Consider the following 72089-nt stretch of genomic DNA (forward strand, 5'->3'; position numbering starts at 1 on the left):
GGATTAGAATACAATGAACCCAACAATGAAAAGACATATCATTGTTTACTTGCAAGGGGGCAATCAAAAACCAAAATTATAGATAGAAAATGGATCCCCAAGGAATATTTGGTTAACCCAATTAGAAAGAATTTCTATTGCGCACCAAAATCAATCCTCAAGGGTTAGAGGATTTCAGGTCAAGTCAACCATGAAAATCATAATTCAAATCCTTGAAAAATGGTTGACTTGAGACCTTAAGGGGGAGAATATTTGGTTAGCCTTGATAGAAATTCATGATTAAGAGGGCTAAGTAGAGGTTACCTTTATCTCACAATGACTTGCACTATTTTCTAACCATAAATGTGAGATGATAGGATGATACGAATAATTCACTTATGTTTATAACATTTTGACGGGTTATGAAATGTATCAAATTTTTAGTGATCATAGGCCAACTATGGGGAAAGTAAATGTTTAATTAATGGACATCTTGCCCATAGATCATAGTTAGATATTTCAAATATTTTGAAAACAATTTTATATTTTATTTACTGTGGTATAGTTATGTTGAAACATATGATTGCAAAACTAGGTTTCAAATTGATACATAATTACATATTTTCAAAGTGTTTGAGTTTTTATCAAAACTTTAAAAATATGATGAATTTTCATGGAAGCATATTTTTCCTTGTTAAAGAACATTATAAGAAATATGTGTTTAAATTTTCATGATTTTTAGAATTTTTTAGAATTTTTATGCATTTTTGAAGTTGACTTCAGAAGGCTGAAATTCAGATTAGTAATGTGTCAGTCGACTGAAACAGATGACAGTTGACTGGTGCCTATTTTCCAACACTGTCAAGAGCTGGTTTTGGGTATTTGTATGTCCACCTTGATACCTTGGTATATGTACTTGTTTGGTACGATTTTTGATGGTGTCAAAGGAGGAGAAATGGGAAGGTTTAAGTTAGAAACCTAATTGTGTGCAAAACTTGAAAAATTAAGGTTGAAGAGTATATGTTAAGGGGGAACTTGGGAATTATGCTTCATATTTACATATTGCTTTTAATTTTCATGTTGTTATTAATGCATAACTTAAACATATTGTCACACATCAAAAAGGGGGAGATTGTTAATGTAATCGACATAGGTTTGATCGGTACGATCATGGTTTTGATGTGTGTGTTAAAGAGTTTAAGTTAGGCTTTCATATGTGTTTGATATGTGTGTTTGAGTCTTGCAAGACTTGGTGAAACACACATGATGAGCTTGGTGCAGCTAAGCTTGGGAAGCTCATGCTAGGGCTCGGATCCTTGAGTCGGTGAAGGATGGTGTGGAAGGTATCCGAGGGACCGCCGGACGAGGAGAAACGGAGTGGAGCCGAGGGAAGTGGACTTCAAGGCAACGTGAAGGATGGCACGGAGAGGAGCCGTGGGCTCAGGTGCATCTGAGGGGCGAAGGCCGAGGAAGAGAACTTCAAGAGCGACTCTGGAGAGGATAAGTGTATATGTGCAGTCTTTGCAGACTTAGCAGTCGACTGTTAGTTTTAGCAGTCGACTGCTAGTTTTAGCAGTCGACTGCACCAGTCGACTACGCAGTCAACTGGCTGCGAACAAAAACATTCTGTTCACTCAGCCAGCACTACCAGTCGACTGGTTTAGTCGATTGGTGCAGTCGACTGCTAGTTTTAGCAGTCGACTGGTAAATGACCGTTGGCAAACCGTTGGTTTTGTAAAGTAGCTGTTAGCTACCTCCAACGGTAACATCAATCGACTGATGGTTTTGCCAGTCGACTGGTGCCGAAATGAGTTGATATGATGATCAACTCTCTCCTCTTATTTATAGGAAGGTTTGAGGCTTGAAGGAGGTTACTCATGCTTGTTGAATAACTCCTAAGTCATTGCCCAAAGCTTCCAAGCCACACTCTTCTTCCTAATCTTAATATCCATCTTGTAAAAGAAGAAGAGTGATTTGTGAGAGGTTGTACTCCACCGAAAAGGAGTAAGCTCTAGCCGGAGATTACCGGGGATTAATCCACCGAAGGATCAAGGGCTCGTCCACCTCAAGGACACGCCGTGGAGTAGGAGCAAGCAATCTTCGAACCACATAAAGGAATTATGTTAGCGTTTGTATTCTTGCTTATCTTTATTTCTTTAGTTTTTGTATTTCCGCTTGCGTAAACTAACCTTGTAGAAAAGCAATCGAGTTGGGGGTGACCTAGCTATCCAACCCCCCTTCAAGCTGGCCACCGATCCCTTACACTAGGTGCCACTGATCATTCTATAATTAAGTAGTTAATTATAAATGACCAAGATAAAGTGAGAACCTATTGGGTCACACACACTACGAGTCTCTAAAAGGCTTAAAATAAGTTAGAGAATATGATTCTCAAATCAAGAGATAAATATTTAGTTGGACAATATATAAGACAAATATGGAAGTATTTGTCAGAACAGAAGCGTGGATGGGTCACATCTCTTATGAAAGAGTTGGACAATATTTGGTTTAGTCATGAACCAATTTAGTTTAACCACGAACCAATTTGGTTTAACCATGAACTAATTTGATTTAGCCATGAACCAACTTTATTTAGTTGTGAACCAAACCAACGGGTTAGGACTAATTTTTGGTTAAGGCATAATAGATTGGATTTAGACTTTCTAATCAAACTCATTAAAGAGGACTATATATTAATATGGTTAAGAGAGAATTAATATACAATTTATTATTAGCTTGATTAGGTTTTGGAAAAGTAAACCCAATACCTCTCTCCCTCCCTCTACCTCTCTCTTGCCGTCGACCACAACACGAGGGTCTCCTCTTATTGCCGTGAGCCACCCAAAGGAAGAAGATCTTCCTTTTGTTTCTTCTTCCTCTTCTTGATCCTTCTCCTTCGCTGGTAGCTAGTACCTTCCGAAGGCGAAGTTTGTTCTCTTGAAGTTGTTTCGAAAAGCTTGGTGTGGATACTAATAGAAGTGAGGTTCGATAACATCGTAAAAGGTTTATGTCTTTCTCGTTACAGGTTATCTGTAAGGTATACCTAAAATAATTATTATTCAATTCCATTTTATTTTATGATCTTATCTGTACGATTAAGAGTGTACTTGGTGAGTCAAAGGGACATGCATCACTAAATAAAGAATCTTGGTGGTGGAATGAGAAAGTACAAGAGAAAGTGAAGGAAAAATGAATAGCTTATAAGGAATTATATATTTGTAAGAATGAGGAAAACTTAAAAAAAAATATACAATAGCCAAGAAAAAAAGCTAAGAAAGTAGTGAGTGAAGCAAAAAATGAATCTTTTGAACGGTTATATCAAAAATTGGATACAAAAGAAGGGGGAAGAGACATTTATAGAATAGCTAAAGTGAGAGAAAGGAAAACAAGAGATCTTAGCCAAATAAAATGTATTAAAGATGAATTAATAGGGTATTAGTAAATGATGGAGAAATAAAAGAGCGGTGGAAGAGGTATTTTCATCAACTTTTTAATGAAGGTTTGGGTGACCAACTTAACTTAGGTAATTTAATTAGGTCAAATGAGCATAGAAATTTTAATTTTTATCGTAGAATTCAAACTTCAAAAGTAAAACAAACTTTAAATGAGATGCACAATGGAAAAGCCGTTGGACCAGATGATATTCCGATAGAGGTATGGAAGTGCTTAGGGAAACAAAGTATTGAATTACTTACAAAATTATTTAACATGATATTGAAAACAAAAAGAATGTCTGATCAATGGAGGATAAGTACTCTAGTTCTCTTATATAAGAACAAGGGCGACATACAAAATTGTGCAAACTATAGGGGTATTAAACTAATGAGTCATACTATGAAACTTTGGGAAAAAGTAATAGAAAAAAGATTAAGGAAGGAGACAATAGTGACAGAAAATCAATTTGGGTTCATGTCTGGAAGGTCGACAATAGAAGCTATACATCTCCTTAGACAATTAATTGAAAAATATCGGGAGCAAAAAACAAGATCTACACATGGTATTCATTGACTTAGAAAAAGATTATGATAGAGTCCTAAGAGAACTTATATGGAGAATTTTAGAAAAGAGAGGTGTTAGTGTAACATATATTGAACTAATTAAGGATATGTATGAAGATGTAACGACCAGAGTAAAGACTTCAGGCGGAGTAACTGAAAAATTTCCAATAAAGATAGGGTTACATCAAGGATCAGACCTAAGTCCCTATCTTTTTACACTAATTATGGGCGAACTCACTGCGCACATTCAAGACACAGTACCGTGGTGCATGTTGTTTGTAGATGATATTATTTTGGTAGATGAGACATGTGAAGGAGTAAATGCTAAGCTAGAATCTTGGAGGGAAACACTAAAAGGGAAAGGTTTTAAGCTTAGTAGATTAAAGACAGAATATATGGAATTTAAGTTTAGCAATATTAGAAGTAATGAAACAATTGTTAAGATAGGAGAGGACAAGTTGATCGGAACTGAGAGATTTAAATATTTAGGATTATTTTTACAAAATGATGGAGGGATTGAGAGAGATGTCTTACATAGAATACAAGCAGGATGAGTGAAATGGAGGGGAGCGTCGGGTGTTTTATGTGACCGTAAAGTACCTTTTAAACTTAAAGGTAAGTTCTATAAAACCGCAGTTAGACCTGCTATGTTATATGGAGCTGAATGTTGGGTTATGACTCGAGCACATGAGTAGAAGATGAGAGTTGCATAGATGAGGATGTTAAGGTCGATGTGTGGACATACGAAGATGGACAAAATAAGAAATGAGAGCATTAGAGAGAAAGTCGGAGTTGCATCTATTGAGGACAAACTCCGAGAGACACGTTTAAGATGGTACGGACATGTACTTAGACGACCAATAAATGCTCCAGTTAGGCGATGTGAAACTATGATAAACATGCATATCAAACGAGGAAGAGGAAGACCAAAAAAGACTTGGTTACCAACAATAAAACAAAATAAAATTTATTTAAATATATATGATGATATAATAGGAGATAGAGCTCAATGGCGCAAAAGGATTCATACAGCCGACCCCACCTAGTGGAAAAGGCTTGGTTGTTATTGTTGTTTATCTGTGCGATTATATCTTACATGCATGTGGTGTGTATGATATAATAAATTAGTTTATTTATCATTAAATCTTCAGTTGTGCATGTTTATGAAATATGTTTTAGCACACACCACATTAGGCATATCTCAACATAAAGAAGTACATATGAATAGTATTTAAGGTGATATGGGAATATGACTTGTTGAAGGGCAGCTCCCTGTGAGGGTAACACAAAGATAGGCAAGTTGATGGTCTAAGTCCTAAGTGCTAGCTCAGGACTCTAGTGGAAAATATGAAATTTCTCTTAGCTACTCCAGTAGAATAGGTCATAGTGTCAACCTTAAGTAGGTTATTGTAGAACTTGGCACACAATGCTGTGTTAATCGAGTGGATATAATAAACTAGTCGATTTAGAGTTGAGTTCAATATTTCCTTTGGAGACATGATCCCTAATAAAGTAATATTTAATTTTTATATGTTTTATTCTTGAATGATGCATTAGATTTTTGGTTAAATTAATTGAGCTTATGTTATCAATACTTTGTTAAAAACATTTTTATAATTGAAGTTAAAGTCTTTTAATGTGTGTATTATCCATAATAATTATGTTACACATTCACCCGTTGCTATATATTTTGCTTCAATAGTACATAAAGCAACACAGTGTTATTTTCTACTAAACCAGATGATAAGTTATAGTCCAAGTAGTTGGCATCTACACTTGTACTTTTTTGTTCAATTTACAATCAAAATAATCTAAGTCAAAAAATCCTATAAGTTCAAAATTAGTTATTTTAGGGTATCATATTCCTACATTAATTGTGTCTTTTAGATATCTAAAGATTCTTTTAATATAAGTTAGGTGAGATTCCCTAGCCTAGGTTTGATATCTTGCGCACATACTAACTGCAAATAAAATATCGGGTCGACTTGTAGTTAGGTATAGTAGGCTACCTATGACATTTTTATAGTATTTAAGGTCAACTAGTTTTCCATTTGGATCACTATCGAATGTTATATTAGTTGCGATTGACGTTTTTATTTCCTTAGTATATTTCATTCTAATTTTTTTAAGTAACTCTTTTGTATATTTTTTGTTGATGTACATAATTATCTTCTTTAGTTTGTTGATTTATAAACCTAAGAAAAAGGTTAATTCATCTACTAAATCCATTTCAAATTCTTGTTCTATTAAAGTTATAAATTATTATAAAAATTTTGAGTTTGTTGATTCAAAAACTATGTCAACTACATATACTTGGGCTATAAAGATATTTGACTCAAAGGTTTTTACAAAAAGAGTTGAGTCAACTCATCCTTGATTGAATCAATTGAATATTAGATATGTAGATAATCTTTCGTACGAAGCCCTAGCACTACAACAAAAATATTAAAAGACAATGGTTAAAAATCATTGTCGTAGGCCCTTTAAAATCGTTGTAATTGGCAGTGTGGTTAAAAGTGGGGGCTACGACAACGGTTTTAAACCGTTGTCTTTGAATAAAAAGACAACAGTTTTGCAATGATTTTAAACCGTTGTCTTTGAATGAAAAGACAACGATTTAAAACCGTTGTTGTTTAGAGCATTTTTTTTATTAACACTACTAGTTTACAACCGTTTTTGGGGCTACGACAACGATTTTTAATCGTTGTCTTTGAGGGTGATAGACAACAACAATGGTTTTAAATCATTGACTTTTAAATTATTATCTTTTAATACCAATATATCATATTTCAATATAAATATATAATAAAGAATCATAATCACAAAAGAAAGAATATTTCCCATATCAATGTCATTCAAAATGTTACTTATACAAGAATTATATTACAATCACAAAAGAAGAAACATGTCTAATATTCAAATAAAATTTATCCCAATACAAATAAACAAATAAACTTTATTTACAACTAATGAACAATTGTCAAAAGACTAGAAACTTGAGATGGTGGTTCATGCCATGTAGGATTGCAAGTAATTATTATCAACTCAAGTCCCATTAAAATTTTCAACTTGTAGAATTTCATTGGACTCCTCTTTCTCACTTGCTGATTCTTCCATGTCAACCTTTTCCAACATTCTGGATTTTTGTGAAGCAAAGTATGTGAGCAAAGCACCAAAAATAAAAGGGAAGAATATAATACCTGTAGAAGACGTAAAACAGGGTTGATAGCTGAAATTTGGAGAAATGTAGTTGCTACAACCACAATAACAGATATGATAAATCATATACTCTTCAAGTACTCCATTCATATCGGCAGATAAAACCACAACATAAAAACTTACATGTAGAGGTGGTAGTGTTTTGGTATAATAACATGTTGGACTACAGTACTCAAGCTCCCCCTTGGCAGGCTCATCAGACCATGGAGAACCAAATATTTTATAAAGACTATCTATCGAGCTCAAGCTCAGTCCTACTGTTGTTAAATCAATTCCCAATGAAAGAGATGTTAGATCTGGATCATTCGTATTAATAACACTCAATAATCCAAGCATGCCAAATGGACTAGGCGGTAATTGTTACCCAAGTGGACTTTACATTTTGATCTCTATATGACTGGCAAACATCAGACATCTGCTGTAGTTGAAGTTGAGAAAGACTTTGTGGTTGTTGATATTGCTGAATCAGTTGCTCATATATACTCATACCAGAGGCTGGTGTAGGAGAGTTCAACGGTCTCAACCCAATACTAGGGTCTCCACTGTTTTGAATCTGTATAAAGTTGAGGGAAAAACCATTTAATCCATAGCATTAATAAAGATTAAACTATCTAAAGAATTGCAGCCAGGGCAAGGTGCCTGTGAATGATAATTACCATGAGAAGGAAAGAAATTAGAGCCATGTGAACGTAGGTCTTGAGTGTTTCCAGTGGCAAAAGGCAGCTCACCACTATGGGTTGTGGTAGTATGCAGTTGCTATTGCTGAAGGCTAGATTGAAAAGTTCCTCCTAAGCTAAATCCGCTAGATCGTGTCATCTGCTTGATATCAAACTACCAAATGAATGAAGAAACATTATCAACATAGATAAGCCAATTCCAAAAGTTCACCACATTTCAACTAATGCATTTAATTAATTATGAAAAAAATAGATAACAAAATATAGATTGTTGAGTGGATATTACTTGTAATTGTCAAATCCTGGACAACATTTGATGTTACTTGGAACGTTGGTGGCACGCTAGGAAACTTTGTCAATAGAACCTGCAAAATATAAACATATATTAGAAGATAAAAATATCCAAAACAAGGTCATTATCCCCTCAACTAGTTAGGTTTCATCTTTGCAAGGCTTGCCACTTATCCCAATGATTTTAAATTCTTGATTTGTATGAGTTGTCTTCACTCTCGAATTTTCAAAGCTCTTCTAGCCTAGCAACAACAAACAGTGAAAAAAATAATCTTAGTAGACACAATATGAAGAATGAAACAAGCAAGCTAAAACAAGTTGCCTCAATAAGTATATTATATATAGGCATTCAATAACCTAGAAAATAAAAATAAAGAACAAATTCTTAATCACCTTGTTCCAGTCCAGTTTGTATGCATCCTTGACATTTTGATTTGCAAGTAGAAAACCAACCACTAGTCCAGGACACACAGTCATAGTAGTAGAGACATCTATGTTCAACAAATAAGAAAGATAATAATATTTTTAAACAATAAAGTGATTGAATGACAATGCAAGTAAAAGCAAATAGCAGAAGTGTAGAGATATTGTAAGTTCTTACCAATACTCAAAGAAAGGCCTCCTTGTGAAGTCCTCAAATTAGAAGGAAAACCTCCGTATCCCATGACTCCACTACCAAGGTCAATAAAGTTTTTAGAATTGTTTTGAAAAAATAATTGTCTCACAAGAAGACATTCCCTAAAAATGTATTTTTGTAACTATCAGAATGCAACAAATAAACCCACAATTATGTAATCCATAATTTCAACAATAAATGGCAAGAAGGAAATTCACATACTATTTTTCCGCATGCTGCCGCAAAATAATATCAGGAACCTGTAAGGCCTCCTGAGAGTTCTCAGTTTCATTGACCGCTCAGATAGATTGTTCCTGAATATGATGGTTGTATCATTGATTTACATACGTGGAGTAATCATTCTAGTCTTTGACAGCCTTATCATAACCTGAAGAATGCAATAGAAATGACATTTATATAGCTAGGAACAAAAGATTGCAGATAAGTGCAGTGACCAAGCAATCTTCATTACAATTCACCACCTCCAAAGAAATAGGCTGGGGATGCATAACAAGTGGGCACATAATAATTGCCACCATCAGTAAATTTAGACAGAACAGGTGCCGACGAATCCTCTGAAGGAGTCCACATGCTTGACGATTCAACATTACTCGATCCAGTATGGGCAACAAAAACCTAAATTTCAGAAGCAACCATTTACTCGCACCAATTATGTTCAAGGTCCAGAGATAGCTTATGCAAGAAAAAAACTACACTGAATAAAAACTATTACCTGCTTGGTGGCTTCAACAACATCTTTGGACTTCGGCTGAGGATCCAAAAACAGCTTCTGCAATAAATTTGAAGCTTTTGTAGTGTAGCGTTAAGGATAATACCAACTAGACAAAGCGATCTTTTTGGCAAGAAAAGCTAAAAGCTTAGATGACCGAGAAAGTGCGAAACTGAAATGCATAAACTAACCTGATACAAGTTTCTCTATGATTGAAAAGAACCCTAACAAAGATCTGAGAAGCACCATTTACAGAAAAAAGAAGAAGAAGAAAGCTACGGGATCCAAAACCTCGACCGGCTAAGAAAGAAACACGAAAAGAGAAAGGAAATGGAACCAAAAGTGATCATTCACGATCGATCGAGGAACCCCCGCATAAACTCTTCCAAGAACCCTTGAAGCTGAGGTGACAAGCAAGGAGAAGAAGGAAGGATATGGTCTGCTGCAGGGGCGACGGGCGCCATGAAGGAAGAACTCAGCTGGATCAAGAGGCGATGGAATGGAGATCCGCCACCGCCACGGGAGGATTGGAGAAGGAGACGACGAAGACAGTGAGTGAGAGAAGCCTTTAGTTTAGGGCTTCAAAAATGAAGCGATGATTCAAATACTACAAGAACAAGCAGAGGCATTTGGCACATGAATAGCTGGGGAGCAGACAGGGAGGGCATAGTCAAGGGCAAGCTGTTGGTGCGGGTAGCACTAACGGTCTAACCTAGGTTTTGATGAATGACAAATGGGTTAAGTTAGTTTTGTTGTTGTCTGACACTTTGATCGAGTGAGCAGGAGAAGTCCAGACAGGTCGACGGGCTGACCGGATGTCTGGCACGAAGCCCAGCTAGGTCGACGGGCTGACCGGATAGTTGGCGAGAAGTCCAAGCGGGTCGACGGGCTGACCGGACGCTTGGCGAGAAGTCCAGCTAGGTCGATGGGCTGACCGGATAGCTGGCGAGAAGTCCAGACGACGTCTGGCAGGTAAGTAAGGTAAGTCACTGGAGGGGAGTGACTGCGAGGACTCGTTCACGGGAATGGAACATTAGGCGTCGATCCGGCTTAGATCCATTTCGGAAATCTAAGTCGAGATCGTGACTAGATTCCGGTCTCGGAAAGACGGAATCTAAGTCATACTTTTTCTGTTAATTCATATTTTATAAATTGTGCTAACAATCTGTGTTGCAGGGTATATTTTGCCTCGGACTAACCTTGTTTTGCAGGAGAAGGAATCTCTGGAAAAAGGTGGTCCGGGCGCCCGGAGGCAACTTTTATCCTCTGCGTCGCCTCACCACGTGGAGCATCCTGACTGGACTTACCACGTCGCACCAGGGCGCCCGGAAGGGATCCAGGCGCCCGGAGCAGCATATAAAAGAAGCCCCAGGGGTGGAGCTTCAGACAGAACTGAGAACTCTTCGACTGCTTGTCCTGCTGCTCTACGCTCCCACAACGCTAACAAAGCTCCGACAAAGTGCTCCTTCTTCTTTGGTTAATTTTCTTGTCGGTATTACTTTGTTTCATTAGCATTTCTTGTACTTCTTTTGTAATCATATTCGAATTGCTAGTGATTGCCCAACGAAAGTGGTCAAGGACCACGGGCCTTCGAGTAGGAGTCGTCACAGGCTCCGAACGAAGTAAAATCAACTGTGTTCATTTACTTTTCCGCTGCGTACTTTTACACTCGAGTTTTCGAATCGATATTCACCCCCCCCTCTATCGAACGATCACGGTCCTACAAGTGGTATCAGAGCAGGTACCGCTCTGATTTGGTGCAACCACAATTCCAAACTGGTGAAAATTATTTCGTTTTTGGAAATTTTTTTCCGTTGATTAAATCTAAATTGGTGCAACACCAATTTAGATACTTTAATTTTTTTCTTCCCGCACTACTAATCCAAGACCAAGTCTTGGGATTTTTTGTTTTCTTTTCTTTCTTGTGTGCAGACTAGAATGTCTCAGACAGAAGGATTCAGCACAGTACGACCTCCACTCTTCAACGGGGACGATTTTCCGTACTGGAAGAAGCGCATGGAGGTTTACCTCAAAATAGACTTCGACCAGTGGATGAGCGTTACGAGACCCTATAAAATTCCGGCGGACAGCTCTGGGAATATACTGGATCCTGAAGACTGGACAGCAGATTTGAAGAAAAAGGCGTCAACAGAAAATAAAGCGATCAATACTCTACAGTGCAGATTAACAAGAGAAGAACTGAACAGAGTCGGTCCACACAAAAACGCTAAAGAGCTGTGGGACAAATTGATCGAGCTGCACGAGGGAATGAGCGACGCCAAGGTAACAAAACGAGACCTGCTTTTGAATAAAATTCTTAATATAAAAATGCAGGAAGGTGAAACGGCGAATCAGCTCCACGCGAGGATCAAGGACATCCTCAACGGGCTTCATGCGATAGGCCACCAAATGGAAAATAGAGACTTAATAAGGTACGCATTAAATGCTTTTCCACGTAATAGTTTGTGGGCATCAATCGTAGATGCCTACAAAATTTCTAAAAATCTTTCTAAGTTAAAATTAGACAAGCTTTTCTGTGAATTAGAATTACATGAACAAACTAATGCTGGAGCCGAGAAGGGTATAGCATTATTTGCAGGTTCCTCCAAAGAAAAGAAGAGCAAGCCTGAATATGAAGAAGATTCCGACCAAGACTCCGAAGACGAAGAACACCTGGTGAACTTGGTAAGAAAAATGTTTACCAGGAGAAAAAGGAGCTTCAGCAAAAAGGACCTTCAAAAGATCAGTTCTCCCTCAGAACAAAAGAATGTGACTTGCTTCGACTGCAATAAAAAGGGACACTACAAGAACGAATGCCCAAAACTGAAGTTCGACAAACCGAAGCCAACCAAAAAGAAGGCCCTCAAAGCAACGTGGGACGACTCCTCGGACGAATCGGAGGAAGAAGAGCAGAAACATCAGAGCCACCTCGTACTCTGAAACAGAAGACGAGTCGGAAGATGAAGACGGGTCTGAACCCGAAACAAGCCACGAGTCCGTACTCATTTCCGAAGGCCCGAATGAGGTATATTTTAATTTAAACAAAATTTTTTTTAGAATTATTTCCTATTTAAATAGTAAATTAATTAAAATAGAAAATGAAAACAAATCACTTCTTGAGGAAAATCAAAACCTCAAGGAACAAATCAAAAATTCAAATCCAACTCAAGATCTAACACTTGAGGAGGAGAATTTATCATTAAAAAATGAGATTAACAATTTAAAAGAAATGTTAGAAAAATTCACAACAAGGTCAAAAAATCTAGACTTAATCCTAAATAATCAAAAAACATGCTATAATAAAACCGGACTAGGATATAAGTCGAATTCAAATAAAACCTTCAAATCATTAATAACCCAATACAAATCAACCAATCTAGCTTGGGTTCCGAAAGCGTGCTTAACCACGCAAATAGGACTTAATCAATATTATATACCTAAAGAAAAAATACATTATATAAAATCGAATAAACCAAACCAAAATCCAAAATACAAACCTAAATCAAATTCAAAATCTAAACACTTTAAAAACCAACAAAATTATCACCAAGGTAACCATAACTATAAAAGGAATCTACACAAACCTAAAACCAAAATTTAAATTAATGGCCAATAATTCAGGGGGAGGCTCCAGAATAGCTGGCACCTCCAAAACTAACTTACCCGACAGGGTAACCTAAAACAAACTAACCCGGCAGGGTAATTAGGATTAGAGACCAAGTTTAACTTGAATCATGGTACTGGTGAAGTTTTTGGATGATAGTACGTTAGGGAAACTTGGGCATCGCATGTCTAGAAAGATATGGTTTCGATCTGGTGCATTTGGCCAAGTGGAACTGACCGAACCTACCCTTAAATGAATCCTAACCAGTTAGACCAAGATTTAGTACTAAGCTCCGTGGATAGGACTATTCGGAAAACCTCGAAAGGTTGGTTACTTCTAATGACGTCCATGTGACTCACCAAGCTTAGAAGTTTATCCGAAGATTGCCTATTTGTGGAAACCAAAACTAAATCTGAATCTAACACAAGTTAAACCAAAACTCCATAATTAACAATCCAATTTCATCTCACAAAATCATAGGATTCCCTGATTGATAATATAGATCGGGTGAGATGAATAAGGCTTAAATTTTAATTTTAAACTTAAAAATTAATTTCAAACTTAAAAATTAATTTCAAAATTTTAATTTCAAACTTAAAAATTAATTTCAAAATTTTAATTTAAACTTAAAAATTAATTTCAAAATTTCAATTTTAAACTTAAAAATTAATTTCAAAATTTTAATTTTAAACTTAAAAAATTAATTTCAAAATTTTAATTTCAAACTTAAAAATTAATTTCAAAATTTTAATTTTAAACTTAAAAATTAATTTCAAAATTTTAATTTTAAACTTATAAATTAATTTCAAAATTTTAATTTTAAACATAAAAATTAATTTCAAAATTTTAATTTTAAACTTAAAAATTAATTTCAAAATTTTAATTTTAAACTTAAAAAATTAATTTCAAAATTTTAATTTCAAACTTAAAAATTAATTTCAAAATTTTAATTTTAAACTTAAAATTAATTTCAAAATTTTAATTTTAAACTTAAAAAATTAATTTCAAACTTAAAAATTAATTTCAAAATTTTAAATTTAAACTTAAAAATTAATTTCAAAATTTTAATTTTAAACTTAAAAAAAATAATTTCAAAATTTTAATTTTAAACTTAAAAATTAATTTCAAAATTTTAATTTTAAACTTAAAATTTTCAAAATTTTAATTTCAAACTTAAAAATTAATTTCAAAATTTTAATTTTAAACTTAAAAATTAATTTCAAAATTTTAATTTTAAACTTAAAAATTAATTTCAAAATTTTAATTTTAAACTTAAAAATTTCAAAATTTTAATTTCAAACTTAAAAATTAATTTCAAAATTTTAATTTTAAACTTAAAAATTAGTTTCAAAATTTTAATTTCAAACTTAAAAATTAATTTCAAAATTTTAATTTTGAACTTAAAAATTAATTTCAAAATTTTAATTTTAAACTTAAAAATTAATTTCAAAATTTTAATTTTAAACTTAAAAATCAATTTCAAAACTTTAATTTTAAACTTAAAAATTAATTTCAAATTTTTAATTTTAAACTTAAAAATTTCAAAATTTTAATTTCAAACTTAAAAATTAATTTCAAAATTTTAATTTTAAACTTAAAAATTAGTTTCAAAATTTTAATTTCAAACTTAAAAATTAATTTCAAAATTTTAATTTTAAACTTAAAAAATTAATTTCAAATTTTTAATTTTAAACTTAAAAATTAATTTCAAAATTTTAATTTTAAACTTAAAAATTAATTTCAAAATTTTAATGTTAAACTTAAAAATTAATTTCAAAATTTTTAATTTCAAACTTAAAAATTAATTTAAAATTTTTAATTTTAAACTTAATTTTAAAAATTAATTTCAAAATTTTAAACTTAAAAATTAATTTCAAACATAAAAATTAATGTCAAAACTTTGATTTAAAAAAAAAACTTAAAATTAACTTAAATAATGCCTGCTAAAAAATAAAAAGACTAACTTTAAATCCTACTTACTGTAGGAAACCAAGTGGATTTTGGACAGTGGTTGCTCCAAATATATGACTGGAAATCACACCAAGTTCACTCAACTCACTTACAAAAGCTTAGGAACAGTTGCCTTTGGAAACAACGGCAAACTCAAGGTAATTGGTATAGGTAATATTGAATTAAAAATAGACTTTATAATTACAAATGTTTTACTTGTTGAAAATTTTAAATATAATCTTCTGAGTATAAGTCAATTATGTGATACTAGGTATAAGGTCAAATTTCTATCCACAGAGTGTTTAATTAAACATCTAGATAATCCTACCATAAGCCTAAAAGGTTTTAGAAAAGACAACATCTATGCCATCAACTTAACCACTTCTTCCATTAAGTGTTATTTAACACAAAAAGAAGAAACATGGTTATGACATAGAAGAATGTCTCACACCAACTTTAGAAATATAAGCAAATTAAATGGACTAGTGAGAGGCTTACCAAAATTACCTAACATAGATTCAACCATATGTAATGTTTGTCAACAAGGTAAACAAACTAAATCCACTCACAAACCAACTCAATATTAGAACTTCTACACTTAGATCTTTTTGACTCCCATGGAGTCAAATCCATAAATGGAAACTTATACTGTTTAGTCATAATAGATGATTATTCTAGGTTTACTTGGGTAAAATTCTTAAAACATAAAGACGAAACTTTTGAAATCTTTACAAACTTTTGCAAACAAATTGAAAATGAAAAAGGTCTTAAAATTAAAAGAATTAGGAGTGACAATGGGGGAGAATTTAAAAATCATAATTTTAACAAATTCTGTCTTGAAAATGGCTACCATCACGAATTCTCATGTCCTAAAACCCCCCAACAAAATAGAATTGTAGAAAGAAAAAATAGAACCTTACTAGAAGCCTTTAGAACTATGTTAAATGAATATAACCTACCTAAATATTTCTGGGTAGAAGCTGTTAGCACAGCCTGCTATGTGCAAAATAGAACAACATTAAATAAAAGACATAATAAAACCTTCTTTGAAATATTTTATAACAAACAACCTAACATAAAATATTTTAAAGTATTTGGGTGTCCAGCCTTCATCCTAAATACTAGAGAACATTTAGGAAAATTTTCCTCTAAAATTGAAAATGGAATTTTTGTAGGATATTCCCTAAATAGTAGAGGCTATAGAATTTATAATAAGGTTATCTTAAAAATTGAAGAAACTACTAATGTAAAATTTGAAGAAACTAAACAAAACTTAGAACTTACACAACCACTTGAATTTGTTCCAGAAACCAACCAAACTCTAAGTCATGAAGAAGAGGAACAACATCAAGAGAGTCAACCCCCTAGAACAATAAGGGTTAACCCAAATCACCCAACTGATCAAATAATTGGTGACCCAGACTTGAGAGTACAAACCAGATCATCATTTAGAAACCTAAGTCAAATTTCTCTAATTTCAAAAATTGAACCCAAAACTGTAGATGAATCCCTACTAGACCCAGACTGGATTATATCTATACAAGAAGAACTAGCCCAATTTGAACGTAATGAAGTTTGGGACCTAGTACCACCACCTAAGAATAAGAAAATAATAGAAATAAAATGGGTATTCAGAAACAAATTAAGTGAAACTGGGCAAATTACTAGAAATAAGGCTAGGCTAGTTGCCAAAGGGTTTAGTCAGGTTGAAGGACTTGACTATGATGAGACCTATGCCCCAGTAGCCATATTAGAATCCATTAGAATGTTACTAAGTTATGCAGCCCATAAGAGATTCAAACTATACCAAATGGATGTTAAGCCTGCCTTTCTTAATGGACTAATTAAAGAAGAAGTTTATGTAGGTCAGCCTCCTGGGTTTGAAAGTCTAGAACACCCTGATTATGTTTTTAAGTTAAAGAAAGCATTATATGGACTTAAACAAGCACCCAGGGCATAGTATGAAAGACTAACATCTTACTTAACATCTAAAGGATTCAACCAAGGTCAAATTGACCCAACCTTATTTGTTAAATCATTAAATACAGACATATTTATTGCACAAATATATGTAGATGATATAATATTTGGTTCAACAAATTCAGATTTTCTAGAAGAATTTATTAATCTAATGGAAAAAGAATTTGAAATGAGCTTAGTAGGAAAATTAACTTATTTCTTAGGATTACAAATCAAACAAACAAATGAAGGAAATTATATTTATCAACACAAATACACTAAAGAATTACTTAAAAAATTCGGAATGGAAAATACAAAAGAAATAAAAACACCTATGGCAGTAAACACAATCTTAGATAATGACCCAAATGGAAAACCAGTTGATTTAAAATATTATAGGAGTGCAATAGGTAGCCTATTGTACTGACCTGATATTTTATTTGTAGTTAGTATGTGTGCTAGATACCAAACTTGTGCTAAGGAATCCCATTTGACTCAAGTTAAAAGAATTTTTAGATATCTTAAGGGAACAACAAATGTAGGAATTTGGTATCCTAGGACAAATAATTTTGAACTAATAGGGTATTCTGACTCAGATTATGCTGGATGTAAATTAGACCGCAAAAGCACAAGTGGTGGATGCCAAGTATTAGGTTCATCACTTGTTAGCTGGTTTAGTAGAAAGCAACATTGTGTTGCTCTATCTACAACTGAGTCAGAATACATAGCTATAGGCGAATGTGTTGCACAATTATTATGGATGATGCATACTCTAAAAGATTTCAACTTAAATATCACAAATGTAAAAGTATTAATTGACAATATAAGTTCAATTAACTTAACCAAGAACCCTGTGCATCATTCAAGAACCAAACATATTGAAATTAGGCACCACTTTATCAGGGATCATGTTACTAAAGGTGATATTGAACTCAAATACATTGAGTCCAAATCAAATTTAGCTGACATTTTCACAAAACCACTCCCTGAAAGTGAATTTAGCAACTTACGTCGAAAATTAGGGATGTGCTTAATAGGCTAGGATTTTTCAAAATTGTTTTCAAAAATAATTGTTTTCAAATTATAAGTTAAAATTGTTTGTTTTCAAAACTTTCCATTTTTAGATTTTCAAAAACAGTTTTTGCCTTAGACTAGCTTTGAATCCTTAGAAAGCATGTACCCATAGGACTAGTTTTTGAGCATTTCACCAACACCTTAGGTTTACCTTGCTTGTGTTTGAAAAACATAGAAAGGGGTGAGATGCATAGGCCAACTGTCTGGACTTAAGATGCTTATTTCAGTGCATCGGCATCTGGACGTTAAATACAAATCAGACATTAATCAGATTAAGTTCATCAGTCAAGTCAAACACTGACTGCTTATAATCAACTTAATCTGACTAACCAAGTGAAAGCTACTATCTTCTGATAGTTAGTTAGTACCTAATTGGTTAGACAGCTGTTTAATTTTAAGTGTCAAGTTCAGGGGGAGAAATTAATTAAAAAAATTTTTGTACATCTATTTAAAACTAACTTATTTTTGAACACTAATTTTCAAAAAGTTAAAATTAACTGAGTGTTTGAAAAATCAGAAGTTTAAAAATCCCACCAAATTTTTAAAACTTGATTTTAAAGTTGAAATTTGTTACAAACTTAAACTTATTCAGTTTTGTAACATATGCTTGAAAATTCAACTTTCCAAAACTTAGCTTTTATCAAATTAGCCTTAACAAATTTATTTTGGCTAAAACTTTACTTGTTTTTGAAAAAATAAAATTGTTTTGCTTTGTTTTGAAAAATCAAATTTGAAAACTAGATTAACTTTAAACTTGATTAACTTTAAACGTATACTTTTTTAATTCAACTTAAATCCCCCAAGTCATCTTGACTATCTTAATTTTTAACTTGGTTTTAAAATTGTACTTTTATCAGTATCTTTGAATTTTGAATCAAACTTAAATATTTTCCAAAATTAGCTGTTTCTTAACAATAACTCTACACTATGCTTGTTTACCCTTGCCTATTTTTGCTGAATGCCAAAGGGGGAGGGTTAGGTGGGTTAAGTTAGCTAAACCAAATTGAAAACACCAAAACTAACTTTAAAAAACCATGTACCTATTTTATTTATTTTTTGCGTCTTTTCACTAACTTAACCAGGTTGTCATTCCATCAAAAAGGGGGAGATTGTTGGTGCGGGTAGCACTAACGGTCTAACCTAGGTTTTGATGAATGACAAATGGGTTAAGTTAGTTTTGTTGTTGTCTGACACTTTGATCGAGTGTGCAGGAGAAGTCCAGACAGGTCGACGGGATGACCGGATGTCTAGCACGAAGCCCAGCTAGGTCGACGGGCTGACCGGATAGCTGGCGAGAAGTCCAAGCGGGTCGACGGGTTGACCGGACGCTTGGCGAGAAGTCCAGCTAGGTCGATGGGCTGACCAGATAGCTGGCGAGAAGTCCAGACGACGTCTGGCAGGTAAGTAAGGTAAGTCACTGGAGGGGAGTGACTGCGAGGACGCGTTCCCGGAAAGGGAACATTAGGCGTCGATCCGGCTTAGATCCATTTCGGAAATCTAAGTCGAGATCGTGACTAGATTCCGGTCTCGGAAAGACAGAATCTAAGTCATACTTTTTCTGTTAATTCATATTTTATAAATTGTGCTAACAATCTGTGCTGCAGGGTATATTTTGCCTCGGACTAACCTTGTTTTGCAGGAGAAGGAATCTCTGGAAAAAGGTGGTCCGGGCGCCCAGCATCCTGACTGGACTTACCACGTCGCACCAGGGCGCCCGGAAGGGATCCAGGCGCCCGAAGCAGCATATAAAAGAAGCCCCAGGGGTGGAGCTTCAGACAGAACTGAGAACTCTTCGACTGCTTGTCCTGCTGCTCTACGCTCCCACAACGCTAACAAAGCTCCGACAAAGTGCTCCTTCTTCTTTGGTTAATTTTCTTGTCGGTATTACTTTGTTTCATTAGCATTTCTTGTACTTCTTTTGTAATCATATTCGAATTGCTAGTGATTGCCCAACGAAAGTGGTCAAAGACCACGGGCCTTCGAGTAGGAGTCGTCACAGGCTCCAAACGAAGTAAAATCAACTGTGTTCATTTACTTTTCCGCTGCGTACTTTTACACTCGAGTTTTCGAATCGATATTCACCCCCCCTCTATCGAACCATCACGGTCCTACACAAGCATCGCAGGCATCCAGCTAGAAAAGAATCAAAAGACATTTCTTCCAAATGTGGCTTTCAATTGGAAGAAGAGCATAACCAATCCTACCAGAGAAGAGCCGTCTCAAGCATCGGTCGGCAAAACTACCGACCAGAGTCACCTCCGCCTCCGCCTCCACCCAGCAATCTGCACAAGCAGCAGCAACCACCCACGCTCCTACCTCGCGTTTTAAAAAAGGGGGCATACTTCCACACTCGCCTAGAGCCGTATGAGGAGAAAGATCGTATGAGGAAAGAGGTTTAGGGTTCGGGTAGGCTAAGGGGGGAAAACAGGGCGCAAAAAAATTTTCGGAGAGAGGAAAGCAAACCACTGCTACAACAAAAACGACGAAGGGGGAAACAGCGAAAGAATAAAGTCAAAGATAACAGTTTAATAAACTATTGTCTTTGACCCCTAAAAAAGCGCTTAAAGACAACAGTTTTAGAAAATTGTTGTAAAAGGTGTTGTTGATTTTACAAAAAGTCGCTCAACGATAACGATTTTTAAAAAACTATTGTCTTTTTTTTTTTTTGGGCGCTCAAAGACAACGATTTTGTCAAAAATCGTTGTCTTTTACCAAATTAACAACAGTTCCTTCTAAAATTGTTGTCTTTGTGGTGTTGTCTTTTAACAATTTTGTTGTAGTGTAGGTACCTGTTTTAGACCATATAATGTTTTCTTTAACTTGAATATATAGTTAGGATGGTCTATGCTTTCAAATCCGGGTGGTTAACCTATATAAACCTCTTCCTTGATTGCCCCATTCAAGAAAGTGGAATTAACATTCATTTGGAAGAGCTTGAATCCTTTATGTGTTGCATAAATTAGCAACATTCTAATAGTTTCAAGTCTAGCTTCCGGGGCATAGGTTTTATCGTAGTCAAGTCCCTCTACTTACTAAATCCTTTAGCTACTAATCTTGCTTTATTTCCATTAGTTTCACCTTTTCCATTTAATTTATTTCTAAATATCCATTTTATTTCTATAAATTTTTTTATCTTTGGGCAATAGTACTAAGTCCCAAATATCATTTCGTCAAATTGAACCAATTCTTCTTGGATTACTATAATCCAATCTGGATCAAGTAAAGACTCTTCTACTATTTTTTAGTTCAATTTTAGATATCAATGTAATTTGACTTAGGTTCCTAAATGTTGATCAAGTTTGGGCCCTTAGGTCTGGGTCATCTAATATTTATTCAATTGGATTATTTGAATTTACTCTTATTATTCTTGAATAAGTTTGTTCTTGATATTGATTTTGTTCATCTTCTTGATCTTCTATTTGATTTAGGATTTCACTAGCTCCCCCTTGATAAGTGCTAGATCTAATAAAGTCTATTGGTTGATATTGAGTCCGATTTTGGTTAAGTTCTTTAGAGTTAGAATTTTCATCAAATTTTACATTTGTTGTTTCTTCTATTTTTTTTGTAATTTTATTATAAACTCAGTAAGCTCTACTATTAAGTGAATATCCTATGAAAATTTCATTTTTGAATTTTGAAGTAAAAATATTTGAATGCAATGTGTGTATATATATATATATATATATATATATATATATATATATATAGACGTTGCATTCAAATACTTTCAAATATTTAATGTCAGGTATTTTATTAAAATAAATTTCATAAGAGGTTTTACTATTTTTTTTTATTTATAGTTGTTCTGTTTTGGACGTAGCAAGCCGTACTAACGACTTCGACCCAAAAGTAATTGGGTAGTTTATATTCATTAAGAATTGTCCTAGTGACTTTTTTTAGTGTTCTATTTTTTTCCCTACTATTCTATTTTGTTGAGATATTTTAGGGCATGAGAATTCATAATGGTAATCATTTTCTAGACAAAATTTATTAAACCTATGATTTTTAAATTCACCACCATTATCACTTCTATTTTTTTAATTTTTAATTCTTTTTTATTTTCTGTTTGTTTACAAAAATTACTAAAAGTTTCAAATGATTCATCTTTATTTCTTAAGAATTTTACCCGAGTGAATTTTGAATAATCGTCGATTATTACTAAATAGTATAAACTTCCATTATTGATTTAATTCCATGTGAGTCAAACAAGTCTAAGTGTAACAATTCAAATGTTGAGTTAGTTTGATCTTGATTAGTCGATTTGTGAGTTGATTTAGTTTATTTTCCTTGTTAGCAAGCATTATAATTATTTTTTTCTAAACTAGGGAATTTTGGTAATCCTCTAATTAAGACATTTAATTTAGTGATATTCCTAAAGTGGGTGTGAGATAGTCTCGTATGCCACAACTAGGTTTTCTCTTGTTATGTCAAGTGACACTTGAGTGAGAAACTAGCTAGGTTAATCACATAGATATTACTTTGCCTAAATCCCATAAGTTTTATGTTGGGTTTGCTTGTGTGATTAATTAAGCATTAAGATGATAAAAACTTGACCTTATAACTAGAATCACACAATTGACTAATACTAAGTAAATTAAAATTAGAATTTTTTTTGATAAGTAACACTTTTCAAATAATGAAATCATATTTGAGTTTAATATTACATATTTTGATTACCTTACATTTGTCGTTGTTTCCATAGGCAACTGATCCTACGCTCTCAAGTACACTATTTGATATTATTATCTTCTATCATACACATTAAATCTTGAATCGATCGACAGTTGTATGAATATGACAAGTTTACATTGTAACAGTTATAGTTTCGTAAATATTACAATATAAATATTATTGAACATGACAAGTTCGAGTTATAGTAGTTATGATTTATAGTTGCTATAACATGAATATTATTTAACAAGACAAGTCTGAGTTCTAGCAACTACAAACAATTACAAAACTATAACTACTACAATGTAAATATTTTTAAACATGTTAAATATAAGTTATAGTACTATAAAATTATAGATATTACACCATGAATATTATTGAATAGGTTAAAGTCTTCTTGAACGGTTCGAGGTTTAAATTTGAAACTGGTCTGTCAAAAAATTAAAATTAGTCCAACAATATACTTAAGGTAACTATATAATTTTACAAGAAAGTTAATGGGGGTGGGATACCCTAAAAAATTATAAAAAAAAGATCTCTTTGAGGATTATAATAACAAAAAGAGAGTTCTTTGATCATTACCCAAATTATTATATATATCAAGACAGTTAAAAATTATAATAAAAAACATTTTTAAAATCCAAAGCGTCAAAGAAAATATTAACAAAATTTACTAACTTGTTTTAATAAGTGTGAAAAGTAATTTAAAATTAAAATTAAAATTTAAATGAGAACACATTATAGTCTGCAGCTAAAGTGAGAATTCTTATTAATTTAAAATTAAATGAGAACAAAAAAAAATCAAATAATATGGAATCAACAGTTTACTATTTTGATACCGTCTGAATAAATTCGACAGCAAAGAAAAAAAAAGTTTTTGGCGATGACAAAATTTAGTGATCAAGATTAAATGTAGACAAAATTAAATTTTGTTGAATGTGAGTCACCATTCACATTGCTTCACATCTTATTCATCTCAAATTCAAAGATGCCAACTACTTGTCCATTCCTCCACAAATTCTGCTAAACAATCAATGTTGTCTTATTGTCATGATTTGAATCTTACGAGAAGACAAAAGCACACCCTTTATTTCCGATGTCGCTTATAAAAAATAATCCATTTTTTAAAACATATTTCATTTTATATTTTGTTCGGTCAATTAACGAAAGAGTGTGTTTAAAATTACAAAAATTATAAACGGCCTACTTAACTTTTGTAGGATGTAATCCACTTATAATATAATTAAGATTATAAAATTAATTAATTTGTTTGATATAATTTTAAAATTATAATATAATATAATATGTATTACAAAAGATAATGAAATTTTATAATGTGAATTATAAAATAAACATCATGTAATCCGATTACATTATGAATTCATCATTTAATTTACATGATTACATTACGAATTCATCGTTTAACTAAAAGTTAGATGTCAAATATACTCATAGTTCATTTTCGACATCAATTGATTATCGACGATCACTTTTGCCGCCAGTCATCGGTCGGCTGCCGTCACTAGTTGCCGGTTGCAGTCACTGGTCGCCTGCCGGCCACCACTGACCACCTCCGGGCACTGTCGTAGGTCACGACTACCGACCACCGCCTCCGATAGAGGTACGATGACGACCTCCAGTAGAAATCGCAGGATATTTTTATCAATTTATAATAATATGAATTATATTCTTTATAAAAAATATTGAATACTAGATAAAAAAAATGTAATCATTCTTGTAATTAAATATTATATATATTACATTATCAAACATAACAATATAATCAAGATTATATTACATTACAATTTATTAAATTACAAACTGGAATATATTATCCCAATCAAAGGTGGCCTTAAAATTTTCAAATGACATTTATTTTTAATTTTACCCCTCCTATCGAACAATATTATATTAAAAAGATTACCATTATGATATTAAATTTAAAATATCAACATCAATGTGATATTACTTTTTAAAAGTTAATATTATTTGATACTATTTTATTAAAAATCAACTCTACAGTATTTTAAGATTTATATATTATTAAAATGGTGTTGATTTTTAAATAATGATAATATCATGGAAAGGTAAAATAAGAAATATGTGCACATATGTTTTCTTTATCCATTACTATGATATTTTTGGTCAAAACTACTCTAATATGTAATATTACTTTATTTTATAATAATTTTAGTAAAAACTACTAATCATTTTAGAGTGATTTTTACCCGTAGGAAATAAATATATTTTAACATAATAGTGCTTTATATTTAATTATTTTGATTCGGTTGAGCAATCTTACTCAAGCATTTAATATGATCAAAATTGATACAAATAACATTGGAATAAATTTATTTTCTAAATGAAAAATTAAATAACGGCCTTTTGATATATTTGAAAAGGGACATCCAAATTAATATAAAAAGAGTTTATATCCCTGATAAATTTGACAAAACAAAATCCAAAACAACCATAACATACACAATTAAAAAGCCCGCTCATTTATCTTTATGAATCAAGTACCGATACAATATTAGACTATTTTATAAAGACGATAAAAAATTATAGAGTTTATTGTCGATGACTTAATGCAACGCTCCATGATTTACCTTAAGTTTTGATGAAATTTTTTTGTAAGACCAGATCGATCACCTCTAAAATTAATTTAGTCATAAAAAATGAACACATCGGTAACAAAGATAGTATCAGTATTCATTTAAGTTAAGACACTTCAATGTGGGAACAATTTAAAAAGGATGATATATTTTTTTAAAACATAAGACTATAGTTTTATTATTTTTTTATACTCAATTATTATGAGTGAACTATTTAGATGTGATTTTTTTTATATTTGTTATTTCATTGGTGAAGATTTTATTTTAAAAAGTAAAAAGAACTTATTTTTGGATTTGGTTGTTCCATTCACTCCCTTCTAACTTTTCCCTTTTGCAAAAAAAAATTATTTTGCATCCAAAATTCATTAATTTTGTATTTCACTCATTGAGATTTCATAAATTAAAATGGTAAAAAATAACGTGAGCTTCTTATCTTCCTCATCATAAAAGAATGCTCATGTTGAAAAATATTAAAATGACATTTCATTTTATTTTTCAAGCCAAATACTTTTATTTTGAGTCTTGTTATAATCGTTTTAGTCAAAACCATTACAACATACTTATATTTATAAATTCTTAAACTTAAATTTGTTCAAACTTTAGTCAAAATTATTCTTATATCAATCAATTTTTTTTTAAGATAGTCAAAATTAATTACTCCAACATTAGTGTCTCACAATTCATCCTACTAAACACTTCAAATAATTTTACCCAATTTAGATTAGTTTTAATCAATATTAAAGTAATTTCAATTAATGTTAGAATAATTTTAGAAGTAGTTTTATCTAAAATTACTATGGACATAATAGTTTCCATCAAAAATATTACAATGATTTCGACTATTTTAAAATAATTTTAATTAACTTATAATATATTTTATTATTATAAGAAATTTTAATTAATATTAGAGTAATTTTAGCAGATAGAATTTAGGACTATAGGCAAAATTCTATTTTAAATACGTAGTGTTGGAATAAGAATATTCGTTTGGATGAAAAATACTATAAAACACCCCTTTTTTATATATTTTTTAAAGAAAAGGGACCCGTTTAAACAAGGAGTGGCCCTGTTTTCAAAGAAAACATTGCCCGTACAAATCTTGCTTTGCCCTGTTCATTTAGCAGACAGCAGATGGTCTTAAAGTGGCGTGGACTTGCTGGTACATCGATCCCGGTTCGAAAATTTGACGGGTCGAAGTAGACCGGTTTCTCATAAGTTAATCATTAATTTTAATCATATGGTTCATAATTTAGAATCATTCGTCTACCGTTCGATTTACGATTTATCATGATTTAATAATAATATTATTATTTAAAAAATATAAAAAATATATAAATTTATAACAAAATATAAATGTAGTTATTTAAATTATCTATATATCTCCTACCATTTTAAAGAGGTATTCTGATCCTTTTAAGTATCCTTTTAAGTATGGTCACCAATACTTCTTTCTATATCGAGTGTCAAAATTTACTTAAATTTATTATTGATAAATTGAATATCATAATTGTTATTTAAATTTCCTTATCTCTGACTTCCTCTTTTCATTATAATTAGATAATTAAAATTAAAAATAGTGTAAAAGTGATGAAATAGATTTTTTATTTATAAAATTTATAAAATAATAAACATTAAATCATAGTTATTAATAAAAGATGATCAAATAATTCAAACCGTTAAAAAAATAAACAAAAACCTCTCCCTCTCCCTCTCCCTCTCCCTCTCCCTCAGTAATAACTGTTTATCAGTTATTCTCCCACGGGATTATCCGAAAGGGTTAGGGCGTAGAAGTTTATCCAATGAGAACGTGGATTCGAATTACGACGGCAGCAAGGGCGTAAATCCCTTATCCCCGTGTCCCTCATCCCACTGCGTCTTTAACTCCTTCGACTACCGTGATTAACCTCCCTCGTGATAGCCTTGTGCCCAACTGTCTATCCGTTATTAATTAATTATTAAATAATTAACATATCAATATGTTCTAGACTATTAAAGATTAAAAGGTAATTGTAATTTAATGAAATTCAGGGGGCAAAATGCAGTTTCTCTTCTCATTATAGACATGCGTTGCTTCACTAACTCCGCGGAGGAAAAATTAGTCTAGAGAAAGATTGAGAACGAGGGAGTGATCGATTTTCGGTGGTTTCAGGTATCCTCGTAGCGATTTTGTTGGATTTTTCACTTGGGATGTTCAGTTGGTTTGTTTGCATCGTTGATTCATTGGTTGGAGGGATCGGTCAGGGATTCTTCTTCCTGTTGTCGTCTGTGGGGATGATGAAGTCTTCGCTGAGACGATTGAGGAGTCTCTCTCTCCACAAGCACGGGCACAGGCAGAGGAAGGAGGAAGGGTTAATAGCGCATCAGGACGAACTCTTCCAAGCCGCTGAGGTATCGTCTCACGCCCTTTTTCTACGTACCTTCCGTCGGGGTGGCCCCTTCTAGGTTTTCTGCCTAGGTTAAGAGTTTTTTTTTTTTCATTATTGCTTAATTAGAGGATTTTTATTGTATTTGGTTGTATTCATATACTTTTTTTGGCATATAAAATTATGTCAAAGAGCAGTTTTCCTTTTGTGTATATTTCTCACTTGAAATTTGTAGTTCTGCTCTGGACTTTTGGTTGATATTAAGCGCTCCTGATCATTAAAATTCTCTGTTTTACTTTCTCTCAGGATTGGAGTGGATTACTGGTAATATGACAAGACTACTAATATGGCTTCTTCTTGGTTTATCATTATTATTTTTCTTCATTAATAATTTTTGGTAGACGTCCACATTATAATGTAGTTTGTTAGCCGTTGACACCTGAAATGGTAAAGAATATCACGTCTTAATGGCTTGACATTTTCTTTAGAGGCTGCACATTGTATATTTTTTCTTTACTAATAACAAATTATTCAAGTTGGAAAAATTCTATTCTGATAAAATATGCGATTGAATATTATGTCTACTGTCTAGTGATGGAAATGATTTTATTTGTCTGAGATTGGAGTAAATTTCATTTTAGAGCCAGATGAAACCATGATAGTCAGGTTGAAATGGTTGCTTTCTACATGAAGATTTACTTGCCCTTTTTTGGAAAACATATGCTGGTTACAATCATCAGAGATGTACTTATTGTGTTCAATGTTTTTTGCAGGATATTCATAACATTAGGAACTGCTATGACAGCTTACTGTCTGCAGCAGCAGCTGCAGCAAACAGTGCATACGGTAGTATTGTCATTTTTGTTTATTTTTTCTTTTTGATTCTGTAAATGCTCTGGATTTATATTCAGATATCTCTTGATTTTTTTTAATGGATTGTTGGTCTGTACATGGCCAATGACAGACTATGATAGTTGAAGTATTTCTAGTTAATTTCTCTTATGATCATTACAATGATTGTCTCTGCAATGGACTTCAGTGATTCATGATTGTGAACAGCGAATTGGACACCTATTCATATTATCCTCTACAGAATATGTTATCATGGATAGTTGATTAATGTTGGATGATCACCAGATTCAGCAGCTCATGAATTGATAAAATTGGATCACTGGATGACTATTGATTAGCATCATTTGGGGTAGCTGGCCATATTGTTATGCTAAATATCTGATAACTTCTGTTTAGCAAGTGGGATGTGTAATCATAACACACATCTTATTTGATCGCTTGCCAATGCTACATAGGCAATGGAGAGTTCCTTGAACTCTGGTTATTTTTGATGTTTCTATCATTAAATATATAATCATCTCCAAACACAATCAAATTATATACTGTATGAGCACCATATTGTTCAAAAAAGAAAAATATGCAATAGTACAACCAATCTAAAATGTACGTGTTGGAAAAAATCATAGCTGATGATCTTCAGAGACAATTTCTCAAGCATGAGTACATGCATTGGTTGAATCAATCTGGATACTGATTAATTTCTTAGACTTGATTTATTTGTCTATAATATCAGACATTGTTGTTTGTTGTTTTGTTTTTTATGTTTTGTTAAGCCATTTGATTTGAAGTGTACTTATCCTAATGGATATGACGATATTCTCAAGGAAATTGTGCCTGGCTGAACCTAATAAGAGGGAACTTGAGCTGTTCTCTAAATCTCTCCCCGTTTTTCTACCTATTTATAATTCTTTGGATTTTTTTTCTTCAGAGTTTCCTTTTTGTACCAATAGTTTTTCTCTACCAACTTTTTTAATCTAAGCATCTCTTCCAAGTGCTGCAATTGCTTCCTCTTTTCTAAATATTGTTAACAATATGATTTGATGATGCTCTCTTTTTCCATTTTTTTTTTCCGATCTCCTCTTTCTTCTATTAATTATTTCCTAGTTTTTATGGATCATAGTTTTTTCAGATAGGGATTGGGTTTTAGGTGTTTGTCGGACTCTTAGTGGAGAAGTGTCCTAACACCAAAAAAACTAGATCCTAATGCATCTATGTATCATTTGGATGGTTTTATGTCATTTTCTGATTTAGAACTATATGCAACTTTTTTCTGTAAGATATAATGGTAAGTAATGACATGCCCTACCATAGCAAAAGTTTTTCAGCGCGTTATTTTGCCCCCCAGAATTCTCAGAAGCCCTAGGGGAGTATGGTACTTGTCTGCTCAAAAAAACTTCACTTAATGACGATGAAGCAAGTGGTGAGTATGCATAAAAATTCTACAGAATAGTCTATTCTTAAGTTCCATTGCAAAAAATTCTCTTAAATCAACCACAGTTTTGTCTATATGACATATTTTTCCATTACAGAAGCCATAAAAATAAACTCAAGACACAGAATAAATCTTTAAACAAGATTTTACTGTTTTAATGCATCAGATGACTGGTGAACATGCACTTTGTTATTGTTATTGGTTTCTTTCATACTGTGGAATGCATTCACCTATATGCGTGCAGGTAAAGCTTTGTTGATGCTTGGGAAAACCCAGCTTGAACTTCAAAAAATTGCTAATGTCTATGTGAGTCTTAATTTCATTGAGTTATGCCTAAAAGTTAACCATTACATGAATATTCATCGTGTGATACCTTTTATCTATTTCATTCTCAGCGGGCCCATGTTGTTCTGACTATCTCAACTCCATCAGAGTCTCTTCTCAAGGAACTGCAAACCGTAGAGGTTGGCATTCTTGGATCTTCTTCATAATTGATAACTGCTGTAGTTTTTGACAATTTAATTAATTAACACATGCCGGATTGAGAATGCCTGAGAAATATAGGTCATTCAAATAAAAAATATGGTTGCTGGTAGAAATTCTGGTATATATATATATATATATATATATATATTGATGGTTCTTTCATTTTCTCATTCATTCTTGCAAAACTGCTGATACTTGGTGTTTCTAACATGAGTTGCACCAATATGCAGGAAATGAAACGCCAATGTGATGACAAGAGGTGCATTCTTAGTGTTTCTTTAATATTTTTCATGAAAAAAATACTTATTAATCTATTTTGTCTTTTTAGAGAATGCCCCATAAAAAATCTTAGTCTGTTTCATGTGTCTTCTTCAGAGACATTTATAAATCAATGTTGGATTCACAAAGAGAAAGTGGAAGGTCAAAAAATGTGAAAGGTGAAAATATCTCTCAACAACAATTGCAGGCAGCTCAATCTGATTACGAAGAGGAGGCAACTCTTTTTCTCTTTCGCTTAAAATCATTAAAGCGAGGACAGTCACGGAGTCTTTTTACTCAAGCTGCTAGGCACTATGCATCACAGGTAGTTTTAAAATTCCAAAGCTCATAATTTCTAGAAGGATCAGTTTTTGTATATTTTCTCTCTGTTGAATCAGTTGAACTTCTTCCGGAAAGGAGTTAAGTCTCTTGAAGCTCTTGAGTCACGTGTCAAAGCTGTTGCTGAGGAACAGCACATTGACTATCAGTTTAGTGGACTGGAGGATGATCAATTGGAAGAAAATGATGATGATGAATACAGTCATAATAACGATGATGGAGAGTTGAGTTTTGATTTTGAACATCACAATCAATATCATGATGTCAGTTCTTTTTCTAGAAACTCAACGGAGGTGAGTAAATGTTTAATTGTCAATAGTCATAGTCCCATAGGGTTCTATTTTTTTTTCATAAAACAATTTTCTTAATTTGAAGGAGCTTATAAGTATGCTATTTGTTGCAACTATTGTTGGAGTCAAATTTTAACTTTTGCTTCACTGCCATGTATTCTCTTCCTTCAGTGTGTTTATCGTCTTTGAAATGGTAAACTAGAATGTCTTAAGTTATGAAGAAATAATGAATCTATGAATTTTCATTTATAAATCTGTCTTCACATTTGAAGTCTAAACATGAACCACAGATCCTATTGCAAGAGAGTGCAAGTTAAAGAGACATGCTTTATTCAAACATGTGCAGATGGGTAAATAAGCAGAAGATTAGTTGGGGCGGTCTGGATTCAAACTCATTACATTCTCTCTAAAACTTATGTTGTTGAGGGATTTGTTGGTTTATGGCTTTATGGATTGAAAAATTTAACTGAACTGATGATTAAAATTATCCATCTACAAATTTTCAACTTTTTTAGTAAATGATTTCCTTGTACCATTAGAATCTGTTGTCATTTTCTGCACACTTATTTTCTCCCTCTAGTAGACACTGGGGTTATTTGGAATGCCATTTGGAAATGATATTTCCCAGCCATTTTCATTATATTTACACAATTAATAGAGTCTGATTTTCTTTTCAGGAAAATTTAGAGAGAGCTCAAGCCAATTATTTTGGCTGTCACAATTCTAGAGTTGCCAGCATGTCAGCACCTCTTTCCTCCACTAGGAAATGTAAACCATCTGAAATGATAACTCAGATGCATCCTTCATTAAAGACATTCAACACATATGCTCTTCCTACTCCTCTGGATGTCAAGAGCTCAACCTCAATTGGTTCAGGCAATTCAACCTATGGGGCTTCATCAGAATCGAAAGGTGGTTGGACAACACAACCATGGCATTCATCCCCTTTGCAGCCAAATATGATTGGGAAAGATAGCCAAGATATTGAGCTTCCAAGCCCTACCAGTTTTTCTACAGAGCCTTCATTAATCAAAGAGAGCAACATTATTAGTAACCCTGCCATAATGCCATCTACTGCGAGTGAAGGGATGCTATCTAAGTCGAATTCAGCGAATGAGTTTGATTCAAAATTAAGTGAGAGACAAGCCTTTTCAGTTCCATTGTCATGTAAACCTTTATTGAGCAAACATGCTCTCTTCCCAACCAAAATGTCAACAATGGAAGCTCTGCCAGAAACTTCTGCAAAACCAAAACATATTCCAACACCTAAGCTATCTGTACCACAAAAGGTTTCTCCAAATGCCTCTTCTCCAGTAACATCACCGAGAATAAATGAGCTTCATGAACTTCCAAGGCCTCCGACAGGTTATGCAAAACACAGACCATCCATTTTGATTGGTCATTCAGCTCCTCTGATATCTAGAGGTCAAGAGATTTCTGCAACAAGCAAACCAACACCATTTTTATCACATACAGCAGCACCACTGCCCAAACCCCCTGGCGTTATGGCTCGTAGCTTTTCTATTCCATCTAGTGTTCAAAGATCTAATTTAAAAGCTGCTAACTCATTAGATCTTCCACAAAGTCAAAAGATAATTACAGACAGTTCGTCTACTCATACACCTTTGGTGAATAATGAGGTAGCCTGAGCTGCTGATTCAGTCAGAGTAATTGCACCTAGAAAACCAAAGGTATGAAAAGAGTTTCAAATTGCTTACCTTCTATCCCACAAGTTTGTTTATTTGTTTTTATTCATTTTTGATGCTTCATATCTATTTCAATTTGCATGCACTTAATTTTAGTTTTTTGTCACAGTATATTTCTTTATAACCGACCCCGCCTAGTGGGATAAGACTTGGTTATTATAATTGTTGTCACAATATATTTCTTTAGAACTACATGTTAGAGTTGATTTGATGTAACGCCACAGGCAAATCTAACGTACGGAAGAGAATTTGATTGATGCAAAAGATGGCCTAACATGGGGACATTGAGATCCCTCTAATGACTTCAACCAAAACAAACTAAGAGTTAGATCAAATTACAAACCAGGAGATAAATCAAATTAAAGTAAACTTCTACCAAAGTTTCCTACACTTCGAAATAGCTAACACTTCTAAATAGCACAATTACCAACTTGCGGACTTCTAAACTTCAGAGACTTATTCTCCTTTAAGAGCAATTTCTACCAAAATAAAGCCTCACAAGTATAAACACTAAATAGATTTAAAATTCTCTATTTTGCATTATTCTCACCCATTAAGAAGAATTTGTCCTTGTTGAGTGGGGAGACAAGACAACTGTGATCAAACTTTGTAAACATTGAACATAGATGTGAAGTTGACTGGCTGAAGGTCCCTTTGTAGAAGATGACTCTGTCACTCATCACAACAAATATCTTGGGAGCAATCTAATGAAGTCCATCTTCTATGATTTGAGCATCCTTAATATTTTAGAAGATCCTTCCAATGAACCAAGCACTTGTGGGTGCTTCCTTGGGAAGCTACCAGTGTCTATGCATCTATTATGATTTCAATTTGAGGAGCTGATTGCATAATGGAAGTGTAGACATTGGAGTTTTTAATAGCATGACATATGAGCAAATCAACACATAAAGAACATAATTCAAATCTCTGTTGGTATTATAAGAATTTATGTATTAAAAAATGATCCAATGTTTTATTCAGTAAATAGGTCAACAGCATAAACATTGTTATCAATGTTTCATTAAAGTAGGATACAAGAAATTTTCATACAAATGATTTTAGGACTTGATGCATCACACTGATGAATGCGCTTAGGTTGTTGGAATTTCAAAGATCATGGTTAACTATTCGTTTAACCCATTTCTTATTTTAAATGAAGTCTTTTATCCATAAAAAATCATTATAATTTGATAATACCTGCTAAGCAATTCACTTTTAGAAAATTGTCGTGTTTGCTATTTTTTCTTTAATTTTCTATTATCTAACTTTTTGTCAATGAGCCACGTGAAGAGTAAATGTCAAGTTCAAATCTTGGTGGGAGACATTGGAAGTTCAAGATTTTAGACTGAGTAGAGTAAAAATAGAATATATGGAATTTAAGTTTAGTAGCATAGATATATCAAGACAATTATTAAAATAACAGATGACAAGTTATTTATAGAGGATTATTTTTGCAAAAGGATGGAGCGATTGATAGATATGTTTTACATATGATACAAAAAGGATGGTTGAAATAGAGGATGACATTAAATATTCTTTGTGATTTAAGGTGCCTTTAAAGGTTAAAGGAAAGTTTAACAAAATAACGGTTAAACTTACTATGTTATATGAACCTAAATGTTGAGTTATAAAGTGAGCATACAAGCAGAAGATGAGAGTTGTAGAAATAAGGATGTTAAGATGAATGTATGGATATACGAGGATGGATAAAATAAAAAATGAGTATTAAAGAAAAAGTCGGGTTGTGAATAGAAAACTCCAAGAGATGTATTTTAAGATGATATGTGTATGTACCTAAGCGATTAATAAATGATAGTTAGGCAATGTGAGAGCATGAACATATTAATTGCGAAAGAGGGAGACCAAAGAAGACTTGGTTAGTAATAATAAAATAGTATAAAATTTTATTTAAATATAGATAAGAATATAGTAGGAGGTCGAGTCTAATGATGTAGGAGGATCCATATAGCCGACTTAGTTGGATAAATGTTTAGTTGTTGTCTTGTTTGCTGGAGTTTGGATGTAAAGTTTTAGCCTTTGACTTTATGTGAACTGTTATACAGCAATGTAGAGGATGATTTATAGGAGAAATTTGAACTTTTCCAGTACCATTTAAACTGTAGTGAGCAATAATGATAACAGTCTAAAATTCAGTGAAAAAATTTATTGTTCATCAATGTTCTAGATAATTTACTTTAATCAATCATCAAACTTTATACACGTAAGAATGTTAGTCAACTTGGGTACACACATGACAGTATCCTAGTTTTATACTCGAACTTTGCAGATCAATCGTAACTTTTAACAGAATGCAACTGCTTGATGAAATTTATACAGTTGATTCCAAATATCCTTAACTGGTTATTCGTGTTCTTGTCTTTTCTTCACTTAAATCCACTTGTTTCATTAGTTATTATCTTCAAATCAAGCGGCTTTAGTAAGAGTTGGAATATGATTAAACTTAATGCCCCAATTTGATTGTTCTGTTTTTGGTGCAGGTTCATGTTAACAGAACCATGTATCACATAGATGTGAGTACTCTTTGATGTACATAATGAAGTGGCTAACCTCTCCGTGTGTGTTTTCTTTTTAAGACGGCAAATGCCCTTGAGAATCTGTTAATGGATATCGGCTGGCAGCCTCCTGAGTTCATAACTCACGACAGAAGTGCCGGTTCAAGGAAAATGCCAAGTATTCAGAGTCGTCAATCCCTTTTGTAAATATAACCGATGTTGTTTTCCTCCCCATTAGAAAATTCCAACATCCTAAGAAAGGGTTGTTACTGAATCTTACTGGAAACTTTGTTTTTACCCTCAAGCTGCACGAGTCTTATCTGCTATACATTTAAGTTTTTCTTCCGTAATATAGCTTCATTTGAGGAATTTATGCCCGTATATAAACTTGCTATGCAGAAGAGGAGAAACACAGACAGCATCATTAACATGTTTTACAAATAGTACATGTGCTATCTTTATTCCACAAGTACCATTTAATTAAACTTGAACTATTATCACGGACACAAGCACTTGATCTGCAAGTATTCATCTCTTTAGTTTCTTTTTTTTGGATAATAATTTTATTGAAGGGGCGTCTTGGTGTAATGGTAAAGTTGTTATCATATAATCAAAAGATCATGGGTTTGAATTTTGGAAATAGTCTTTTGTAAAAGTAAAGTAAAATTGCGTACAATGAATCTTTTCTTGAGATATTGTATAACAAGAGCTTTGTGCATAGGATTATTATTTTTTAATAATTCTATTGTGCCTATCTCAAGATAAAATTATAGGCAGATTATTTTGAAATTGCCATGTGTTTTCATATCTTTAGCTACCTTATCTTTATATTATGAGCATCCTATGGCAGCTTATGTCTAGAATCAATTGCTTTGATAAAGCAAATTGTGTTTCAGGGGAAACATGATTACTTGGTACATAAGAAACTTGATGCACTTCTGTAATTAGATGTTGTCTTCTTAATTGTTCACCGTGAGCGTTTTTGATTTAGGTTGTAGGCTGGCGGCTGGTGGCCCATGAGAAATTTTTATAGAATTAGATCAGTCGTTACAAGTTCGGTGTTATCTGATTTATTATTTTTTTTTGTCCTCAGACTATGATGTAGTAGAAATGTATTAAGTTATCACCTAGATACTCATGGTTCTATTTCTAGTTATGTCCTATTTGTATAGATTTTTTTTGTAATAGGGCGCACAACTATGACATACTGGATTTCTGGATCACCCGTCGCGAGCCTTTTTCAATTTACCCTAGCGACTAGTAAAAAAATTTTATAGGGTTAGATCGGTTATCTTAGATTAGATTTTTTTTTTTTTTAAGAGAGACTTTAGGGTAATGGTATAGCGACGAGACATCTTTTAAGTTTTCTAGGTATCTAAAGATATTCTTTTGATAGATTAGTGGATAATTTTTTTTTGATAGATGATTGATTTAAGAACACTCGACTGAAAGAGCCATTCATTACGGATGCTTCTTAATTTATTCGGGTATTTAGTGAAAAATTTTCATATGTATGATTAATTATTTCGGGATTAATCAATATATTGGATATACGGTGTCAATTGTAAAAAAAAATTGGTAGGTGATGTAAAAGAAAAAGAGCAATTACTTAAGGGGCACAAATCACAAAATGTGGGATATTTTTGCATAATTTACGTGACGAGGAAGAAAGTTATTTTCAAATGTATTCTTTTTGTACATTTGTATTTGTATTTTATTTTTTAAATTCATGTGTTCGATGCTTAACTGATCTGGAAGGTAGACCTTCTCTCTTAGTTTATTTACTAGATAATTTATGTATATTTCTCTAAAGTTTTAGATGTACCACTTCACTCCTCAAGTTTTAAAATTAAAGGTGAATGAAATTCACCCATAAACTAATAAATATGAAATTTCACCTACAACTTATACAATTCAAAATTTATTTAATGAATTTTCAAAATATTCATTTTTAATGTCATTTAAATTCTAATCCTTTAAATTACTTTATCAGTATTTTTACAGCATCACACATGTTAAAACAAAAAAACTAATGAATATTTTTCTATTTATTATCGGGATAAATTAAAAAGTACCCATGACGGATAATAAAAAGTTATCATCTTTTAGTTCATGTTTCATTTAGAGAAATTTTTTTTTACAAATTCATCATAAATGAGGATTAAATCATGAATATCTGAATGATAATCTAGATGCTCTATTAATACACTATAACTCTAGATGATAAATTTAATTAATCTAATTGACTAGTCTTAAAATCATCAATCTGATTTTATAAAAAAAATTTATAGGCCATTAAAATAAATTAAGAAATATGTCAGTATATTTTAATTGCGCAAACAAAATTTTTATAAATATATTATAATTAGGAATCCAATTATAAATATCCGCATGACAATTCCTATCGCATCACACCGTTAAAACGTAAATAGAACATGGTCGTAAGTTATCTATGGTATTATTTGGGTGATTAAAAGATAAAAATTTAATACGTGTAATATTTAAAATAAAAAAGGAAAGGAATACGTGGAAAAAGTCTCTCTCTATATATAAGAAAAAAAAACTCTGGATTTTTTAAATAGGTGTGGACTCCGCTTGCCGAGCAGAACAGCCACCAAGCGATCGCTCGATCTCTCCCGCCGTTCTCCTTTCCAATCACAGATCATGAAGCTTGTTCATCGTGATCTCGTCCGTCGCGGCCCCGGATGCGTCAAAGTCTCCGCTCACATCTTTCTTTTCTTTGATTTTGCGGTTTTTGTTATATTTTTGTGTCCTGATTTTTAGATTATGAACCCTAGATTTGTTCTGAAACCGAGGACTTATGCTTGGTGTTTATTCTTCCACAGATCGTCCCAGAAGAGGACGATGATATGTGGCATGCCTACAATCTGATCTGTATTGGCGATTCTGTTCAAGCTGTTACTGTCAGGTGTGGTTTCTTGTGTTACTTCTTCGATTGTCTGTGTCAGTGGCTGAAACTATGGGTCATAGAGCATAGCTGCTTCTTGTATTTTATATCGACCAGTGGGTTATATTTTTTAATTTACCTCGAGCCCCTTAAGTTAGGGGGTATATTTTAAGCTTGCTAGTTCACAATTTCAAGGCCTACGATTATTCTTTCTGTTAATTCTTTCTAACATGATAAAACTTTGGGAACATTTAATTGCTGTGTGGAATGAGATCAATTTCCAATTAACTTTATGTTTAAGGATTAATCTATTCTTTATTCTTGCTCATGTTTTGTATTTAAAATCATTTTTGGGTTCTTCTAAGCACTGTGGGTAATGAATTTGTTGTCTCCTTTGTGCCACAGGAAGGTTGTACGTGATCTGGCATCTGGAGGCCGAGACACTGAGCGTGTTAAGTTAAAGTTGGAAATTAAAGTTGAGGTAAATTTAGTTTTATGAATTATGAATTAATTGTACCATTTTGTATGGTAGTTATATCAAATGTTCCTGAGATTAGTGTGATGAATTTTATTCATATTAGAATGTGTGTTTGGCAAAATTGTTAAGAATGAATTCTCACTATGCTTGCCTCTTCTTGAGCCCCTCAAGACTGTGAACCTTCTTGTACTGTTACATGTATTTTTCCTGTTTGTACAACATTGTCTCCTTTCAATTTGAGCTGAGCATCTTCGTCCTCCTTAGGTCAGCGAACAACAAAGCCAACCTCCTTGAGCATTGCAAGCCCAAAATTTCTCTAATAGTAGGCATTAAACACCTTCTCTACGTATGTAACTCTTTCCTCCCTCCTCATTGCTTTGCACTAACTCCTCTCCTTGTGTCACCATGTTTTGGTAGGTTTAAGAGGTACTGAGAATTGGTGTTGTTGTCCTTGCTTTTTCATCAAAATCATCTCTAAAACATTTTTCTACTGATTTAAGGGACCAAGTGCAATGAGCATCATAACACGAGTACATGTATCTTAAGAGGCGAAAAAAATTCTTTATTTGAGGTAGTGTCTCCCTCCCTTGCTTACATGGTGATTTTGTTAAGTTCAGGGTTCCAACCAAATGCCTTGGTTGGCGAGGAGCACCAATTAAGAGGATAAGTATCTTGATTGTGTTGCCAACCTCTGTCATCAACATGGTTCGGTGGGATTGTTTATGTAAGTAAGAGATGTATATGTAATTTGCATTGCTCCCCACAAACTAACATGTGATGTATTGTGAACTTATATTGTGTAGTGCAACAACATTGAATCTTTTGGGGAAAGCGTGTTCAAGGTGGCTATGTGGGGTGTTGTGACCATGTTTGTGTATCTTGTGGCATTATAGGGACTAAAAAATTAGAAGAGGGTAGTTTTATTTGGAGAACTAGAAGCGAGGTTATGGATGAGTTGTCTGTCTCGTGTTTATCCTCTCCTAGGTGTATAAACGGTATGGGTCCTAACATTATAAATTTTGACTTCCAGTTGAGTTTGGATAAAGAGGAAAATGAGTTTGGTTATGTTGACATTCATGACTATTTGATGACACCTTTGCTCCTAAATATGTATTGGGTGATGTATACGAGGAATGAGAGAATTTTGCTAAGTCCCAAGGCAAGACATTAAGATTTAAACCTTGTGTACGATTTGCTCTAAGTTTGTGTTGGTACGATCCATTATGGGATTAGTACATTAGGGTGGTGATAGAAGCTTTGGTTTTGAAAGCGAAACAAGGTGAAATATTAGTTATTTAGTAGGTATTGCTATGCACATATGCTTATGTTGAGGATAGAATTTGAATAATGACCACCAATGTTGTTGGGGGATAGATATGGATCATCGGAGTGGATGTGTGATGTCAAAAGTTGTTAAACCTTGTGTCGGACTTGGAAATTTGTCATGTTCAGTGGCGATCAGGGTAGAGGATTATGGAAAACCCTAGGAGTAGTTTGATTGAGATATTAGCTCTTTTGTTGACTTGACCTTAATAAGATGGTAATCAATATGCTTGGGTTGAAATCCTCTGTTGACAAAAACTCCTTTAAATATTTGTTATTTTACTTATGTAGTTCATTATTTATCTTGGATTCTTCATGTCCCGATGTTATAATGCGGTTGTTTTACTTATCACGCTCAAAGATTTTATTAGTACCTTCTTAGAGTTATTATTGTTGTTTAACGTTACTTGAATATAATTATTATTTTTATTTTTCTTTAGAGTTATTATTGCTATTTAAGAATGCAAAGATATATCTCTTATCTTGCTCATGCGTGACTAGAGATTGACATTATGGTACTGACGGATACTTGAAGTAGCATGTTTGAAACATACATATCTTAACATAGAAAATTGACTGCATACCCGCCATACATCGGTTTGGGTATGAGGAGTATATTACATGCATCTTGATGTATCTGAGGGGATTTTAGTTTGGTGAGTATAGAGTGCCCTACGAGTGATGGTAACACAAGTGATAATTAGGGCCACAAGTATTTAACTAAGGATCATATGACTTTAGAGAGATTTTGAGTGTTGGGGTTGGTGTCATTGACTTTATAATATTTTTTAATACCTAACTGAAGACCTTATGAATTTTAGATATGTTGTGGACTTGTGATTGTTAGGTTCTACCTAACTGGGGATCACATGAATGGAGGAATTATAGGTCTGTGACAGTTAGGTATTGTTGACACCTAATTGGATATCATAAGGGCCATTACAATCATGGTGGAATATAGAGGTTATGGTTTTTTTTTTGTCATCTATCTTGAGACTAAGTTACCTAATAGATAGTTTGTGGATTTGCGATGGTTAAGTGTTATCTTTTTTTTTTTTTGGATTAGTAAAATTTATAGCACGAATCAGAGTACAACAACCGGTGTTTAGGAGTTCCTCATGTCTGACAAAGCATCAAATCTGAGAAAACACCCCGGACTAGCATACATGAATTTGCACACACTTGAAGATCCTTTTAATGTCTTACCTCACCTAGGAAACTTCCATTTCGATCCTTTCATACAAAATGAATCATAGATGACAAGGCAAGATGGCGAGCCTTTGTCAGCATTCGACTCCCACGGTAATGTTTTTCGAAGACTCTCCATCCATCAGTAGGTGATCCTCGTCCATAATTCCACAATAGAAGAATATGTGCTCGTGTCTCCAATACTTAGTACTTGCCCAAAAAGTGTACTATTGATCTTCTGGTGTGGAGAAGCCACTATGCCAACATCGAGAAGGTAGTCGCATGACTCGGCTGTAAGTAAGTCTTCCACACTATCTGGGCCCGTGGCTTCTTAGGACTATGATGCCTAAAAAAAATCATATGCCCGTGCTACCCCTCTATCCTGATTGAACCAGTCTCCCAGTCTTTGTCTAACAGCCACTGGGGACCCACCAACCAATAATATAAGATATTGTATTTGTAGTAATCACTTGATCAGAAAGGAATCCGAGTGGGATGCCTCTTATGTCCATACATCAACACACCTCAAGTAAGTATGATGAACCCATTTGATCCAAAGGAAGTCCATCTTTATCCACCGCAGAACCTTAACTAGGAGGGTTAGGTTCCAAGCCCACAAGTCCTGAAATCCCAAGCCACTTTCTTCTTTAGGCTTGCACATATCCGGCCATGACATCGGGGGATGCTTAGAGGTCCACATGAAAGACCATGCTGTAGCCCTATAGTAGTGGCAAGATGGATAACCAGTAGCATCCCACTCCCATAAGCATAGAAGTGATGAGGTGTTACCTAATTGGAGATATTGTGGACCTCTGATATTTGGGTATTATTGATGCCTAATTGGATCTCATAAGGTCTTACAGTTCCAACATGATGCTGAAGTGTCCCCCTGGGTTGATATAAGTGACACGTTTTTTAATGGTTGAGCTTGTGGTTCTCACCTAAGATGTAGCATAGAGGTTTGAGATGGAGTTTGGCATACCTTTGCGATGGATAGATATGAGATGTTATGGTGCATTTGCATTTATGTTTCTTCTTATATTATTTTCTATCCTTATTCTTTGCCATTTATGTTTCTTCTTACGAGGTTATTAACATTTTTTTTTTATCTTCTACTCATCCACATGCCAACCTATGGTGAGTTGTTAGATGTACTTCTACTGTTGTTGTGATACCAATAACATTGTAATGTCCCTTGTGAACTCTTTTTGACTGTGGATAATTACGTACGGCTGTCACAAATCTAGCACAAAAAGTCATTAAGCTAATTAAAGGAAAACTTTGGTGGATAAATATAAATGCTTTGAAGTAGCTGACTCAGTTGAATTCCATTCTTTAGAAACTAGTGATAAAACAAAGGTATAAAGCACCATATTGAATGGTCAAAGGACTTGAGGTAACACAAGTATAAAGCAGCCTTGTCTTAGTAAAAGATGTGTGGAAATCATGAAAAAGGCAAAATGGTGAGAACATTGTGTTTTTTGTTCAGAATGTGGATTATGATAAAGAGGGATCAGTATTGCGTATAAGGGGAAAGAATATCCTTGAGAGTGAACATGTTAAGGTACCCTCTTCCCTGAACATGTTAAGTTCTCTGAACTAAGCTTAGCTTTCTCACATGACCAACTTTCTAGAGTTGCTAATTTGCTTGACACAGATTGGACAATTCCATACGTTAGAGATTGAGCCGCATAGGCCACTTTTGATAAGAAAGGTACCATCTGATTTTCTACCAAAAAATTTCAATTAAATAATCTTATATACTTTTTCTGTCTGTTGGAAATTCAGAAACATGGCCCTGAAATTTCCCTATTTTAGATATAGCTACTGAGTATAAAATCTTACCGTGCCCTAATTTTTATCTTTCTACTTTGATATTTAGTCATTACATATACTGAATACATAAACTGTTTTGTTGCTTTTGAAACCTTGCTGCAAACTATTATTTTATTGTGTTTGATGCAACATGTGTTAGTATTAACCTTAGTATCAATTATGAGATGATTGTAAAGGGCTCCTTTTGTATCATATTTCATTATTAATAAAAGGCAAAGTTGGTTATTATATTTATTTCAATTTTGTACCGAATGAATAAGTATAATAATGTCCTAGAGTAGGACGTTCTAATCTACAATATATCAATTGGTTGAATTGATAGTGAGATATTGTAGATATACATAGAACACTACTCTTAACTATTTCTAGTCAAGTATTAATATGCAAGGACAATATTAATGCGTTGAGACTAGCATGTAGGTCAACGGATGACTTAATTTCACTAGCCATGGATATAAGATATTAGGTTGACACATGGGTATATATTAGAGAATATATACTGAATGACCTGCAATGAGAATGTTTCATGGATTGTTATATGAGTATCATAAACATTCTCATGTGACTATTGGTATGAATAGTCCTTAGACCTGAAGTCACTACGGTTTCCTACATAAGATATTGTATACTTTGGTTTCGGCAAACGTCACTTGTAACAGGGTGGACTATAAAGTCGATCACTGGGTATGTAATAACTTATGCAGAGGGATATGAGTGATATAGATGAGATCTATCTCTTCCATATGATGGAAGTGATATCTGTGAGCCCTTTGATTAGTAGGACAGAAGAAAGCATAACCATGCTTAAATAAGTCAATATGAGATATTGAGCTTATTTGATTGAGTGTGTATACTTAGAGATCAAGAAACACAAAGATTGATAAGAGGATAACACGGTCCCTCATTGATCAATCTAGATATCAAGGATAGAAGGACCAAGTCATATAAGATAATAGCTACGGAAAGGTTAAGTCAGATCTCGATATTCTTGTCATTTGGGTAGCAATGATGACTTGCTAGATGTCACTCGTTGCTTATGTATCTAAAATGTTGATTTGAATACATTGACAACGTTACGCGAACCTATTGGGTCACACACAAAGAATGCGTTAATTTGGAGATGAATTCATATGATTGATCATTAGATTAAATCTAATCCAAATTAGTCTAGTTAGACTCAATTGGATCCAATTATTGAATTGAGCCTAATTCGAATTAGATTCATGGAGTCAATTTGGATTGATGTTCATGGAGTCAATTTAGATTGATGAGGTTTAATGAGTTAGACTCATTGGGTGAATTTGAATTCACCAAGGAAGATGAATGGTCAATTTTGAACCATTGGATTGGAAGACCAAAGGGAAAAATTCTTTGGTATTCTTGAGATGGATATAAATATGATTTATGGATAAAATTTTCATTAGATAAAAAACTTTTAGTCTTCTTCTTACACCACCTTCCTTCTCTTGGCCGAAACCTCCCATCTTGGTTGCTAGCACAACCTTAGGTGGTTTTCTTCTCCAATCCTTGAGTTCGTGAGACGGATGAGAAGCTTGTTCGTGTGGATACCTTTAGAGGCGCGAACGTGTGATCGTGCTATGATCCTAGCTGTCGGAAGATCGAGTGCACGCATCAAAGGTATAACCTTATAATCATGAAGCTTAGTATATTGTTTTGCCTTCGCATGAGTCTTTTGGTAGAGGATCTAGTAAATTTTTCGCTGCGCTTTTCGCGTGTTTAGCGCACTAGATCCCTACAACATGACCTTACATAGGAAATCTTATTAAAAAGGGCAGTCCGGTGTACGAAGCTCCCGCCATACGGGGTCTCGGGGAAGGATCCATTGTATGCAGCCTTACCCTGCTTTTTGCAAGAGGCTGTTTTCAGGATTTGAACCCGTGACCTTTTGGTCACATGGTAATAACTTTACCGTTGCACCAAAGCTCCCCTTCACACAGGAAATCTTATTAAAAAAAAGAATTATTAGTAAAAAAATGCCCGTTACATTGAAGTGGCACCACTTTAATAGACTCAGCCATAAATAGGAAGCAAATGCTCTATTAAACTCATAAAAAGATTCCAAGCCAAAATAGAAAAATTATTCAAAATCCAATATCAATTCAAAATTTGAAATTTAAATTGATTGGCATTAATGTTAACAGTCTTTGTTGTCAAATAAATGGTGGATGAACTCTCCCATAAAGTCATATAAAACAGTATTCTTTTAAATACTTTGATTTACCCATATGGCAGCATTGTCCGTCAGCTTGGAAAATATTCTGATTTAAGTACTGTATTATTTTGCTGAGTTAATTACTAGTAAGATAGCTTTGACTGATAAATTCCATCTTGCTGTCCCAAATTGTTTCGACTTACATGGATATAGGTTGATAATTATTTTGTTGGTGTGTGTTCCTGTAATTTAGTTTTACATGATCATTCTTCTGAGTATGCACCTGCGATTCATTTTCAATTTTAATTGATCAATTCTCCTGATTTTTTAGGAAATTTGGGACTCAGTAGCTCTTGATATTCTTCATCAGGCTTGTGGTATGCTCCCTTAACTTGGATAGTGTTCTCGAGTATTTTCTTTTTGTTCCTTTTGCTAAGTTGCTGTTTCTCTTCATGGCTATGTCAGGATCTCTTTTACATGGCATTAGTATTCCTTATTGTTGCAAAATAGATCTTTTACATATTAGATCTTGGAATATCTATTGTTATCCCCTCGGGGCGGTGCGGTGGTTGAGACATGGGGTGTTGCAACATGAGGTCTTGGGTCGAAACTCGGCGTGTCTGAGCATGCCCTCCCCCATGCCTTGCCCACTTGCACTAATGGCTAGTAGTCACCCATGATTTACCTCCTCCGTGTTGGCCTAAGGACGGGTTGGTGGGGGTGTTGGGGGCGAGTGAACCACCTTTTGCCACATTGGAATATCTATTGTTGATACGAGTTATAGTGAATGGATCCAGGAGATGACATGATGGTTAAAGTCAATGTGATGTGGTAGTTAAAGTCAATGAAGGATGACATCTCTCCACCTGGCGCTGGCTGGCTGCCTAGTGTTAAGGCTCACCGAATAAGCTCGGTCAGATTCCGAGCTAGGCGGAAAAAGGCTGACTAGCCCTTAGGCCGGTCAAACGCAAGGGGTACAGTGCTTTACCCTTGAACTAAGGAGGCAGTGTACTCGGTCACTTAATAGCTGACTGAGTTGGAGGTCGGTCGTCCTTGTGGGCCGGTCAGAATGACCGATCCACCTCACATTCGACCAGTATTAGACCTAGTCAAAGGAAGGGAGGGTTGAATGCCTTACTCTATATAAGCCCCTGTACATATGACCGATCAACCTGATTACCGGTCAGCCATATGAGTATTGGTCTAATAATAAGATTAAACGGGCTTATATGACTACATGCCCGTCTATCACATGCATAAGGGTAAGGTAACTTTATAAATCTAGTCAGGACGCCAAGTGAGCCTTACCTACAAATTATTATACGCCCGGACAGACAGAAGACTGACCGGGCCTAAGACACTTTGGCTTGAAATACCGATCGAACCTCTCAGAACATAGTTTCACTTCTCCGGAATCCTAGTGTACGCCCAGACGAACAAAATACTGACTGGGCCTAAGGGGGCTATCTTCATATTGCGGACCGAGCGAATCTATAGTACGCACAAGTTCTCAAACAGATTTCCAGAACACATGGGCTCATATTATTTCCCGAACGGATTTTTACGTGACCTTCAATACATAACAAAGCATCTCAATGTGAGGACATATATAAAGGCGGTTGGACTTATAGTCCGGCCAGGATATACTCAGCTGACAGTATGCTCAAAGAATTCCAACATGTCAGAATAACAACTATATATCAGAGAATATTCTTCTGGAAACTTATTCAAGGACCATCATGTCTCCCAGATCATTTATAACAGTATATTCTTTCATTATCCTCAGTAATAACAGAAGCTATAAACGATAAAAGAGGTATACATGTGGATATAGGGAAGATTCCTTGGATAATTATTGCACATTACTTAGGTTGTACACTTCCCTTTACCTAACAAACTCTGACACACTTTGTCACCTCATGATTGCGAAGGATATGAGGTGGTATATAAAGGGGGAGCCCTGGGTGAAGGTACGTTTCTGAACATCTGCCACTTTACTCTCGCGTGCACGTTCTCTACTATTCTTCATTCACTCGACCAAACTAGTACTGATTTGAGCGTCGGAGGGCCTTTGCCAGGGACTCTCCCCCCTGGTTTCTAGACGCTGACGTTTTGTTGGCCTAGCTGGTGTGCGCAGGAGCAGAAGGAAGCCTTTCCGTGGAGTAAAAGGTCTTCTTCTAGTCAACCATCAATCTACCATGCCCGGCACACCATCTCTGTAGTTTTCAGGCAGGATCAATTGTCCACTTCATTCTATCTACAAAACCAGTGTGTGTGAAATCATGACATTATAGGACTTTTTTGAAAGCACATAACATCATAACTTTGAGTGGGAAGTCATGGCCTATCAAGATGCCATGTTGTTTTTTTGTTTTCTGCCTGCCTTCATAAGATAGAGAATTTGGTAGTTTATAATCTGCAAGAGATAAAGTATCAAGGGTGAAAACTGAGATGACTCCCCTTTTATCTAAATGATTATTATGGCAGCTTTGCTTTGCTACAATAAATGATTAAAATGACACCATTTGGATTTTCATCAAAGAGACACCCCTCTTTTCCAAAATGCCTTGGTCATCCTCCCCTCCATCGAAATTGTTGATGTGGATCCCCTGGTCTGCCTCCCCTCATCAGTTAACACCATAGTTGTGTCTCCCTCCCCTTGTTTGCATTCCCACCTCCTTGAGCTTGTTGCTACAAATGTGTGCGAAGTTGTGAGCTTCATCGCGTGCAAGGTCTCAACAACCATTGTGTGTCAGGTTGTGGCTGTTGTTGATCGTGAGATCGCAGTCACTACCATGCACGAGGTCGCCACCACGTGCATGAGGTCGTGATTGCCCTCACCACCAACTCCTTCATTGTTGGTGACCATGCTGCCTTCCTCCTCTGTGTGAGGTAGCGTTCACGACCTTGTATGTGGAGTCAAAGACTCAAAGGGGGAGTGAAGAGAGACAGGGGGGCGGGAATGTGTGCTGCCGTGTAGTGGCCATGATTATGATGTTGATGGAGGGGAGGATGATGGGTACATTTTGGGAAAATAGGGTGCCCCTTTGATAAACATCCAAAATAGGGCTCTTTTGATTTGGATTAAAAGGGGTGCCCTTTTTATTTTTGCCCAAATATCAACCTACTATACTCAATCAAGATAAATTTGAATCCTTAACAGAAAAAGGTCATGCTATGTTATGGAGAACACACAATCAACTATTTCATATACAAAATATAGCTCTTTACATTAAATGAAAGGAAAAGAAATATTTGATAGTGTAAACTTGTAATGGTTGCAATATGATCCTTTTGAAATTTGAACTTCATTAATTTTGTAAGACAAGTAAAAGTGCTCCATAAGATTTTGCTTATATCATGGAATGCTATCTATGGATAAGCACGCTTCTTTTTCTCAATGTAAACTAAAAAGTTATTGTCCTTCTGTCACAGATAATTGGGATTGAAAATTCCATTAGATAAATCTTGTTGAATGGTAATTTGATTGGGTTCTTACATAGCTTCCCTCCGCCTTGAGCATCACCATTTAATCTATTCAAGACATAAACAAGTATTAGCATATCTTTGCGTCTTGTTCTATATTTTTTTCTCAAGTTTTATTCTTGAAACGTTGCAACTAATTTTTAGATCCTGGCGCCAGTGCTGACCTTGCTGTTTTACTTATGCAAGAAGGACTTGCTCACTTGTTCCTTGTAGGGAGAAGGTACTGATACTAAAACAATTGAACTCAGAAGTATCCTGAAGACCCTTGCTACTTGAATTTTTTTTATTACTTATTTTACTAGACTACCTGTAAGAATGTCATTACCTACATGCTTTAGAACATTTTACCTTGCACTTATTGCCATAGATCTTCTAGAAAGTGTTTCTGTGTCATTCTTTTTGGTCTATTTTATTGCTGGCCATTACTAATAAGATAGTATGGATTACTTGTTACCTCAAGCTCCTTTTGTTTTGTTTCTCAGTCTAATAAAAAATATCCTCAACATGGTTTGAGAAGTCACTTTCTATGCTACCTTCTCCGCTTATCGAGATGTTCAAAGAATTTGACACCTAACATTACACTGTGTGTGTCTGCATGCCTTGAAACTAATTAATTAACTAGTTGATCTATCATGAATCAGCATAACTACTACTCGTGCCCGAATAGAGACCTCTATTCCTCGTAAGCATGGACCTGCAGTTGCTGGTTATGAATCGGTATGCTCTATTCATGTGACTGGTCTTGGCGATGTCCTTTGAAGCAGAAATTAATAGGATCTCTTTAATTTTCAGGCTTTGAAGAAATTTTTTGAGAATGTTCTCCAGGTAACTTCACTGTTTTACATCCTTTTTAACTAATTTTCTTTGGAAGTTATATCAAGGTTAAGTGAGAAAGCTTCATATCCAGTCTGCTTGTTGGGCCTGATAAATGATGCATCTCATACAGGCTTTTCTGAAGCATATTGACTTTAAAGTTGTCCAATGCGTAGTACTTGGAAGTCCAGGCTTCACAAAGGTTCAATCAATCAGCTTCTATAAAACAACATTTTGCGCAGCTTGTGTGTCATATCTGATGACCTTGATGATTCTGCTACACTGCTATTTTCTTAACATTTGTGCTCTTATATTTATTCTTCTCGGTTGGATTTTTTCCATTTATGCCAAAATTTCAAGTTTAACTTAAGAAATAGCTTTGTAAATCATAAGGCCTTAAAAAATCTGTGAAACAACATATTTTTTCTTTGCATGCTATGATACTTCTACTTGTTAAATTCTGACAACCTGATGGTTCATTATTAACCTTTAAGAGAAAAAATGAAGAAAATATTATATCTATCTCAAGTCTCAATTGTTATTAACAAAGAAAATGTATCACCCTACTAAATCCTACCAAAAACAGGCTCCTATCTCAAAGGTATTTCTAATGGCAAGTTAGCGCCATTAAACTACACTCATATTGAATCTTTAGGATAGTAGCTTCAGTTAAAATAGGATTTATATGAGTTGGGCAACTAAACTTACACAAAAGAGATTAAAATCAATAAATATTTATGGAGAAGCTGGTAGGTCTATTCCAAACATATTGAAGGCTCAAGGAATCCTTGGATCAACAATCTCTCTTGGTCAACTAGCATGCGATCGCAGTCTATTCAGGCTAGCCCAAACAATTGAGTAGGACTTCACATGGATCATATGGTTTTTTTTATGGAGATTGGTCCTATTTCTAGAGTTTAATACCAGAACAACTCCATTTTGTCAAAAGGCTGATTCTATCTTAACATACTTATTTCTCTCAGGGACCCTTCGTGTATTGAGGATAGAAGTGGGAGTAGCTTCAATGAGAGGTTAATACGCTATAGATCGGGTATCAAGCTCCTTGAACTCTTGATGTTGACACAAATGTTGAGGAGAATTTAAGATTATAGAATCACTTTTGTAGTTGAATTTTACTTCAGTGAGTCTATGCTCCCCTTTCACAGTTTGGGTATTGTTAGACATGGGTGTTTCTTTTTAGTCTGAAACATTTTAGTTTGTTAAAAAAAATTCAACTTATGCATCTGCAATGCTTGAAGAAATTGAAGTTTAATTTGGCACGTTTTCTTGTGCTGTATTTGTTATTCAACACTTGCTTTTTTATGTTGCATTACAGGATCAGTTCCGTGACTACTTGCTTTTAGAAGCAGAACGAAGAGACTTGAGAGCCATAATAGAGAATAAATCACGCATAATTCTTGCTCACTGTAATTCTGGATACAAGTGAGTCCCTAGCTCTTGTTTGAATTATATTTTTCTCCTGAGTAAGACAGCCGAGGCCAAAAATATCTTTTAAGATTGACATGAATACAAGTAGTAAAAACTTAGAATACAATCAAGATAAACTTACCTAAAAAAACACCAGCAACTATCCAACTAAAGCAACCTTGAATATTAAAGACTTCATCAGCAGATTGCCAGTGCCCTCATGGATCAAAAAAGCAATAGCCTTTCTAGCATACATTGTTACACAGCTGCTCCTCTATCCATCACACATCTTGACCCTGGTTTCTTAGGCCCCAAAGCAGAATTAGAATAAGTGGTCTTTATCCTCATGAAGTCTATGATGATGCACAAGCAGTACTAATGCTCAATGGTAACTCCACACTGGCAATTTTAAATTTGAATTATTTTAATTACTTATGGTTTGTTGAAATTAAATATGGAGTTTGAGTTGTTTACACCTCACAGGAACTATATAAAAGATAACATCTTCTTTTAAAAACTTGTCTTTTACTTGTTATTTAAAGTCTGTCCATGGAAGCTTCAAAATGTTCTCTTCTTCAGTAGATATTTCATGCTTGTAACTTGAATTTTGTCATCAGTAAGTTAGTTGACTTGAATGCCAAGTACCTATTAGCACAATCATAGCCACCCACTAGTGAAAGTCCCTCTTGAACATCTATATATTAGCACGAAACAACATCTTTATTTTTCCACACTCAGCCTGTGGCCATATTTGCACTATTTCCCTGAGTTAAACTATGTTGGACCTTGCTTGATGGGGATGCATATTTGCTTTCACTTGTTGTTTGGACCTCACGTTTTGACATTCTAAGCATTTGCTTGAAACTGTATCATCAACATTGTGAATGAGAAGGTTTTCGTAATTCATTTTTTGTTCATTTTTTTGCAGACATAGCTTGAAGGAGGTGTTGGATGCCCCATCAGTAATGACTTTAATAAAAGACACAAAAGCTGCACAAGAGGTAGTAACATGTTCAAAGTAGTATGAATGTCTTGTCTTGTCTGTTTTTCAAATTTGTGCCTTGTTTTTCATATCATGGTTTCATTTTTTTATCCACATCTTTTTTGTGATAACGTGTTAGAATATGTAAAGAATTCATTTCTTTTTCAGGTTCGCACTTTGAAGGATTTCTATGCTATGCTTTCAAATGTAAGCCATCTTGAACTACTGCTGGCATGAGCTTGAAGCATTTGTTTTTCGTAAAAATGAAAGCTTCTTTTTTATACATTAAAAAAAAACGATAGCATATGAAGTTACAAACCTACGTTGACCTATATATAAATTATCCTTGTCACTGAAGGCTTTGCTAATTAAACTAAGAGAATTTAATCGACCACTTTTTGTTAGATTTGTCACTGCAGTGTCTGTTTAAATTCACAGTTTTATGCTTCTAATGGAGATGTTGAAACATGAAAGTCATTTAAAAAACTTTAAGCTCATTAACATGAAGTCTTGGTGATACTTTTTTCAGACCATAATTATATTATGCTTGATGCCATCTTCTTTGAAAGTGCAAACCATGTGCATATACAGGATTCTGCACGTGCTTGTTATGGACCAAAACATGTTGAGATTGCGCATGAGCGAATGGCCATCCAAACACTTCTGATTACAGACAGTCTTTTTAGGTAAAACATATTCTTTTACTACTCCATTCTCCATTTATGCATTATAGTCATTCTATGTCACATAACCCATTTGTTCACGCTCTTGTTGCAATTATGTGCATAAAAGTAGTCCTAGAATGATATTTTTGACAAATTTGCAAACAATTGTTTAATTTGTGAAATTACCATATGCTTGTTTGCCTTGCCAACTAATAATCTTGACAGCAACTTTGTGATGATCTGATCAAGCAGAAATGTACTAAACTATGAAAACCAGTTAAGGAAACATTTGTCACAATGACTCACCATATACTATATTATAATATCAGTTCTTTGTTAAAGAATAATATTTTCCCATCTTAAAACAAATTCTCATCTTGCTTGTAAAGAAAAAAATCGGACTTAAAAGTTCCAGACCCAGTTCATTGACAAACCTATAGGAACTTAGCAGCCTGAACTTTTATGCACCGTCACATATCAAGGCTACATTTATTTTGCGTGTAGGATTTTGAACAAATTTCTCTCCCCATCTTGTCGATGACCCTCTCCCTCCCCCTCTATCCTGGTGTGCTTGACACCATCCAAAAATCCTATCTTTTTCACCAACACAAGCCGATTAAGGTTATCACAAAGCGAATGGATTTCTCTCCCCATCTCACCCCCCTCGTTCCCCTTCTCTCTCCGTCCACCTCTCTCTTGGTGTGCTTTGACACCATTTGGAAACCCTCTGTCTTTTTTTGTCAACACAAGCCAATTAAGGTGAAACACACGGCAACTTTGAGTTTCGCAAAAACACAATTGTTATCTCCTCATGGATGATCTTCTTTACATAATGATAAATTTTCCTTCACTTGGCAATCTATAAATTTTTTAATATATTGCTTAACCTTATACATTGAAGAAATCATATTTCAGATTATTAATATATATATCATATTAACTTATTTTGCGTAGTTGAAGATAGTCGCAACCGCTTCAAAAGCACAGCCATGCTGATTTCTCTACATTGATAGACTATGCTCTCATAGCAATTGATGCTATGGGAGTATAGTTCTCAATTTGTTTGATAGCGAAGTATAATTTACCATTTGGATATTTTCTACTAGTTCCTTTTGATAAAGTTAGAGTCACTAATAATTGCATATGTGATTGAGAATCTAAGATCAAGAGACTCAAGGATTAAGAATAAACTAGTCAATTTTCCTATAAAGGATGTGACTTTGATACTATGATTGTGGTGCCATTGCAACTTTGATAATAAAAAAATAATTGGTAGGCTATTCGAAAATCACTTTATAGATTGATTCTGGAGTGTCAGATTAATTCTGGCAATGACACAGCTTTGATACTATGATCATGGTGTTGTGGTCGCTTAGGTGTTATTAACAAAAATGTGGAGACTTGTAGCTTTCTCATTTAGAGCTTTGGTACTTAAAAAATAACTTGTGGATTATTGAAAAGCACATCATAGATTAGTGCCATAGTGTCCAGTTGATTCTGGTGATGACACTATATTTGTAATGACATTGTCCATCTTCTCAACCATTCTCTTCCCTTGAAAAAAATTATACAGTACTAGGGGCCCTAGTGAAGTACATAGAGGATTTTAAACACTTACAAGAGCACAATCACTATTGTAGTTCGTAATTTTTTTTAATATCAGAACTGACCACTGCTGCAGATAAAACAGGTACCAAACCCACCTAACCAATCAATTTACAGTAGTGGTCAATTATAACGCCAAAAATTAAGAACTGCAGTTGCCTAATTGTATTCGTGTAATTAAAATCATCTGTGTATCTCTAGGGCTTATGGTACCATATTTTTTTTCTACTAGAAGAGAAGATTTACAATACCATTAATCTGACCAATATGGTCTCATCACCTGAATCAATTGACACTGATACATAATGCACTTTTAAAGTAGTTTACATGTTATTTTTTAACTGCCAAAGTTCTAGATATGAAAGCTACAAATGTTCTTCGTTTGTTAATTACATGAAGTTGCCATGATACTACAATCCTAATATCAAAGCTACATCATTTATAATAAACTTAAGTAGTGTATGCTTAATTGTTAAGAACTGTCTCTCTTGATCTCAATTTTCAATCATATATATAATTGTTTATGACTCTAATTTTATTGAAAGAAATAGTAAAATGTATCCAAATGGTGAGACAATTACCATTCTGTGTTGTCTCTTGGTCAACTGTACTTTGCTGCCAAAATATTTGCGAGCTTTATTTACATGGCATCAACTACCTATGAGAGGACTCTTTTTTCTTCCAGCACTTTCTATTAATTTGTAAAAACCTTTATTGGGCATTCTTGTTGAGGTGGCCGCAACTATTATTCTTTCTTTGGCAGTTTTTTTTGTCATAATTTCACAATACAACAAATACAAACATAATATTGTATTAATATTCAAATTTAATTTATCAACGTATAAGGCTAACTAATGCATTTAAAAAAATTTATCTATAACCAAGGGGTAGAGAAGTGCAAAACTCAAAGCTGGCTAGTGTTCTGCTTGACTTGATTGGCTTGCTTTGCCGAAGAAACTGGGATTTTGATAACATGCTTTAAAATAAAAATAAAAATCCATTACGGTTAAAAAATATTAGAAGTTCTATCCAAGCAGGACAGATGTGCACGAAAGGGGGCCTCAACTAGCTTCTGTGTGAAAGAGGCCTTCACCAAGTTCTGCCCCTATTATACCACTAGATGTCATATTTTGATGGAGCAAGACAAGGGAGACAGTAAATAGGCTTATGGAAGATATGCAAGCTAGTGGTGGCCTGATTTTAGTTGGCCACTATGATGTATAATTATTTACATTCTCACAAAGACAAAATTTCAAATTTGGGCCTTTGTAAATTTTATTTCTTGAAGGAAAAAGTTGCAAACTTGAAGCTGACTGACCTCTTGTACCCGACTTTCTAAAGTAATATTGCTGTCATTTGATGAACATTTTTTGTCAATGAGTTCAAATGCATTTGAAGGCAAAATTTTATTAGAGGACTGATAACAAGAAAAACCTTTGGCCTCTTGGAAAGCAAAAGAAATAGGCACATTTACACCACAGTAAGAAGCAAATAATTCATATGCTATATATTCATTATGTTGCTTTTTTCAAGAACTATACGTGACAATTGTTTGCAATTAGTCGACTGCTTATGAAGGCTTGGATTTAGCAAGTTCCTTCATAATCTGTTTAGTTGATTATCTATTTATGCTATATCTGAATTTTAGAATTGCAGGATTTACATTTCTTTTGCTAATTATATTGCTATATTTACGTAATTTTTTTTTTTCCTCAGAAATTCTGACATTGCCACAAGGCAAAAATACGTTAACTTAGTTGAATCAGTGAAGGAATCAGGTGGCAATGCGCTTATTTTTTCCTCAATGCATGTATCTGGAGAACGTAAGTTGTGTAATTGGATATATTCTTTTCATTGTTACTTGTCTCTCATTATTGTTCTTTCTTTTCACATGAACAAATCTATAGCATGGTGTCCTTTCCAAGTTACAAAATTTGTTGTTTCATCATCATGTCTTTTGTCCTGTTTGTGTTGAAAACAGAGTTGGCCCAGTTGACTGGAGTTGCAGCTATACTGAGGTTTCCCCTGCCAGATTTGGAAGACATTGAGATGTGATCAAACAATCAATCAACTATAGGAAACTTTTAAGATATTAATGCAAGCTTCATCTGTCATCAGCTCTTCCCTTAGTGAGCAGAAGCCAATGAATGATGTGTTATTCAATAAGTAATGTTGGAAATTCTCTCACTCTTAATTATGTAATTAATATTATGCATGCTTGCTCATGTATGCACTTGGTGCTTTTTTCACCAAGTCACTAGGGCAACTGCTGAATTTTCGATGAGCGTCAATTGAAAGGAGTCGATGTGCACACTTTGTAGTTTATTGGTATTTTATATTTTCTTTCCCCCCCCTAAAATTCTGTATTTTCATTCAAGTTATAGTTGATTTAAAGTATGAGTAATTGCCTGATAGAGAAGAGGAAGCCGACTTCGCCAATCAGCTTCTCGACTACATAGCAGGTAGTAAATATTGTACGAAAAGTTGTATCATTCAAGAATCTGACATCTACCATAAGATTATTCCAACTCTGTCAAATTTTCTTAGATTCATAGGTTTACATGTGTATATATTATAAGTATTCTGGGTTGGTTTCGATATGATCAACTGAGGTAAGTTAGATTTTGCGTATTTGATACCTTTGTCTAAGTATGTAGGGATTTAAGAACATAAGAAGTCGAGCGAAAGACATAGCTAATGAGAAAGATGACACGGGAAGTGAGTCGATGGACTCGGTACATCCAAAGGACGAGGTGTTGTGGAATAGTACATTGGCGAATAAGAAGAATGCACGTGATATTTTTGAGGGACAAGAAGTTGGAGAAGAAGATTGCTTGAGGAGAAAGTCGAAGTTAAATTCGGGTGAGCTCAACTTTAGACGGTCGAAGGATCACCTAAGCAACTAGACAAGTCAACACTGAGTTGAACGTGTCTAGGCACCCGGATCAGGTCCAAGCGCCTGAATTAGAATGGGTTAGATCGCAAAGCCGTTGCGGCGAAGAGGATTAACACAGAGCCACGTCAGCCAAATCCAGACACTTGGACCGTGTCTAAGCGCTCGGGAATCGATAAACGCTTATCAGGAAGCCGTTATAAAGTGAATAGAGGTGACCATGTCCAAACGCCCGGACTGGGTTGAGGCGCTCGAGAGCTGTCACGTCAACAAAATGCTAGTTTGATTAGTGGCAATAAATAGAATCCTGATTCTTGCATTTTTGTAGAACACACTCGTACTTTTAATTTTTCCTTTTGTTAGTTTGTTAGTTCTTTCAACGCATGTAAGAGCTTTCTCTGCCAACATCAAAGGAGAAATTTAGTGAGCTTTCACTGTCTTGAATTAGTAATCTTTTCGATGGCAAACCAAGTAAAATCTATGTGTCTCTTACTTTCTTTTTATGTTTTTATTTTTTTATTAAACTAATGTGTGTTCCTCGGTGAGTTTCAAAAGCAAGAGAAGTGCTAACCTTTTATTATAGGATATTCACCCCTCCCCTTCGGGTTACACGAGACCAACACTTGGTATCAGAGCAAGACTCGGTTTAGAAGGACTAATCGTCAACTTAAGCAACATGGAGATGGTCAGATCTAACATTCACTTGCCAAAGTTTGAGGGGGGAGTTCGCAATATGAAAAAAAAATGGAGGTATTTTTTAAAATAGATTTTGATTTATTATTAATAATCAAATATGGTTTTACAGTACCCAAAGATTAACATGGAGAAAAAAAAAGTTTGCCTGGAACAAGGAACATGCTAACTTCGTGGCTAATGGAAAAACAAAATTTCATTTGCTAACCAGGTTACCACCTCAAGAAGTCAACCATATCGACAACTATAGCTCGGCCAAAGAATTCTGGGAGAAATTCTTGGAGTTTCACGAAGGAACATCGGAGGCCAAGCTAGCAAGACAAGACATCATCCGAAATCAACTAACTAACCTCCGGATGGAAGAAGGGGAAAAGGTGACTCAACTGCACGCTAAGATCAAAGAACTGATCACAGAACTCAACAACTTTGGAGAATTGGTAACGAATAAGGATTCATTGAGGTATGCCCTAAATGGATTCCAAGAACACTGACATGGACATCTAAGTAGACTTCTACTATACCTCCAAGGACTCGAACTAAGTGTTGGGTTGAGACACACGTGAAGGGGATCGCATGGTTTTCAAAAGCATGTATTTTCGTTAAAAAAAAAAAAAAGATACTCAACGGAAAATTAAGTAAGACAGAGAAATAGAAAAATAAGCAAAAACACGATTAGGTTTTTATTTGGTTCGGATGCTTCAGCAACTCCTACTCCAATACCCAGGTCCTGTAGACTTATCGACAAGAAATCCACTAAGTCCTCTTCAGGAACCACCGGATGAGTAATCGAATACAAAAAGAGTCGGAGAAGTGTAACACACTAGACTTCCCTGTTTGCAGAAAGTAAGTACATTAATTAACTTTTTACCAAACATTATTTATAGTCGATCGACTCAAACTCGGTGTTTGGGTGACTTCTTGGCGGCAACCAGGCGTAGTAGAGTTTGTTGGGACCGAAAAGTAGCTAGAGGGGGGGTGAATAGCTCGTCGCGTGATTCTTGGTTGACGTTGCTTGTTTCTTCGAAGATGTGCAGCGGAAAATACAGAAACAAAAGCATACAACGCTAACACGGTTGGTTTACTTGGTATCCACCTCACAAGAGGTGACTAGTCCAAGGATCCACACCTACTCACGCACCCTCCACTAATAAAAATCTCCTTTATGGTAACTATCAAAGGCGGAGAAGCCCTACAATGACTCTCAATACAAGAAGAAAGGGAAAGGTAATGAAATACAAGCTTACAATGAGTGCAGAAACCCTAACCCTAGCTTTCTTCCTTGTCTTTGATCCGCCTCTTGACTTGGAAAACCTCCAAGATCCTTCAAGAACTGGCGATCTGAGCTTTGAGAGCGCTGTGGAGAAGCTGGCGAGAGATCTAATATGAAAACCGTGAAGAGATGCCGCAGCCATTGCACGCCTGCAGCTCAAATACGACGCAACGGTCGGATCCCGATCGATTCGAAAGTTCCCAATCGATCGGGGAGGCTTTGGATCGATCCACGGATCGATCCAGAGCGCCTCTGTGCTCTGGGAAAACATCTGGATCGATCCACGGATCGATCCAGCGCTTATCGCGCGAACCAGCAGCGTCCCAATCGATCGGCTGATCGATTGGGACCTCTGGATCGATCCACTGATCGATCCAGAGGCCCTCTATTCGTTGGGAAAGGCCTGGATCGATCCACTGATCAATCCAGAGGCTCTCTGTTCGCTGGGAAAGGCCTGGATCGATCCACTGATCGATCCAGCTCCTGGATCAATCAACTGATCGATCCAGCCCTTTGGTTTTTGCCCAAAACCAAGTCTCAAGCCTCTCAAACCAACATTCGGTCAACCTTGACCTGTTGGTATATCATGCCTAGCATCTGGTCACTCCCTTGACCTACCAGGACTCCCCACCAAGTGTCCGGTCAATCCCTTTGACCCACTTGGACTTTTCTCTTCGTGCCAAGTATCCGGTCACTCCCTTGACCTACTTGGACTTCTACCAGATGTCTGGTCAATCTTGACCCATCTGGATTCCCCCGTGCCTGGCTTCACTCACTAGGACTTTCTTCTGCCTGGCTTCACTCACCAGGACTTTCACCTAGCTTCACTCACTAGGGTTTTTCATCCGCCTAGCTTCACTCACTAGGACTTTCATCTGCCTGGCTTCACTCACCAGGACTTTCTTCTACCTGGCTTCACTCACCAGGACTTTCACCTAGCTTCACTCACTAGGGTTTTCCATCCGCCTAGCTTCACTCACTAGGACTTTCACCTGGCTTCACTCACCAGGACTTCCAATCTGCATAGCTTCCCAGTTAGGACTTCCCAGTTAAGTATCCAGTCATCCTTGACCTACTTGACTCTTCTTCATCCACACTGATCAGTCCCTGATCAGAATCTCCTCACATGAACAACCGCACCTACATTGCCCATTGTGTCTACATATATTGTCAAACATCGAAACTGTGACCAAGACTCAAGCTTGGTCAACTCAGTCAACCTTGACCTAAGGGATATTGCACCAACAATCTCCCCCTTTTTGATGTTTGACAATACCTTTAAGTTTGGACCATTCTGAGTTAAGCTAATCCCATAACCTTAACTCCATTCATGCCAAAGTATGAATGTTGGTTCCCTTCATTCTCCCCCTATGACTTCCCCCATAGGTAATGAAGGCATAACTTAACCACACTTTCTCCCCCTATTGGCACACATCAACCCATCTTTGAGAACACATCAACCCATGCCTCAATTTTTTTGGGCACACTTCAACAAATGCCCCATTGTTGAAAACTCTCCCCCTGAAGAGTTGCTCATCGTTGTTCACAACTTCACTCATTGTGATCAACATAATAATGAAAGTCTCATACCCTTCATTATCTCCGATGCTCACCCTGGAGCATTAACATGGTCTAACGACCCAAATGAAAGTCCCATACCCTTCATTTATTCTTAACCCTACATTCTTCCTCAATGTAGGTAAATGCCCATCCTTGAGCATTATCCACTTAACGGAAGGTTAACCACCTTCCAAGGTTCATGAAAAATAATTTTCATGCCTTTAAAGAGTCCCTCCCCCTAAAGAGTCCTTGATCCGCCTCTTGACTTAGAAAACCTCCAAGATCCTTCAAGAACTGGCGATCTGAGCTTTGAGAGCGCTGTGGAGAAGCTGGCGAGAGATCTGATATGAAAATCGTGAAGAGATGCCGCAGCCATCGTACGCCTGCAGCTCAAATACGACGCAACGGTCAGATCCCGATCGATTCGAAAGTTCCCAATCGATCGGGGAGGCTTTGGATCGATCCACGGATCGATCCAGAGCGCCTCTGTGCTCTGGGAAAACGTCTGGATCGATCCACGGATCGATCCAGCGCTTACCGCGCGAACCAGCAGCGTCCCAATCGATTGGGACCTCTGGATCGATCCACTGATCGATCCAGAGGCTCTCTGTTCGCTGGGAAAGGCCTGGATCGATCCACTGATCGATTCAGAGGCTCTCTGTTCGCTGGGAAAGGCCTGGATCGATCCACTGATCGATCCAGCTCCTGGATCGATCAACTGATCGATCCAGCCCTTTGGTTTTTTCCCAAAACCAAGTCCCAAGTCTCTCAAACCAACATCCGGTCAACCTTGACCTGTTGATATATTATGCATAGCATCTGGTCACTCCCTTGACCTACCAGGACTCCCCACCAAGTGTCCGGTCAATCCCTTTGATCCACTTGGACTTTTCTCTTCGTGCCAAGTATCCGGTCACTCCCTTGACCTACTTGGACTTCCACCAGATGTCTGGTCAATCTTGACCCATCTGGATTCCCCCGTGCCTGGCTTCACTCACTAGGACTTTCTTCTGCCTGGCTTCACTCACCAGGACTTTCTTCTGCCTAGCTTCACTCACCAGAACTTTCACCTAGCTTCACTCACTAGGGTTTTCCATCCGCCTAGCTTCACTCACTAGGACTTTCATCTGTCTAGCTTCACTCACCAGGACTTTCTTCTGCCTGGCTTCACTCACCAGGACTTTCTTCTGCCTGACTTCACTCACCAGGACTTTCACCTACCTTCACTCACTAGGGTTTTCCATCCGCCTAGCTTCACTCACTAGGACTTTCACCTGGCTTCACTCACCAGGACTTCCAATCTGCATAGCTTCCCAGTTAGTACTTCCCAGTTAAGTATCCAGTCATCCTTGACCTACTTGACTCTTCTTCATCCACACTGATCAGTCCCTGATCAGAATCTCCTCACATGAATAACCGCACCTGCATTGCCCATTGTGTCTACATATATTGTCAAACATCGAAATTGTGACCAAGACTCAAGCTTGGTCAACTCAGTCAACCTTGACCTAAGGGATATTGCACCAACAGAGTTGTAGCAGGGCAGCAACAGCAAGTCGGAGCAGTCAGAAAGTCGATCGAACGCGTAGAAGCTCTTATGGAAGTTGTGTTCAAAGCCTTGGGCGAAACACCCTTATAAAGAGCATGAAAGACACCTTCCATAGCCTTAAAAGTGCCTCCAACCTATGAAGTTTGATCCCGAACTTCTTACTCCTCATCTACGACAAAGTTTGAAGTTTATCTTACGGAAGGCGCCTTCCACAACACTGAAGGTGCCTTCCGTGAACAGTATGAAGACGCCTTCCAATTTTTGAAGGTGCCTCGGGTACTGTTCAACCGAGGCCTTTTTTGCTACTTGATCCTGTCCGAACCAGGCTCAATGGACGCTGGGGATGTGGCGCTCCCTGCTGGATCCTCGAGCGCTCCGGCGAACCTGCAACAAAACCGAGCCGGGGGGGTGTCCCGGCGACGGCCCTCCGACGCTCAAGTTAGGCGAAGGAATAAGAAAGTGGCTGAGAAAATGGAGACTTGCGTACCTCCGGTTGAAGAAATGGAGGCCTTATATAGACCTCTCGAAGGAGCCTAGGCACACCAATCGAAGCTATCACCTGCTTTCGACCATGCCTAGGTGTGGGCCTGTCAGAAGGGCATCCATAAGACCATACTGCTACTGTATCAACCTTTCCGTGATGTGAAGGTGGGGCCTTTAATAGTGTCATCTTGCGTATAGTCTAATCATCATGCCTTTGCTGACATATCATATCCCGAGCCAAGTGAATAGGCCGCTCGGCTAACCAGTGTTCCCTCGCCACGATTCCGGCCGAGCGGACACCTCTGCTCGGCCATTCTGTCCTCGGCCGAGTGGACACCTCTGCTCGGCCACTCGGCTCTGGTTCTTCTGCTTTGGCGTCGGAAACCCCAACCTTTGGCTGGGTAATCTCTGGTTCTGCTCGGACGGGACCCCATCTGTGGGTCCCCCAATCTTACCGCCGGATCACTTGCCTCCCCTTCAAGTCTAGTCGAAGGAGGCAGTGAGTCCGACTAACTGGACTGTGTGTCCGAGCGGGCGGTCGTCGCCTTATCGCTGCTGCTGATATCCCTTGAGCCGTTCGGCCCTCATGCCAAATTTATCCGCTCGGCTCTTCGCTTTGTATGCCTTAGCGCCCAACGTGGATGTTTGCTTGTCTAAATCCTCTTGAAAATCGCGCAAGTCTTTTTCATTAAGCCGAAGCATGCGCGGTATGAGCGCATTAATTGTGCTTGGTGACAGAGCGCCACGTGGCTTGTCTCTAGTGGCGGTGACGCTCCGTACGATGGGACGCCCTTTGTTTTGAAATAAACGGCTAGATGATGACCTCGTCTCTTGTGCCCTTCATCCGACGGACGAGGCTGAGCGGTCTCGTTTGTATAAAACCCTTGTTCTGACCTTCACGCCGCATTCTCTGTTTCATCGCACGTCCTCCGTCGAAGCTGCCTGCCGCTAGCTTACTCCGGCGACTCCCAGTGCTTGCTTTCCGGTGGTTTTCGAGTTCCTGGGCTTCTTTCCTTTGATCTTCCCTCAGTAAGCTTCTTCTCTTCTCTCGTCCCCTTGTTTTCGAGTATTGCTAGGCTTCCTTCCCTTCTTTAGTCATGGCGAGCACTTCTGCACCCGCTACCGAGGTTCACGGTCCGTGGTATATGAGTATGGAGAGTAGGTTAGATGAGGAGCACGCCCGACGCGTTGTTAGGACCTACGGGATCCCGCAAGACCATGAAATAGTTGTAGCCGGCCCGACCGACCGGCCCCATAACCCGCCGATCGGTACTATTTGTTTTTTTCTAGACCAATTCCAGGGCGGCCTTAGATTTCCTACTCATCCATTTATTTTGGAAGTTTGTAATTATTTCCGCATCCCTCTCGGCCAACTTGTGCCGAATTCCTTTAGGCTACTGAGCGGGATTGTCGTCCTCTTTAGGCTGCACAATATCCCACTTGACCCCAGAATATTCCACTACTTCTTCTACCCCAAACAATCCGAGTTGGGTACTTTTATTTTCCAAAGTAGAATAGGCTTCAAATTTTTTGAGAACATGCCGACCTCCAACAAGCACTGGAGGGAGTTCTTCTTCTATATACGACTTCCCGAGCGGCCAGCATTCAGAACCAAATGGCAGACCGCTGTGCCGACCCAGCCGGAGCTCGGCAAATTCAGAAGCAATTTGTCCGGTCAGCGGTACAAAATCGACCAGTTGCTTCTCAAGGGGGTGTTGTACATTTTTGGATTATCTCCCGTTCGGGCCAATCTCCCCTACCGCATGGGTAAGGACTCTTTACTCCCTTCGCCTTTTTTGTCTAACTGATTTTAATTTCTTCCACTGCAGCTGAAGTCATGTGGCGCTCCAAGGCTACCGATCATCTGAAATTGAAGGCCGTGGAAATTGAGGCGGCTACCAAAAAAGAACTCGCCGCGCGGGGTCTTATCCATAGCCGCTCGGCAGATGCAGGAGAGGGGGGGGACGCAGTCCGCCCTTGAAACAGAAGTCACCCAACCCGCTTCAACGGAGGTTGAGGCGGATCCTGTTTCCTCTGCTCCAGCCGAGCTGGGAGTCCCCCAGGCCGGGGATTCACCACGGGAAGTTCAGCGGAAACGTCTAAGAGAGCGAACCGCAGGCGCCGATCGAGATCGCTTCTCCAGATCGCACGCCTTCGCAGACCAGGACCCCCGTGGCCTCGCCCACCGCACAGCCCTCTGGCTCTCCTCCACGGACTCATCGTCGCTTACGACGGTTGGGCAAAACTTCAACCATAGGGGAGTCCTCGGGCCAGGCGACTGCGGCTGAGGAAGTGCCGGTCGGCCACCCGACCATCAAGACTACCCTTCGATTCCCGTCGGAGGAATATTTATTGTCTGCCGATCGGCCATCAAGCCCCGTTCACGAAATAACCTTGACGGATCCGCTCGCCAAACTTTTCAAGGACGCCCAGATTCGGGTGGCCCTCATGACTCCCAAGCAGCTCGGCGATAACCACATGCAGCAGGCCACTCAGGTAGGTTCATTTTTCTTCCTGTGCCATGCTACTGTTCGGTTCCTGATTTTATTATTTCCCTTACAGCATTGGGCTGAGCAAATCGCCACTAGCCATCGGCTGGCCGAGCTGGAGGATCTTATGGAAAAGCTCCAAGTCTCGGGGGGTCCATCGGCCGAGCGGGAGAAACAAGCCCGCGAGGCCGAACAGAAGAAGGCCGCCGACCTGGCTACAGAGGTGGCTCGACTTGAAGGCTTGGTGAAGAAGCGCGACGAAGACGTGAAACGCGCCAGTAGCCGGAAGAAGCGGACGATCGCTGATCTGGACAAGATGAAAGTTGAAGTCCGAGCCCTGGATCAGCGATCTAAGGAGCTGGAAGCCCAACTAACCACCGAACGGGATGGGCGCTCAGCTGAACGCACTAAAGCGGAGGTGGACCAGAAAGTTCTTCAAGATTCAGAAAGTACAAGGAAGGGGAGCCGAGTCGTCTGGCTGCTGCACGTCAAGATTACCTCCGCTCGGAAAGGTTCGGCACGAAATTTGGCGGCAGCGTCTCTTCAACCTTTGCCGAGGCCGTTAAGGTCACTATGGCCTACTTGAAGAAGGGTGGCCACCTTCCTGCGGGAATGCACATTCCCACCTCCGATCTGGCGGCCATGACAGACGACATTCCGGACAGTTTCTTCAACTTCGAAGACCCCGAGTGAAGAGTGTTCCTCGTCTTTATCTTGTTTTTGCGTTTCTTACGCCCAGCGCAACTTTTTGTACTTGCCGTCCGGCATGTTTTCCCTTTAATGCAATTATGTCTTTGCTTACGTCTTCCTGATCATTATCCATAATATTCTTCTGTTTGCTTGACGTTTATGTTTAGAGTCAGTCATGCTCTAAGTGTTCTCCGTCACGCGGCCGATCAGCTTAACCCATGAAACAAAGTCCGAGCGGGAGGGTCTACTCGCTCTGCACGTATCTAGCCTGTGTGAAGTCAACAAACGCCAAGTATCGAAGGACCAACGCCCGAGCGGGCCTAAATGTTTTAATACTTGTGGTTTCCGCGGTTTCTTATTCTTTGATATTCGTTCGTCCGCCCGGGGTATTTATAGTCGCCGGACCGACTCTCGATTTTTAACGATGGTGCTCGTCGGTCTTCCGCTCGGGGATTTATAGACGCCGGCTCGTCTCTCGATTTTTAACGTCGGGGCTCGACGGCGCGGATATTTATAGCAGGTCGGCGCGGCTCTCGATTTTTAACGACGGAGCTCGTCGATTTTCCGCTCGGTTTTTATAGACGCCGGCTCGTCTCTCGATTTCTAACGTCGGAGCTCGACGGCGTGGATATTTATAGCCGGTCGGCGCGGCTCTCGATTTTTAACGACGGAGCTCGTCAGTCTTCCGCTCGGTTTTTATAGACGCCGGCTCGTCTCTCGATTTCTAACGTCGGAGCTCGACGGCGTGGATATTTATAGCCGGTCGATGCGGCTCTCGATTTTTAACGACGGAGCTCGTCGATCTTCCGCTCGGGGATTTATAGACGCCGGCTCGTCTCTCGATTTTTAACGTCGGGGCTCGACGGCGCGGATATTTATAACCGGTCGGCGCGGCTCTCGATTTTTAACGACGGAGCTCGTCAATCTTCCGCTCGGGGATTTATAGACGCCGGCTCGTCTCTCGATTTTTAACGTCGGGGCTCGACGGCGCGGATATTTATAGCCGGTCGGCGCGGCTCTCGATTTTTAACGACGGAGCTCGTCGGTCTTCCGCTCGGGGATTTATAGACGCCGGTGCGTCTCTCGATCTTTAACGACGGAGCTCGTCGGCGCGGCTCTCGATCTTTAACGACGGAGCTCGTCGGCGCGGATATTTATAGCCGGTCGGCGCGGCTCTCGATCTTTAACGACGGAGCTCGTCGGCGCGGATATTTATAGCCGGTCGACGCGGCTCTCAATCTTTAACGACGAAGCTCGTCGGCGCGGATATTTATAGCCGGTCGGCGCGGCTCTCGATCTTTAACGACGGAGCTCGGCGCGGATATTTATAGCGGTCGGCTCTCGATCTTTAACGACGGAGTTCGTCGGCGCGGATATTTATAGGCGGTCGGCTCTCGATCTTTAACGACGGAGCTCGTCGGCGCAGATATTTATAGCCGGTCGGCGCGGCTCTCGATCTTTAACGACGGAGCTCGTCGGCGCAGATATTTATAGCCGGTCGGCGCGGCTCTCGATCTTTAACGACGGAGCTCGTCGGCGCGGATATTTATAGCCGGTCGGCGCGGCTCTCGATCTTTAACGACGGAGCTCGTCGGACTTTTAAGCCTAATTTGGACAACGTTTACCTGGCCGAACGGCACAGGGTCTTCGGAATTGAGCCTTTGGCTCGTACAATATACCTCCGGCTGAGCAGCTCGGGGCCTTCGTTGTCGAGCGCTTAGCTCCGATAATTTACCTCCGGCCGAGTGGCACGGGCCTTCGGATAACCAACCGTTCGGCTATGAACACAGAATGCCTTGGGAATAATTTGTTTCCTGCGATAAAAGGAGTACAACTATTTTGAATTTACACAAAATAGAGCAAAAGCGCACCTATCACCCAGCTCTATATGGCTGAAGGTGATTTGCACTCCATGGCCGATCCAGCATCCGACCTTCCGCATCCTTGTGGTAATAAGCGCCCGAACGGAGCTTCTCGACCACTTCAAAGGGTCCTGCCCAGGGAGCTTCCAACTTGCCGACATCTCCGACCGGCTTGACTTTCTTCCAAACTAGGTCGCCTACTTGAAAGGCTCTGGGGATCACGCGCCGGTTGTAGTTCTGTTTCATACGTTGCCGGTACGCCATCAGCCGGACGGCCGCTTTAGCTCTTTCCTCTTCGACCAAGTCTAGCTCCATGTTCCTCCGTTCGACGTTATCTTCATCATAATTTTGTACCCAAACGGACTCCACCCCAACTTCAATCGGGATGACTGCTTCGCCTCTATATACCAAGTGAAATGGAGTGACGCCCGTTCCCTCCTTTGGTGTCGTGCGGAGAGCCCATAGGACGCCCGGCAGCTCGTCTACCCAGCTGCCTCCTTCATGGTCGAGCCGAGCCCGTAAAATTCTGAGAATCTCTCGGTTGTTTACCTCGGCTTGACCGTTACTCTGGGGGTATGCCACCGATGTGAAGTGCTGCTTGATCCCATAACTTTCGCACCACTTTCCGAGTAGCTTCCCAGTGAATTGACGTCCGTTGTCGGAGACGAGTCGTCTTGGGATGCCAAAGCGGTAGATGATATTTTGCCATATGAACTTTTTAACCATCTGCTCGGATATTTTTGCCAGTGGCTCAGCTTCTACCCATTTTGAGAAGTAGTCGACCGCCACCAATAAGAACTTCCGCTGCCCGGTAGCCATGGGGAAGGGTCCCACGATGTCCATCCCCCATTGGTCGAACGGGCAGGCCACAGTTGATGCTTTCATCTCATCTGCCGGTCGGTGGGACATGTTGTGATACTTCTGACAGGATAGACAATTTGCAACAGTCCGGGCAGCATCCTTTTGAAGTGTTGGCCAAAAATACCCGGCTAGCAAAATCTTCCTGGTTAACGACCGTCCGCCTGGATGTCCACCGCATGAACCTTGGTGCACTTCTCGAAGGATGTACTCGGCATCTTCCCAGCTGACGCATTTTAAGAGCGGACGGGAGAAGACCTTCTTGTAGAGTTGATCTCCTACGAGGGTGAATCGACTAGCCCTTTTCTTCAGTAAATGAGCTCCTTCCCGGTCGGAGGGGGTAGCTCCCGAGCGCAAAAACTCCACAATAGGTGTCCTCCAGTCGCTCGGGTATGTGATGCCCTCCATCCGATCGACATGTGCTACTAAAGATACTTGCTCGATCGGCTTCTGAGAGCCGACCGGGGATAACACGCTTGCCAGCTTGGCCAATTCATCCGCCACTTGATTCTCCGCCCGGGGGATCTTCTGAATGATCACCTCCCTAAAGTTGAGCTTAAGTTTTTCAATAGCCTCCACGTAGAGCTTGAGCCTTGTACTATTTATCTCAAAAATCCCCGAGATTTGCTGAGCAGCCAACTGGGAATCTGAATAGAGGATGACCCGGACGGCTCCAACGTGCCGAGCGGCCTGCAATCCAGCAATAAGGGCTTCATATTCTGCTTCGTTGTTGGTCGCTCGGTAATCTAGCCGGACGGAGAGCTGCATCCGCTCTCCTTGTGGGGACAGCAAAACTGTGCCAATTCCGCTCCCGTGTCTAGTGGACGATCCATCCACGAACACTTTCCACACAGCTTCGGGTTCCGAGTCCTGCACCTCCGTCACAAAATCGGCTAAGGCTTGTGCCTTGACAGCCGAGCGGGGTTGATATTGGATATCAAATTCGCTTAGCTCGGTTGTCCATTTGATGAGCCGTCCGGAAGCTTCTGGATTTAAAAGCACTCGTCCCAACGGGCTATTGGTCTTGACGATAATCGTGTGCGCCAGGAAATAAGGACGAAGTCTCCGAGCGGCCAGGATCAGAGCAAAGGCCAACTTCTCGAGTCCGGTGTAGCGGGTTTCAACATCTTTCAAAATATGACTAAGGAAATATACAGGTTGCTCCTCACTTCCCGACCGGACTAACGCTGATCCCACTGCCTGCTCGGTTGAGGATAAATAAATGTGCAACGGTTCGCCAACAGCTGGCTTGGCCAGCACAGGTAGGGAGTTTAAGTACATCTTCAGTTCTTCAAAGGCCCGATCGTAGTCTTCATTCCATTGGAACTTTGTAGCTTTGCGGAGGACTTTGAAGAACGGAAGGCTCCGGTCGGCAGTCTTGGAGATGAAGCATGATAGCGCTGTAATCCGACCGGTCAGCCTCTGTACTTCCCTCATGTTTCTGGGCGGTGGCATGTCCTGAAGAGCCTTCACCTTGCTAGGATTAGCTTCAATACCCTGTTCGGTCACAATATAGCCCAAGAAACGTCCTCCTTTGGCGCTGAACAAACACTTATGAGGATTTAGCTTGACCCCATATTTTCTGAGTGTACGGAAGGTTTCTTCCATATCTTTGCATAAAGTGGCCGCTCGGAAGGATTTGATGAGGATGTCATCTACATAGACCTCCAGGTTGTGTCCGATTTGCTCGCGGAAGACCCTATTCATCAATCTTTGATATGTTGCTCCGACATTCTTCAGTCCGAATGGCATCACCGTATAGCAATACGTCCCGTCCGGTGTAACGAAGCTAACTTTTTCCTGATCCTCCGGGGCGAGCGGCACTTGATGATAGCCTTGGTAGGCGTCCATCATACATATAAGCTCGCATCCGACTGTAGAATCTACGAGCTGGTCGATTCGGGGCAGAGGGTAGAAATCCTTCGGGCAAGCTTTGTTCAGATCTCTGAAGTCGATGCACACCCTCCATTTGTTGCCCGGCTTGGAGACGAGCACCACATTTGCTAACCAGCTTGGGAATTGAACCTCCCGTATGTGGCCGGCATCTAAGAGCCTTTCTACCTCCGCTCGAATGATAATATTCTGCTCGGCGCTGAAATCTCTTCTCCTTTGTTTTACTGGCCAATCGTCCGGCCGGACGTGAAGCTTATGTTGAGCTATGCTAGGGGAGACACCGGGCAACTCATGCGTCGACCAAGCGAAGACGTCATGATTCATCTGGAGGCATTTGACCATTTCTTCTTTCTGTTCGTCCTCCAGGTCGGCGGCAATAAAGGTTGTAGCCTCCGATCGGCTCGGATGGATCTGAACCTCCTCCTTTTCATCATAAATTAAAGCAGGAGGTTTCTCGGTTATGGCGTGTACCTCAATCCGTGGAGCCTTTCGCGCGGCGCTGGATTCGGCTCGGACCATTTCCACATAGCATTTCCGAGCGGCTAACTGATCTCCTCGTACTTCATCGACTTTGTCCTCGATCGGGAATTTGATCTTCTGATAGAACGTCGACACAGCAGCTCGGAATTCGCTTAACGCCGGTCGCCCCAGTATCACGTTGTAGGATGAAGGAGAGTCGACCACCACAAAGTTTGTTGTCCTCGTTCTCCGGAGCGGTTCTTCCCCTAAGGAGATAGCCAGTCTTACCTGTCCGACCGGAAGAACCTCATTGCCCATAAACCCGTAGAGGGGGGTTGTCATGGGCAGCAGCTCGGCTTGATCGATTTGTAGTTGATCAAAGGCCTTTCTGAAGATGATGTTGACCGAGCTGCCAGTGTCAATGAAGATACGGTGGATGGTGTAGTTGGCTATCACTGCTTTGATGATGAGGGCATCATCATGCGGCACTTCAACTCCCTCAAGATCCTTGGGCCCGAAGCTGATCTCGGGTTCGCTCGCCTTTTCTTGGCTGCAACCCACCTCATGGATTCTGAGCTGCCGGGCGCTTGCCTTTCTCGCCCTGTGTGAATCTCCTCCGGTCGGGCCACCCGCAATAATATTGATTTCTCCCCGGGAGGTGTTGTTTCTGTTCTCCTCTTCCCGAGCGGACTGCCTAGGTCGCTCATTGGTCCTTCGAGAGCGATCTTCGTGCCTTGGAGGGAAACGCTGTTCGGGAGATCTTCTGTATGTTCGCCGACCGGACTCTTGATGCCGCTGCCGGCGGCCGGGTGAAGGCGATCGACGAGGGCCACCCCGTCGTACGGGATGGGTGATTGAAGGCAGGCCCCGACAGTCGCGGGTG

At 37.4% G+C, this 72089-nt stretch overlaps 2 protein-coding genes and 1 long non-coding RNA gene across 3 annotated transcripts; 2 read left to right on the forward strand and 1 right to left on the reverse strand.

Annotated features, from left to right (window-relative positions):
* Positions 1 to 7088: 7088 nt before the first annotated feature.
* On the reverse strand, positions 7089 to 7349 carry LOC121982922. The gene is made up of 2 exons (XR_006112332.1): positions 7320 to 7349; positions 7089 to 7230 (listed from the first exon to the last, which is right to left on the reverse strand). It is a non-coding gene; the product is annotated as an uncharacterized LOC121982922 (long non-coding RNA).
* Positions 7350 to 27459: 20110 nt separating this feature from the next.
* Positions 27460 to 35991, forward strand: LOC121980663 (uncharacterized protein At2g33490-like). The gene is made up of 11 exons (XM_042532799.1): positions 27460 to 27532; positions 27625 to 27771; positions 28520 to 28592; positions 29944 to 30018; positions 30275 to 30336; positions 30426 to 30494; positions 30747 to 30775; positions 30892 to 31099; positions 31173 to 31406; positions 32081 to 33094; positions 35608 to 35991. Exons 2-10 carry the CDS (start codon positions 27655 to 27657, stop codon positions 33050 to 33052), a joined length of 1839 nt encoding a protein of 612 aa, XP_042388733.1. The 5' UTR covers positions 27460 to 27532; positions 27625 to 27654; the 3' UTR covers positions 33053 to 33094; positions 35608 to 35991.
* A 2192-nt stretch (positions 35992 to 38183) lies between these two features.
* Positions 38184 to 56904, forward strand: LOC121980664 (protein PELOTA 1-like). Its single transcript, XM_042532800.1, has 16 exons — positions 38184 to 38337; positions 38469 to 38551; positions 38936 to 39011; positions 43009 to 43083; positions 43177 to 43233; positions 45860 to 45905; positions 49159 to 49234; positions 49656 to 49731; positions 49807 to 49839; positions 49961 to 50029; positions 51164 to 51270; positions 52184 to 52256; positions 52406 to 52444; positions 52829 to 52923; positions 56224 to 56330; positions 56489 to 56904. The coding sequence occupies exons 1-16, from the start codon at positions 38287 to 38289 to the stop codon at positions 56560 to 56562; spliced, it is 1137 nt and encodes a 378-aa protein (XP_042388734.1). The 5' UTR covers positions 38184 to 38286; the 3' UTR covers positions 56563 to 56904.
* Positions 56905 to 72089: the final 15185 nt, after the last annotated feature.

The sequence above is a fragment of the Zingiber officinale genome, chromosome 5A (genome assembly GCF_018446385.1).
Source record: "Zingiber officinale cultivar Zhangliang chromosome 5A, Zo_v1.1, whole genome shotgun sequence".
Classification (NCBI taxonomy): domain Eukaryota; kingdom Viridiplantae; phylum Streptophyta; class Magnoliopsida; order Zingiberales; family Zingiberaceae; genus Zingiber; species Zingiber officinale.

Excerpts from the sequence above, each read along its gene's own strand:
- LOC121980664 (XM_042532800.1), top strand. The coding sequence starts at position 38,287 with ATGAAGCTTGTTCATCGTGATCTCGTCCGTCGCGGCCCCGGATGCGTC. Across the intron at positions 39,012-43,008 it reads AGTTGGAAATTAAAGTTGAG|AATGTGGATTATGATAAAGA; the intron begins GTAAATTTAGTT and ends TTTTTTGTTCAG. Across the intron at positions 49,235-49,655 it reads TTGTTCCTTGTAGGGAGAAG|CATAACTACTACTCGTGCCC; the intron begins GTACTGATACTA and ends ATCATGAATCAG.
- LOC121980663 (XM_042532799.1), top strand. The coding sequence starts at position 27,655 with ATGATGAAGTCTTCGCTGAGACGATTGAGGAGTCTCTCTCTCCACAAG. Across the intron at positions 28,593-29,943 it reads TGCAGCAAACAGTGCATACG|AATTCTCAGAAGCCCTAGGG; the intron begins GTAGTATTGTCA and ends TTTGCCCCCCAG. Across the intron at positions 30,337-30,425 it reads AAAAAATTGCTAATGTCTAT|CGGGCCCATGTTGTTCTGAC; the intron begins GTGAGTCTTAAT and ends TTTCATTCTCAG.